Raw genomic sequence first — 72089 nt, 5'->3', positions numbered from 1 at the left:
TAAGATACAGCAGCACAAGGGCGGCACCATATAATGTTGCCATTCTTTCCTTCCTCTGTCCCTCTATTAACACAACGGCTCTTTTTAGAGCCACCTTTCATTTTAATTTTTTTAAATTTTTATAATCATTTTTTTTTTATTCACCCTTCATGGTCCTTCAAGGACCTCATTTCAAAAGGCCGGGGGTTAGGAACTCAGTACCCTGCCCCCTTTTCACGCTCTGCACCTTTTTTTTAAAAATTGAAACACACTTTTTTTTTCTTTTTTTGCATATTTTAACCCATTCTAAATGATTTCTACCCCCAACATGACTTCTGCCTGCTAGCATAGCATTAGATCATGTAACAGTTGTGTGTGTAGAGACGTCAGAACTTCAGCACATGATGCTTCTAATCCAAACAGCAACAGTACATTTCACAGATGAAGGGAACAGAGTCTTCCTCTTGATCTTTAGACACTGGATCAATACTTACTTATAGGTTTTTAAAAAAAAACAATTAACACAATATCTCTTATTAGAGCCAACCAACACCCAAACACTTAATCTTTTTTTTTAATTCTATTTTTTATACAATTATTTTGTTGCATCTCTATGCTTCCCCAGCCCAGGCCTACAAACTGCAGCCATGCGCCCGCGCAGGCTCCCTTGCACCATGGTACAAGGATGCCTGCATGGTGGGGAGATTGTTCTTGTGCAGGAAGGGACACCTTCCTGCACAAAAACAATCACAAAAGGCTTTTTCCTCTTTCAATGCGTGCTGTAGAATGGAGAACGCACTTAAATTGGAAAAAACGAGAAGAAATAAAAACATTTCTCCTCGTTGTGCCACCTCTAGAGTTGCTTAGCATTCACACACATCTCTACAGTTACGTTTTCTCATAAACCTGGAGATGTGTCTAGTTCTTTGTGTGTTGCGTGGGAACACCCAAAACAACACCCATGGAACGCCCCTTCAACGCACAGTGCTGTGTGTGAAGTGGCTTTATTTATGTGGAGAGGAAAAGTCACGAAGGGTGGCTTTTCCTCTCCTTGTAAATATGAAGGAGCTCCCTGCGCCACCAGTACATTATAAAAAGTGACGTAGTGGTGGCGCAGAGGCCTTGTTAATCTGCCCCAGAGATGTAATGGAAATTAAGGGTAAGACAGACAAAGGGAGAGAGACAGAATCAGACACAGAGAGGAAGGAACTGAGAAGGAGTAAGGCAGTTAGAATGACTGAGACACATGGAGACAGGGAGAGATACATATTTGAAAAAGTAGTGATGGAGGCAGTAAACCTAGGGGAGTAGTAGAGAAGGAGCGAGGGAGTGACGAAACAGCAGTAAATGAAGAAGACAGAGAGAAGGGGAATGAGAAAAGCAGAGTGAGGAGAAGTGAAAAAAAGGGAGCATGAAAGTGAAGGGGTGAGAAATACAGATATTTCAAACTTACCTGACCAATAAAATAACTTAATTATAAATAAATGGTTTTTATTAAACGCTAGAAAAAATGGATTAATTTTCCTAAATTTTCTTTCTCGATCTGAAAAAAACTGAAAAAAAAAGTTTTAATATTTAACAATACATTTTAGAATACAGTACACATATTTTTTGCTGTTTTCAGAATATATTGAATTTCACTGCAAATTGTGAAACCAATTGCATTCATCACTTAACAGCGGGCAAAAAAATTAACAATCTGTAAGATTGTTTAAAAAAAGCCCTGAATCTCTTCTCAGTAAAACATACCTTGATAGAAATGTAATATATATAATAAAAATATCATGTAACAACAATAACTATTTGCAATAAATATCGTCTGTAAATCTTGTTGCTTAAGCACATACACCCAAATAATATCTGTCAAAGAAGTTCACAAGAGAAATTTTTACCTTTCCATGAGGCCAAATGGTAATTTTTAAATTATTTTTTGGTGAAATATCCAATGGTAATCCAATAAAATCGAACGAATGGTTTGTTCAGATGCTGCAATTTGTATCTAAAATTTTGGTTTTAGAAAAATTAAGTAGGAATTTGGTAATTCTGCAGGCAAACGTTGCTTGAAAATCAATTGTGAATCATTACACAGTGTCCAGCCTTTTTCACATTTTAGATAAACTGTGTAATGACCAGAAGTTATAGAAGGTCCATCATGGAAAATTATTGCAACTGCAACAAAAGTTTTTCCACATATTGATAATTGATGTCCTGTAAACTTCTTTATTAAAGTGTCCAATTTTGTACCATCAGCTCTACAACGTTGCATCATTAAAATTACATACTGTCCATATTTATTTAAAAATAACGTTGATAACATGTCTGATTTACATTGAGAACATTCCATGTTGTGATTGGCATCTTTAACTAATTTACTAAAAGTCATTGATTTACTCTCTGGTAATGTTAAATATATGAACCTTTCAGAATCAACATTAGAGCTGCATGTGTTCAAACAGTTTTCACAACAATGTTCCCATTTATAAGAGAGACCAAACATATTTTCTATTTCTACCCCTTCATCTTCAGCATATACATCAAGAATTCCTTGCATCCTGCTGGACATTTTGAGTAAACTGTGTGCATCCTGAAAATACATCTAAAAGTTTTCTAACATCAGAAGCACTTTCTATTTTAGTTTTATCATTACTCAGCTTCTCAAAAAGAAAACTTAGCAGAGAACAGAATCTTTTTACATGATTAAGTATTATCTGCTCTTGCAAACTTTCAAGATAAAATACAACATTCAGCACTACATTAGCGTAGCAGTTGACACCAGAGCTATTTTCAAAATGACAACCAACAACCTCTTCAACACTGTCCTTTTTCTTTTTGCATGCAATCACATCACTCTCCTTTTGTTTTCTCTTCTGTACATCCTTATTACAGATATTCTCAATTCTCCTTTTCTGATAAACAACACGTTTTTCAAACACAGGATACTGACCTAAATGAGGAGCATAGCTTCTTCTTAATCTATTATATTCCTTTACACAGTTTGCATCAGCACTAACTTTTGAGCCATCAAAGTCTATCATGAATAAACCAGATAATTTTTTCATTCGTGACAAAGCAACATATGCCATACCTTCTTTAACCCCTTCAGTGCCCGCCCCTTTCCCCGCCCAGTGCCGGCCGTTGCATTAGCGGGCGGGGTCTATGACGAGCTGGACTCGTCATGGGCACAGCGCCACCGCGGCCCATGACGAGTCCAGCTCGTCATGGGCACTGAAGGGGTTAAACACAGTAGATCCAATGTTTACAAAAGCACTATCTACAGTTAATCCTTGAGATTTGTGAATAGTTACAGCATATGCTAGAGAAAATGAAAACTGCTTCCTACGTACATATAAGTCTTTCACAAGCAAGAAATGAACTGAACAACGACAAATGTCTTTAACCTCTTCAATCTGATCAAATTTTATTTTTAAAAATTCAATTCCAACTTATTTCTGGTAATTTACAAAACCCACAACTTTACCCATAGCTCCATTCACTAAACCTTTCTCTACATCCAAATTACGTCTTAAAATTACTCGACAGTTCATACATACATAAAGATTCTTTTCTAAACCGGCTGTTTGAGATGTTTTTCTCTAGAGAATCCAATTTAGTTGTCAATTTGCTTGTCAATATAATTGTTATTACTTCATGTTGTATTTTATCCACAGCTTCCAGTTTGACAATCTCTTCATTTTCCAATTTCAAAAGTTCTTGATTGAATATAGAGCACTCATGTAGTGTTGGCATTAAGCAGATTACAGTATTTTTTCCAGCAATTTTCTTGTATATTTTCTCTGGAACAATTTGTTCTGTTGGGAACAAATTACATAGCAATCGACTCTGTAAAGCTTTTCTGCCATGTTCTGTGAGTAGTCCAATTCTGATATCTATGAGAATACTTGCATAATCATCATCATTTGCCTGCCGCATATTGGTAATGAGTTCTTTATACTCAAAGTATGTCCAAATATTCACATTACCTATACTTCCTAACGACTTTTTCGTGTGTTCATGTGTAAGAGTTTGAAATACTGGTTGTCCTTTAACTGGAGTGAGCTGCAGAAGATCCCCAAAAACTATAACATGTTTTCCTCCAAATAGCACGTCATAGTTTGTCTTTAGAATTTGCTGCATTCTTAAATGCACAAAGGCAAGCATTAAGTTTGATACCATGCTTACCTCATCAATGATGAGAACTTTCATTTTTTTCAATACTCTTGCAACTTCAAAACATGCTTCTCCTGTTTCTTGTGGTATTGTATTTTGTTTTCGTGCTCTACTGGTAACATTAGCAAACGATGGAGGGTAATTCATTTTATGTTATATGCTGCTAACCCAGTTGGAGCAGTAACAACACAAGACAAAGTTGAATCTGTTTTTTGCTGTAGGTAGCTTCTAATTACTTTAATCAAGAAACTTTTTCCAGTTCCGGTTTGTCCACTCACATACATTCTGATTGGTTCAAACGATGTGCATGAGCACTCTTTATTTTCATGTAGTAAACCATGATCAATTTGTTTTGTGACTTCCTCATAAATTTGTTTTTGTTCATCATTCAGTTGCTGTTCCAAACTTGGTAAGTTTATTAAATCTTCCTGAGCTTGATTCATAGCTGTTTCCACTTCAGCCATGGCTATTGCAGCTTCATTTTCTACGATTGGTTGTCCTAGGGGATCTTGACTGAGCGTCCCATAACTTTGACTGTCTTGAGAACTGTCTCTAGCTACTTCAGCTGCAATTGTTGCTTCTTGTTCAATTTCTTCATTTAACATTTCTACATAAGTTGTGAAAGTACTGCATTCGATGGTATCTTTGCATGCATTAAAGGAATCTTCATAGCTTTGAAAATGTCCAAGTAATTCATCCTCTGAGTGCCATGGTTTAAACAACTGTAAAAGTGCTAAGTGGTAAAATTCCTTCTTGTCAGTAGTGTCGCAACTCAGCTTTCTGTGATTAATCAAAGTTCCTTTTGTTTGTTTTACCAAACATCCTTCCTCACCAATGACTTTATATTTTCCATTGTTGATGTCTTCTGTGGCATTCCGTTTATAAATGTAGTTCTGCAGCACTTCATAGAGACACATGTTCTCAAGATGATGACTTCTCTTTGGGTAATATGTGTCCAACATGTTTGTTCTTAAAATGTCTGTACTTTCAGGTTCGAACTCTGCTAAATATTCAATTTCTCAAATAGATTTTAGTACCTGATTTCTCATTCCTGCAAGGCCTAAACTTACCCAAATTATTCTTCTGGATTTGGAGTACAGACTTGCAGATGATAACCTATCTGAGCATTCGTAGGATCCAATTTATCGATGCGATAACATCTTTAAACTGAAACTGTATAGCTTTTTACTGACATTCTTCTCGTGAGAAATCTCTTCCCACATTTCTATCAATTCCGTTTTCTCAGATTTAGTGATGTAAGATGTGACATACCGAGCAACAGCAATAGAACTGTCAGCTACATAATGAATATCCATGTTAGCATTCCACATGGATAAAATGACTGGGTTGTAGTCATTTATATACTTTGACTCTTCTTTTCTTCTTAGGTTATAGGTATTCTTAGGCGATTTTCTTGTAATAGTATGTCGCACAGCTGACATAAAACTGTTTACTCTTCCTTTTGAAAGAACAGGTCATGGAAATCCAAATCGACATTTTGTGTAGAATTTATCTTTACTCTTGTACTTTCTTCGACAGTATTTTCCACACCGATGATTTTGGAAACGTAAAACTTGCTCTTTTAAAAAATGTTCTTCTGTGCTTTTAGGTATAGCACACGTTGCATATCCTTCAATGAAAGATAAAACTGCATCATCAGAATCTGTTCCAAATTTTGGGGCATCCTTGATCCACAACAGCATATGAATATGAGGAGCACCTCTTGCTTGGTACACGTTTCTCCAAAAGAAATCCACAACTTCTCCAAGAGGTGGATTTTCTTTATTGCAGATGAAGGACATCATAGCCTCAAATCTGTGATTGAAATATCTGCAAACATTAACTGGATCCAATGAGCACAATTCTCCTGCTGTCTTGTATTGGATGTTTTCAATATTTGAATTTGCCTCTCGAAGAAAATCCAGTAAATCATCCCAAGCGTACTCTGCACAGCTTAGGGTAAGGAACCATGTAGGAGTTCCTAAATTCCGTAACATACATTTCAATTCTCCATGGCGTCGGTACCAATATTCATTAGTCCCACGCTGACAAGCCATCAGATTTATTAATTGTGATTCCAAATGATCATCTTGCTGTTGCACTTTGTTCAGAAAATCCTTTGCAGACACATTATGTAGATGTACTCCAGTTTTCAAAATGTGATTTACTGCATAAGATAGTGCTGATAAGTCACTTTCAAATAAAAGATGGAACAAATAAGGAATACTTTGACGAAATCTTGGATCTTCTGCATATAACCTTGTAGTCCGATACTCAAAAGCAGGAATCTGTACTGGACGTTCATCGTATCGTCCACCTTTTCCTGTAGGAAACAGCTGGGGAAAACAGCGAGCTTCCAAGCTCTCCTCCCATACACTCACAGGAGTTCCTTTTGCTTTTTTCATCTGAAAGAGATCAATAGTGTTTCCCATAACTTCTTTAGAATGAAGAGGATGTATGCTGAAATGTTCATCAATTTCTTCTTCTTTTGACTTATCCACTTTTTCAATTTGCCCAGTTGGTATTCCTGAGTCTCCTAGTAAAACGTCTTCATCTTCTTCCATATAAATTGATTCATGCCATTTATTATTTCTTTTCAAATATAAATTTGCTCTTTGTACTTTTCGTACATCCACCAGCTCCTGCCAAATTTTCTTGTTCTTTGTAGGTACACCATTAACCAGAATAACTAATGGTTCAGTTTCCAAACTATCTGCATCAATTGTTTCAATATTTTTTTTCAAATCTAATGGCAAATAGACAACTCTTCCTTTTAAACCTCTTTGTAAATCTGTAGGAGGTAATTTGCCTGTTTTGGGCTCCATACGAACTATAGTCTGAAAAGGATGGACACATTGAATGAGTATAGACTCATACGTATTTAAATCACTAAGTTCTGCAGGAAGTTCAACCAATTCTAAATTATTATGTACAGCTCTTGCTGGCATTATATTTTCTTCTAACTTGTTATAACAGTATTTACAAATACGGTGATATTCACCCAAATCAAAACAATTTTCCAGAAATAAATATGTAGCAAAATCCATCCACTTAGTATTATTTTCTTTTTAACTTTTTTTATAGAGATCAACATACCTTGTTTGATTTTTATAATGGCTTCTCCGGCAACAAATACAAGTAATATTTGGTCTTTCATTAGAGATTATAGTAAATTTTGTCATTTGATCTTCAAATGTTTTACTAACAGTGAGTTCTACATTCTCTTCCACATTTTCTTCAATAACTGTGTCATTTCCTACACTTTCTTGCTCTGGACCAAAGTAACAAAACTCAATATCCTCACAAACCTTCTTCACATCTGTTACAGATCCACGGAACAGAGCATTATTCAACTCATTTAACTTTAAAGCTGGACTTTTAGCAAAATACAATCTTCTCACAAACTTTCTCATTTCAGTATGCTGAACAGCCAGCATCCTAAAATGGTGAAAAACACTTTGACAAACTTTCCTAGAAAGACAAACCAGAGAATGTCCTTGCAAACCAGTATTCTCTCTCACTCTGCATGGATCTAGTCTTTGAAGCACCTTAATCTTCTGTTTAACACTTTTTTTACTATATTCTCTTAGAAAATCACGAAATTTATCAATTGATTCCTGTCGTACAGTACAAATACTACTACAATTCCAAGTGTACACTGGGGCTTTAGAACGTCTCCCCATAACCTCATCAGCTAACACTTCTTCCTCATTTCTTGGAACCATTTTCTCCTTTTCCATTACACAACCATCCTTAACTTCATAAGCTCGACCACTGGTGTCAAATGCATGCAGCAAACTATTGCTTTGAAGATAACTCTCTTCATTAAAAAATGGTTCACTACTTGAACTATGCTTCCATTCTCCTAAGAACACTTTACAAAAGTTTTTTTTTTCACTTCTCTTTTTCTTTTTCTTTTTGACTTCATTACATTCACTAATTTATCTAATGTACGGATCCTGTTCAAAATTAAAATGAATAGTTTCCATTTTAATTCCAAAGCCTTGGCAACAATTGCTTCAATATGTTTCCTTTTCTTATAAAATTTGGCTTTCTTCCTATATTTTTTCACATTCTTCAACAAATTGAACATCACTCTTCTCTCAAACATTTTTCTACGAATGTTTTTAAAATCTATTTTTCTTTTTAAGTCATTCTTTCTTACTTCTGTTTGTACATTAGTATTTAGTATATTCTGTCGATTGTCTGGTTGTTTTGTACTTGAAACACTATTTCCAGTGGATATTTTTGTTACATTTTTTCTTTGCTTGAAGATATTTAAAAAAAAATCCTTAGTCTGCTTACCAGAAGGCTTTTTCTTCTTTCCAACATGAGGTTCTCCAACTAATTTTTGTTGTCCAGTTGTCTTCAAATATAGATGTTGTTGCTGTTTTTTTCTCTTTCTTGATTTTATAGGCATCTTTAATTTATTTCAGTCTTGTTCACAATACCTGAAAGAAACTAAAAAAAAATACCTTTATGAAATTTATATATATTACTATATTTTTTATGAGCTTTTCAAAACATATCATATGAGCTATCCCTTTCCTACGACTGCAAGTCTTACACAATAAAAGCTACACAAATTAAATCTCTGACAACAAATTCCTGTGTGCACACAGACTCATAGTGTGATTCTAGGCAGAAATCGATTTTTCATTGGCAATTTCAAAGCACATTTTCTGCTGTGGTTTTGCATGTGATAATTACTGTAAGAGTCTGACACATTTTCCTTATAGTTTAGAGAGGCAGAAAAGAGCACATGTCCTAACAGCTACTTGAGAGCATGAGCATGTGGAACCTGGGTGAGTGATTAGACTAGAGCAATGGAAATGAGCCTTGGTGACGTTGAATGTGTTAGCGTTAGACACTGCTATCTGAAATACCACACAGTGCTGAATACTTAGCATGGGACTGCAAGAGAAGCAACTGCCTGTGTTCTAAGAGCCTGCTTCTGGACACTGTGTATTATCAGGTGAAAGAGAGATCTGCATGGATGCTTGCAGAACTGTATGAAGACTGCACAGATGTATGTAAGAGTACATGTGGGGTAAGGGTTATTTGCAATTTGGAACATGTAGGATCTACCTCACCCATGGCAGGTGTGGAAGGAAAATCTACCCTCTTTTTTTCAAATGTGTTAGCATTTGCCTCTCATTTGTGAGATAGTGATTTCTGCTGAATGCAAACCATCACAGTTCAAGAAAACAAGCTGCCCCTTTCCTACGGATGCATGTCTTGCAGTACAAAAGCAACACAAATTAAATTTCTTTCAACAAATTCCTGTGTGCACACAGACTCATGGTGTGATTCTAGACAGAAAACGATTTTTCATTGGCAATTTCAAAGCACATTTTCAGCTGTGGTTTTGCATGTGATAATTACTGTAAGAGTCTGACACATTTTCCTTATAGTTTAGAGAGGCAGAAAAGAGCACATGTCCTAACAGCTACTTGAGAGCATGAGCATGTGGAACCTGGGTGAGTGATTAGACTAGAACAATGGAAATGAGCCTTGGTGACGTTGAATGTGTTAGCGTTAGACACTGCTATCTGAAATACCACACAGTGCTGAATACTTAGCATGGGACTGCAAGAGAAGCAACTGCCTGTGTTCTAAGAGCCTGCTTCTGGACACTGTGTATTATCAGGTGAAAGAGAGATCTGCATGGATGCTTGCAGAACTGTATGAAGACTGCACAGATGTATGTAAGAGTACATGTGGGGTAAGGGTTATTTGCAATTTGGAACATGTAGGATCTACCTCACCCATGGCAGGTGTGGAAGGAAAATCTACCCTCTTTTTTTCAAATGTGTTAGCATTTGCCTCTCATTTGTGAGATAGTGATTTCTGCTGAATGCAAACCATCACAGTTCAAGAAAACAAGCTGCCCCTTTCCTACGGATGCATGTCTTGCAGTACAAAAGCAACACAAATTAAATTTCTTTCAACAAATTCCTGTGTGCACACAGACTCATGGTGTGATTCTAGACAGAAAACGATTTTTCATTGGCAATTTCAAAGCACATTTTCAGCTGTGGTTTTGCATGTGATAATTACTGTAAGAGTCTGACACATTTTCCTTATAGTTTAGAGAGGCAGAAATGAGCACATGTCCTAACAGCTACTTGAGAGCATGAGCATGTGGAACCTGGGTGAGTGATTAGACTAGAGCAAAGGAAATGAGCCTTGGTGACGTTGAATGTGTTAGCGTTAGACACTGCTATCTGAAATACCACACAGTACTGAATACTTAGCATGGGAGTGCATGAGAAGCAACTGCCTGTTTACTAAGAGCGTGCTTCTGGAGACTGTGTATTTTCAGGTGCAAGAGAGATCTGCATTGACGCTTGCAGAACTGCATGAAGACTGCACAGATGTAAGTAACACTACGTGTGGGGTAAGGGTTAATTGCAGTTTGGAACATGTAGGATCTACCTCACCCATGGCAGGTGTGGAAGGAAAATCTACCCTGTTATTTTCAAATGTGTTGGCATTTGCCTCTCATTTGTGAGATAGTGATTTCTGCTGAATGCAAACCATCACAGTTCAAGAAAACAAGCTGCCCCTTTCCTACGAGTGCAAGTCTTACAGAACCAGAGCAACACGAATTAAATCTCTTTCAACAAATTCCTGTGTGCACACAGACTCATAGTGTGATTCTAGGCAGAATTCGATTTTTCATTGGCAATTTCAAAGCACATTTTCTGCTGTGGTTTTGCATGTGATAATTACTGTAAGAGTCTGACACATTTTCCTTATAGTTTAGAGAGGCAGAAAAGAGCACATGTCATGACAGCTACTTGAGAGCATGGGCATGTGGAACCTGGGTGAGTGATTAGACTAGAGCAAAGGAAATGAGCCTTGGTGACGTTGAATGTGGTAGCATTACACACTACTATCTGAAATACCACACAGTGCTGAATACTTAGCATGGGAGTGCAGGAGAAGCAACTGCCTGTGTACTAAGAGCGTGCTTTTGGAGACTGTATTTTCAGGTGCAAGAGAGATGTGCATGGACGCTTGCAGAACTGCATGAAGACTGCACAGATGTATGTAACAGTACATGTGGGGTAAGGGTTAATTGCAGTTTGGAACATGTAGGATCTACCTCACCCATGGCAGGTGTGGAAAAAAAAATCTACCCTGTTGTTTTCAAATGTGTTAGCATTTGCCTCTCATTTGTGAGATAGTGATTTCTGCTGAATGCAAACCATCACAGTTCAAGAAAACAAGCTGCCCCTTTCCTACGAGTGCAAGTCTTACAGAACCAGAGCAACACAAATTAAATCTCTTTCAACAAATTCCTGTGTACACACAGACTCATGGTGTGATTCTAGGCAGAAAGCGATTTTTCATTGGCAATTTCAAAGCACATTTTCAGCTGTGGTTTTGCATGTGATAATTACTGTAAGAGTCTGACTCATTTTCCTTATACTTTAGAGAGGTAGAAAAGAGCACATGTCCTAACAGCTACTTAAGAGCATGAGCATATGGAACCTGGGTGAGTGATTAGACTAGAGCAAAGGAAATGAGCCTTAGAGACATTAAATGTGTTAGCGTTACACACTGCTATCTGAAATACCACACAGTGCAAACCATCACAGTTCAAGAAAACAAGCTGCCCCTTTCCTACGAATGCAAGTCTTACAGAACCAGACCACCACAAATTAAATCTCTGACAAAAAATTCCTGTGTGCACACAGACTCATGGTGTGATTCTAGGCAGAAATCAGAATTCCTGGGTGATACCAGTACACCTTAACTTATGATGAAGACATACTCCAAAATATCTGACAAGTTCAAAGCAGTAAAAATTCTTCCAAAACATAATATGTAAAACACAACTTTAAAACAAGAATCACATTTACATTTTTTTTCATCAAAATGCACCACATACATCCCTTCTCAAATTCATAACTCACCTTCTAAATGTGTTAGCGTTACACACTGCTATCTAAAATACCACACAGTGCAAACCATCACAGTTCAAGAAAACAAGCTGCCTCTTTCCTACAAATGCAAGTCTCACAGAACCAAAATACGACATATTAAATCTCTGACAACAAATTCCTCTGTGCACACAGACTCATGGTGTGATTCTAGGCATAAAACAATATTCCTGGTTGATACCAGTACACCTTGACTTATTTTGAAGACATACTCCATATTATCTGACAAGTTCATGGCAGTTAAATTTCTTCCAAAACATAAAATGTAAAACACAACTTTAAAACAAGAATCACATTTTCATTTTTTTATATCAAAATGCACCACATACATCCCCTCTCAAATTCATAACTCACCCTTAAAAGTAGTTAGTTGAGAAAGAAATGTGGCACTCACACAGCAGATTATCACAGCAAGAATCTCTGTACTGTACACCTCTCTGCAGAACCAGTAAATGGCAATGTTTCCCTCTCTTTTTTCACACATATACATGTTAATTTCAAATCTCAGTGGGACGTGGTTTCATGCTTTCTTTTACTTGCATCATTCGGAAGAGCCGGCAGCACCGGCAGCATGGAGCTGACAGTGAAATAGAAGTTGGCATCCAGGTTACCAATACAACCTGTATTGACGAGAGATGGGACAGAGAGAGGCGCTGTTTTCTGAAAGTCGAGTGAACGGCAGCTGAGCTGAGTTGGGCTGCTCAGAGCGGAGCGGTGACCCAGGAGCCGAGAGCGAACCGGGAGCGAAGCCGGGACAAGGCAGGGAGGAGGGGAGAAGGAGGAAACACCTCACCCGTCCCTCTCCCGCAGCCAATTCTTGCCCTTGGTTATTGCATTCAGCAGGAGCAGGAGCCGTGGGCGCTCTACGTCACTGCATCACACCGCAGACAGGTGAGCCCGGGTGTGCCCGCCGAGATCCACGGCGTCTGCCTCACCTCACTGTGTTTTGCCTTACCTATAGCCGTGGCCTCGCTCCAGCCTCGCTTCACCTCTGTTCTCGCCCCTGCTCTTGCCTCACTCTTGCTCCTCTTGCTCCTCGTTACCCCCATTGTCACCCCCGTCAAGTTGTTGACGGGTCTGGCACTTGGAGCCTGTCTTGGGGGGGTCCTGGGTGTCTGGCTCCCACTGTGCCTCCCGTAGTGCCTACCGTAGTGCGTCGGGAGCGGAGTGCAGTGAGACGGCACACCAGAGACCAGAGAGTGAGGCGGCGGCCAAACACCCAACCAGCAAAAAGAGGAAAAAAGAGTCCCCACTGCATTCTTGCAATCAGCAACGGATAAAAAAGGGAACAAAAAGGGAACAAATCAACACAAAATAAAATCTAACAACTAATGCTAACAAGCCAACAACTAACGTCTAACGTCTAAGGCACAACCGGCCAAACAAGGAGGGAAATCGGAGGGAAATCGGAGTATAACTCAAGAAAACTACTTCCATTACTTTAATTTCTGCCCCAGTCTCAGTTTTCTCTCACAGTTTCGTTCAAAAAAAAAAAGAAAAACCTTCAACAACTCAAGTACTCACCGACCAAATTTAAAACCCTCCTGGTTAGTGAGTCATAGTGAGTCATAGAAAACAACAGCAATACAATACAACCAACAACTATAAAAAAAAAACAATAAAAGCTAGACAAAGCTAGACAAAGGAATCCTTGATAAGATAGAAGGTTCCTGCCAATCCATCAACAATCCTCTACGCCAAAGGAACACAAGAATCCTGACTTAGTTGGCGGCACATAGAAGCCCAAAATATAAAAAAAAATGACCTTCAGGAGCTTGTGCCAGACCAAGCACACAATGAGGTCAGGCAAAATTAGGAAAGCAACTGAAAATGACAACGTTCCTGCCAAACGACGCAGGGCCAACAAGCGGAAATGTAACACCAATACAGACACAGTCACCGCGTTGACAGCACAAGAAAATGCCGTGTTGTTAGATCTAACGCCAAAAATTACAGAAATCACAGAAATCAGAGAAATTACAGAAAGAACAGCCCTCAACAACAGCAAAACGGAGAGAAAGAGCGCTCAACCTAAAATTTACTCCTTTTTCTCATTTCTGAAAGAGCCCGGCTCTTATCTAAGCTCCACAAACAGCAACCTGAAGGGGCTGCCCTCGCCAATGGTACCACAAGGGGGCACGCAAACCAATCACCGTGAAGGCATCAAAGAGAAGCACGGCACAAAAATGTGGGTTTCTTACATACCAGAGGACAGGAGCACACAAATTGAAAACACAAATAACCACTACAACAGTGGGTACAATACCACAAACACAGATCCCACCACCAAAAGGGGTCTTCCCCTGGAGCCAAACATTGTAACCCAGGTGATAGCACAGCCCCAAGATCCAGCAACAGGGATATCGAACAGCTGTGACGAGCAAAACCCCGCAAGAAAAATAGATTCATTAGGACCCATCGAGCAGAAAACTCTAACTGAGCCATCCCCAGAGCTACCTCCAGAGCCCCTTAATAAGTCTGCGAAAAAAAACAAAGCAGAACCCACCACAGAGAGCATCAGCTGTACTATGAGGACTGTAAAGGTCCCACCTCGGGATCAGCACTACATTCTGGTGACTCAGCCAGATAGAGATAATTCCGACATGGGGCGGGACAGAGAGACAGAACTAAAGCTGAAAGGTGTAGAAACTGCAGCAAACGAGGACACGGTAAACATTTTAACCAATGGGGCGGGATGGGCAAGCAAACCAGAGAAAACACAGGCAAGGGAGCCATTAGAAGCAATCGATCTGTTGGAAAAAAACAGAAGCTCTGACACAAGCCAGGTCCCTACCCAATCTGCATCCTCTAACATGGAAGAGTATGCTCAGCTAACAACAGAAGAATGGGAGAGGCTGGTAGCATCATATTCACCCTCTGCCATACAGCTCGACGTCAGCAATCCAGAAAGAAAGCAAGACCCTGAGAAGATCCGACCAACTGATGACTCCGAGAGGACGCCGCCAACAGAAGACCTCCCAAAAAGCGCAGATGTACTATGGTCATCCTTGCTAAACACACTCCAATTATCCATAAAGGCAATGCAGTATCACTCGGAAAAAATGGACATCCAACTATCCCTCCTTAACTTTTTGGCTATTCACATAGCCAAAATTGATAACAAGCTGGCAGACATGAACTGCATGATAAAGAGGGTCCAAGCGGAAACAAAAATAGAGCAGCCGAGCTGCGCATGCTACACAATAGTAGACAAACTCACTACCCTCCCTCAACTCCTGGGAGACATCCTAGCAGACCTAAAACAAAAAACGAAAAATTCATCCTACAACAACCCAGGATCTGGGAAAGAAGGTCAAATACAACAATTAAAACTACTCAGCGAACACCCAGTTACTACAAAAACACAGAACTTATCTACTACACAAAACAGCCAAAAAGGACAAACTGAGCCAAATAGTCGAACCGGCCTAGAAGTTAACAAACCGACCAACGATACCTATGCGGAGACCCTAGGGAAAACCTTAAGGCAGCCACCTGCCATCCAAAGGAGCGAAGTCCTGCCACAAACAGATACACAACTCAAACACACACAAGGGCCTCATCCTGACACAGCGACAACTGCCCTTAATGACGCTATGGGAAAGGCAAGTAAGGAAGAACCCAAGGCAGTAAACAAAAGATTACGAAAACAAAAAAGGAAAGGAAGAAAGAAGATGTTTAACATACAAACTTTTTTCCACAGGGCAACCACCTTCCCGGAAGCTGCAGCAGCAGAAGCCCCAGAAGAAGAAGCAGTAGAAGACACAGTAAACTTGTCCACAATCACAACAATCCCACCGGCTAGGAAGGCGGAAGAGCCTCCACAAATTAAAAACCACACCCTCACAATCTTAAGGGAGGGATTAATGGCAGACAGAAGTAAAAGCCCGCCCCCAAAAGAAGACACCAGAGTCAAGGCCAACATGACAATCTGGGAAGGGCAGAGGGAGGACCTAAAACCTGTCATAATAAACGAAATCCCATATAGGGATAAGGGCCCAAAAGACGACAACCAACGGGAGTCCATCCAGGCGGAAACCGATAGTAGCACAATACTGTTCATTCCAGACTACAACTCAAGAGGGAGCGGGGACATCCTCAACCGAGGCAATATCTTACTCTTATTATCTACTATTAGCAACCTGACTGACATCAGCACAAAAGACCTAGCGGCAGTGGAATTTATCCATAATTACCACTTGTCAAATTTGGAGATTACAAAAACAACATGGCTAAGGAATGAAACAGTGAAGAGAATTATGGAATTTGAGTCAACCTTTCTAACTTGGGGGATTCGCTTAAAAATAATGGGAATAACAGGTTACCCCAAACCACTACGCCAGGTACATAAAGAGAGACAAATCCACGAGCCAACAAGCAAGCTACCACAAGGTAAAACTGAAAGCGTCCTAAAGGGGGCTAGAAGCCACTCACCGTCCAGGACAAACAGGCAAGAGCAACGCCCAATTGACCAAACTGACTGGAACTGGATAGCAAGGACAATAAACACAAGGTCCGGAAAGTCTTGACAAAACACTCAACAAAATCCAGTCATACAGCAACAACTAAGAATATGTTCTTGGAATATTAATGGCTTAGGAAATAAAAGAGACGACCTCCAGTTACTTTCCTATCTTCAAACATTTGATGTAATAGCCTTACAGGAGACCTGGCTAGAACAACCATTTCATATCCAAGGCTTTAACACATATCACCTCCCAGCGATTAGAATCACGAAATACGGCCATCCAAAGGGTGGTCTTACAATATACACCGCAATAAAGACCTTCAACGAATCAAAGTACACAAATGCGAAATAGACAGGCAACAACTGCATCCTCACAATAGAACTAGAAGTGAGGGGAAAAGGTTCAAAACAAAATCTAAGGTTGACGAATGTATATCTGCATCCCCGGGGAAAAAAAACAGGAATGTCCATCCTGGTAGAAGAGATCTCAAAAACATTGATAGAGACAGCGAACACAAGCCTCATAGTTACAGGGGACTTCAATATGTTTCTAGGAGGGCCTCAAACAAGGGACACATCGTTAGAAGAACTGTTCCTTGCATGGGAAATTCCACAACAAGCAACAAGCAAATGGGCTAACCAAAACCGGTTGTCAAGCTCAAGCACCAAGGACTTAGAACACCTTAATCTGGCAGCACTAAATGGCCGCTTTGCAAATGAGAACCCCCCGTCAGCTACCTTTCATAATTCAACAGTCAGCTCCTCTATAGACTTCACATTTGTATCCTTGCACCTCTTCGCAAAAATCACGGATTTCCGAATTGGCACAATGTCTGCTAGCGACCATCAGCCCCAAGAATTTGGTCTCAACTTCCTGGGTGTGGTGCAAGCCAGACCAGTGATAAACATGGATTGTTCACTGCAGTTGGTACAAAAAAGAATTAAATGCAACACGTCAAACCTGGCAGGCCTTACAACTGACGCAAAAAGCCGGTGGGAAAAGTGCATCACAAATAACACTGAGTACCTAAACGCTTGGGATCATTTCACGAGTAGCCTGGGACAGGCCCACACAAGGAAATCTAAGACACGGCATCAAAGCTATAAAAGTCAAGGAGAGAGAACTGACTTAACTGGCAACCGCAACAAGGCCTCAAACCAAAACATCAAGATAAAGCTCCTGAAAAGTAACATCAATAAATTGCTGCGTAAACTACATCGCGACGGACCGGACCCATTAATCCAATTGGAGATGCAAAACTTAAAACAGGAAAAAAAGAGAATTATTTGGCAGGGTAAAAGGGAAGAAGAGGAAGAAATGTGGGCAAGACTTCTCCACGATGCTAAAGGAACCAACACAAGCGGAAGATTCTGGAAAACAGTTAATTCACTCCAGAACCCCAGGACTCCGACCATTGACTCCTATGTATCCGAGGAAGCCTGGGCCAATCATCTCCAGGCACATTTCAACACAGCGTCACAGCCCCCAACCACCAGGCGAATGGATAAGATCAAAAATAGCCCAACATGGACGTTACAACTGGGTAGGAATGCATTTGACCCTACGGAAAAACAAATAATAAGCAGGATTGCGATGGGGAAAGCGGAGGGGGCGCCAGGCCCTAATGGGATTCCCCCAATATTGTACAAACAAAATCCGGACTATTGGGCAGCAGCCCTAGTGCCCCTCTTCAAGCAGATAACAGACACTGCAACTATCCCAGCGTCATGGAAAGGCTCGATAATAGCACCAATACATAAAAAGGGCAATGTAAAGGATCCAAAAAACTATAGATTAATAGCCCTAATTGACAACGAAGCCAAATATTACGCCGGTCTCCTATTAGAGGAGCTTCAGGACTGGACAGAAGAAAATGCAGTTATTCCTATAACCCAGACAGGATTCCGTAAACAAATGGGTACAACATCAAACATGTTAGCTCTCTCGCTCCTCATTGACGCTACAAAGGCAGCTAACCTCCCCTGTATGTATGCTTCATTGACTTCACCTCAGCATTTGACACAGTCAACAGAAACCTACTATGGGAAAAACTGAAAAAAAAGAACATCCCATCAGGCCTTCTTACACAGCTGATCCTACTTCACACGGACACATGGGTCCAAGTCAAGCTAGGGCCAGGAGATTTCCTTTCAAGAAAAATAACGACCACGAAAGGTTTAAAACAAGGCTGTGTCCTAGCTCCAACACTCTTCAACATTTTTATGTCCGACCTGGCACAACTGCTGGACGAAACTAACTCTCATGCCCCTAGCCTAGGAGGCCTCACTATCTCCAACTTAATGTATGCTGACGACATTGCCCTAATAAGCAGAACACCGATAGGGCTACAACATCTGATCAGCACCACGTTTAAGTACTCGATAGACAATAACCTCACCATCAATCTTTCAAAAACCAAAACAATGAGGATTAACGCAATAAGGTCATCAGCAGGATTTCACTGGCACATGGGAGGATCCACACTGGAGACTGTAGAGGAGTATAGGTACCTGGGGGTAATCTTTGATAGAAAGGGCTCATTCAACCAGCAAAAGGAAACAATAAAACGGAGGGGCACTAGCGTAGGGATTGCACTAAGGAACCTCAAAACAAAAGCAGTTGGCCGAAGCTTTACACCTCTGCTTCAAGTGCTACAGGCAAAACTAACATCAGCCCTGACCTACGGTAGCGAATGCCTCCGAGGAAGGGACGCCCAGCAATTGAATAGCACAATAGCGAAGGCAATGAGAATAATCTTCAGTCTGCCCAACTACACCTCCCAGGCACAAATTAGGCTGGAATTTGGCCTGAGAAACCAAACTCTAGAGCGAATGGGTGCCTATGCCAAAAGTTGGCACAAAATAAAGAGAGGGGAACCTACAACCCTAAATCACCACCTATGGAAAGAGATGGAAAGCAAGAGCAAGAGCGCGGCCGCGCTACATCTTAACCACTCCTTAAATTCTTTGTGTCTTCAAGAAGCCTGGATGAGCAGCGTATCTCATAACATCTTTAAACAATTGGTCAACAAATCAGTTAGATCCTTGTCGTTAATCGAGGACAAAGCAAGCCTAGCAACCCGGGCCCATGGCTGGACAGTCATTCAAAGCTACACAACCAGCCACTGCCAAAGCTACCTAGGAGTCGGGTTTACTAGGCGTACAAAGGAGAAGTTCCTACGTCTACGGCTGGGCCAACTGCCAGTGCAAAACCATCTTCCCCCATGGTTAAGACCTAAAGAAACTATCAACTGCCGAGTTTGTGGGAACTCAAAGGAAGACATCCTCCACCTACTATGCACTTGTAAAGGTCTGGACGCAGAGCGTAGATCCCTCCTAAAAAAGCATTTCAACAGGCTGGGCATAAGAACACGCCGGCAGGCAGTAAAGGCCTGCTTGGACGGAGCGAACATTCAATTAGCAAGCCACGTCGTCAAATTCTTGGACAAAGCAGTTAAGAAACAAGAATGACAGAGGGCGAAAACAGGCCGACGCATACTAACGAAGTGAAACCCAAAATTGATAAAGAAACATTTGCTTGATATGGGTAATGGCCGATATCCGAATGGTAAAAACAGGACACAATAACACTGCAGGGGAGCCCCATGATCCAACAGGCCCAGCAATAAATACCATAGCTTGGACAATACTCAGGCGCAAAACAAACTGACTTTCCTTTTCACAGAAATCATCATAATTACCCTTTTTGTTTTTATTTGAAGCTAATCTTGTAGTAAATATATATTTGTCATTTTCTCTTTTAATCCTCAATTGTATTTAACTCATGGTTTTTATATGTCAATAATTGCAATGGTTTTAATTAACTGAGCAATAAAGATTCTATTCTATCCAAATCTCAGTGCTTCCCACATTTTTTCAAATGGAAACACATATTTCTATTGGTTGCAAATTTCAACCCTTTCCAAATGATCCCTACCCCCAACATGACTTCTGCCTGCTACCATAGCAACAGGTCATGGAACACTGGTGGGAGCAGAGAGGTCAGAAGTTCAGCACACAATGTTTCTAATCCAAAGAGCAAGAGTGGTTGACTTTTCAAACCTAACAGCAAATCTAAAGTAATGTTCTGTGGGTACACATTTTTCTGAACCAATTCAAAACTTGCTTTTAAAAATTTAAACTTACAGCCTAGTTTTTTGTGTAGAATGATCTGAAACAGCCAATGAGCTCTTTTTATTAAAAAAAAGTATGTTAGCTTCCATTTTACAACTATCTTTCATTTCATATTGCCATTCTACTGAAAGACACCTTCTGAGTGCATCCAGATCTCCTTGAAAGATGTTCACAGTGTGGATTGTAGGTCATAGCTATGTCTTCTGGAGTGAAAAGTATGCAGAAAAAAGAGGTATTTTCAAAGACCTTGCTTTGCCAAATGTAGACATTAAATGTATTGGTCAGAGAGGGTTAAAGTGGCACCAATTAATGCCCTTGGTGAAATCCTTTCTACATCTCCCACAGCCTGACCTTTTAATTGTGCACTGTGGTGGAAATGACCTAGGCACTTTAACTGGGGTAAGTCTGGAAATGCTAGTTAAGGACACCTTTGTGCAATTGATGTCACTTTTTCCACAAACTACCTTTGTATATTATAATATATGCCAAAGGCAAAAGTGGAACTGGTCCAACCATTATTGTCCACAGATTGACAAAGCAAGAAAGCATAGCAATAAGTCTGTTTCTGCTTTCCTCAGAGACTATGGTATGGTATGGGTTCTATACACCACAACAACTTGCGTTACAACATGCAAGGCATTTATAGAGGAGAGGTGTTCATTTCACAGATGAAGGCAACAGAGTCTTCCTCTTGAACTTTAGACTCTGCATCGGTACTTACTTGTAGGTACAAAAAAACACTCAATTAACACAACGGCTCTTTTTAGAGCCAACCAACATCTAAACACTTATACTTGATTTTTTAATCTATTTTTTTTATGTTTTTTTTGCCACCGTGCACCCCGCGATATTTTTTTTAACATTTTTTTTTTTTGAGACCTAAAAGGTCTTTCATGGTCCCCCTGACAAGGCCTAGAGGGTCAGGGACTCTCTACCCTGCCCCCTTTTCACGTTCTCCACCTTTCTTTTTCCCTGTCACACACACAACACACAAAATGGCGGGCGACACTTCCTGATTTCGACCGATTCGAATGTTGACTGTCATGAATCCACCAATCAGAATTACGCTCGCACGCGTACGGTACGGGTACGGTACGTGCACGGTGTGCGGCTATAGATATGTATGTGCTTTTATCTGCAATTTTCTCAGGAACTACTGAACAGATTGACTCCATATATGCAAAAGGCACATGCCTGACCTGAGGACTACCTCTCTGCCAAATTTCAAGTAATTCTGTTCAGCCGTTCGGGCTGTACCTTCGACTAAAGGTCCTATGGGAAAATGCATGGAGAAAACGCGTTTTGGGACCCCCCTTTTTTCTCAGCCCCCGCTTGACGAATCCCCCCGAGACTTTCAGGCTAGGAGCTGAGCGGCGCGCCCCATTAGTTTTGAAAATTTCCCGAGGATTCATCAACCGGCGCGAAATTATTCAAAATAGAATTTTCAGATTTCCTATGGAAACACGGTCCTAACTATAACTATCTACTGGCGACCGCCAGTAGATAATATATATATATATATATATATATATATATATATATAAACATTCATACATACATACATACATATATTATCTAATGGCGGTCGCCAGAATTATCTACTGGCGGTCGCCAGTAGATAGTTATAGTTAGGACCCTGTTTCCATAGGAAATCCGCAACATTCTATTTGGAATAACTTTGGCGCCGGTCGACGAATCCTCGTCCAAAATAGGTGGGGCGCTACGCTCCGCTCCTACCCTGAAAGTCTCGGGGGGATTCGTCAAGCAGGGGCTGAGAAAAAAAAGGGGGTCCCAAAACGCGTTTTTCCCATGCATTTTTCCATAGGACCTTTAGACACAGCTACAGCCCGAACGGCTGAACAGAGTTACTTGAAATTTGGCAGAGAGGTAGTCCTCAGGTCAAGGAAGTGCCTTTTGTAGGTTTGGTGTAAATCTGTTCAGTAGACCCTGAGAAAATAGCATTTAAATCAATATATATATCTGTGGCAGCTTACGGTGCGCTTACCGAGCGCTTACGGTAAGCTTACCGTACGCGTACGGTGCCGTGCGCGAGCGCGATTCTGATTGGCTGTTAGATCTAAGTAAACATTTGAATCGGTCGAAACCAGGAAGCGGCGGCCGCCATTTTCACTCTCGCACTCTAAGTGAGGCAGCAAAAACAAAGGCTAAAAACATCTAAAGGGGCAATGTATTCAGTTCCTAACCACTTAGCATTGATGATGTAGTCCCCAAAGATCCCCCAAGACAAAAAATTAAATTTTATTTTTTTTCGAAAATTCGCCGATTACGCTTACCGTACGCGTACGGTAAAAATTAATTAAAAAAAAAAAAACTATCCAAACTCTCCCCACCCCGTGTGCAAATTGTGCCCGTTGGGCACCATTTGTGCATGGCATATCAGATACAAATGAAAATATAAAAGATTACATTTCACAACGAAGCGCATAATATGTCCTCCATGTGCGCACGGTGTGCGAAGCGCATCGTGCGTACATGGCCCATCCCGCGTAACGTGGGCACGCGGTGCGCGCAGCGCACCGCGTGACCACCGTGCGTGCACGGCACTAACTGCGTAAAGTGGGCGCGCGGTGCGCGAAGCGCACCGCGTGCTCACTGTGTGCGCACGGACCGCAATCCTCTGCTGATGCTAATACTGTATTTAGACACTTATTTGCCCATGTCTTCTTCCATTAAATTTTAGCTATACATATATTACAAATATTTTTTTTCATAAAGACACATATGTCATCAGCAGAGGATTGCGGTCGCGTGAGTTATAGTTGCCTGCACTAACTATAACGGGGGAATTTCATTGGTTTTTTATCAGTAAAATGTCCAGCTAACTATAACATGTGTGAAACCTATGGTTTTTTCAGTGAATATAGTCATAGTTAGGACCTTTTTTCCATAGGAAATCCGCAACATTCTATTCCCAACGAATCCTTGCGAAATTATTCCAAACTTTTGGCCAGCTCCGCTCCTACCCTGAAAGTTTCGTGGTGATTTGTCAAGCGGGGGCTGAGAAAAAGGGGGTCCCAAAACGCGTTTTCCCCATGCAATTTCCCATAGGATCTGTTGTCGCAGCTTCAGCCCGAACTGCTGAACGGAATTACACCAAATTTGCAAACAGGTAGTCCTCAGTTCAGACTCGTGCCTTTTGCATAAATGGTGTGAATCCGTTCAGTAGTTCCTGAGAAAATTAGAGTTAAAAGTACATAAATATCTATGGCCGCGGAGGATCCGCGCACCCTACCTGCACCGTAAGCGCACCTTCCCCGAACCGAGGGCGCACCCTACAGATCACGTGCTGAATGCTAATTGGCTGTCGAGTGTCTCTCTACATTTGAAACCAGGAACTGTTGGTGGCCATTTTCTGCCTCGGTAGAAGCGAGGCTGAAGAAGCAAGGGGAATAAGTGTGTAAAACATATAAAGGGGGCAGAGTGGAAATACTCTGACCCTCTAGAGGTGCTTAGGGGGTCCCAGAAGGACCCCCTGGGGCCCCTTTTTTTAAAAAAACGGTGAAATGCACGCACGGTGCGCGCATCCTATCGCGTTGGGTGCACGGATTCTCACACGTTGGGTGCGCGGATCCACGGCAATGTTTAAAAAAGACAAGAAATCATTGGTTGTATGACTACTTTCTACTCTGAAAGGTAGGGTGTATATTTCTGTTTTTTAAAGGTATGATTCTTATTGGTTAACAAAAACAGATTGTAAGGAACATTATATATGATAAGCTGATATGTTGAAAAGTCAAGCAAACTTCCTGTCTTGTTTAGTAATATTGTGTGCTGAACTTGTGACCTGTGAGCTCAGTGCAGTGTTCCATGAACTGTTTCTATGATAACAGGCAGAAGGCAGATTGGGGGAAGGGTTGAAATGTATTTCAGTTGGAAAGGGTTGAAATGTTTAACCAATAGAAATGTGTGTTTGCTTTTGAGTTTATGTGTGAAGGATTATGATTTGATGTTTACATGTATATGTATGGAAAATGAAAGGGAAACTTTTCCATTCTTTGTTTTTGCTGAGAGGTGCACAGTGAAGAGATTCTGTAAAAGAAATATGGTGAGTGACTGAAATACTTCTTAATCTACAAAACAACTTGAAAGATGAGTTATTTAATTGTGAGGGGATGTATGTAGACTATTTTGATTTTAATCAGACAAATGTATTTCTCCTGCTAAAGTGTAGGGAGTACTTTTTTTCTCTACAATCTTATTGACAGTGTGTGTGCATGTAGAAACCATTCTGTGATAAGCATTTGTGTTTTTCATGTGTTTGCAGACAGATAACTGTGCTGTTTTTATATTTTGGTAGAATTAGAAACCAGTCATTGTTTATGAATTTGCGAAATGAGTTATGTTATGTTTCTATACTAAAATGTAGTACTACTTCTAGATGAAGAAATGTGTTTTGGTATAGTGCAAGGGATAGTGTTGTTTGTCTAGAATCACACAGTGAGTCTGTGTGCATTTGGGAACCACTGTGAGAGAAGCATTTGGTAACATCGTGTATTTGCTGACAGATAACTGTTTTAACCTGTCCTGTTGTGAAGTTTTAGTAGCATTAGAAGCCAGTCTTTGCTTACGCATTGATCAAATGAGTCAGGCTTTGACACTAAAGTACAGTACTGAAATATGTAGATTGTGTGCAGTACCCTTACCTCTTCTAGACTAGTGAATGAGTTTTGGTAAACTCCTAGGGATAGTGTTGTTTGTCTAGAATCACACAGTGAGTCTGTGTGCATTTGGGAACCACTGTGAGAGAAGCATTTGGTAACATCGTGTATTTGCTGACAGATAACTGTTTTAAAACCTGTCATGTTGTCAAGTTTTAGTTGCATTAGTGTGGTAAATAAAATATTACGCTCTATGTATTTCAGAATATCAATAAGATCATGCATAAAGCAAGAGGCTGAGTCTGTGGTATCAGGTTCATAAAGGGATTTATTCCAATAACTCGAGTCAAAGGGAGAATATTTCCATCACCAAAATTGGATCTGGAAAGGGGCTCAAAAGTATTCTCAATATTCTCAAAACATTATTCACAGAGTACAGTATATATACATTTCTCAATTGTACGTAAGCAAAAGAGCAAGAGAGAATGAGATAAGAGCATGTGGGCGTGTAAGTAGGCGTGAAGGTGGGCGTCCATGTGGGCGTCCACTTGATGATAATGGGTAATTTGTCATGTGTGGGTGGATACCTGGAGGGGGTTGCGTGATCTGCTGGAATTGTACTGGAACTTTGCCTTACTTGTGCTCAACTCGAGCATGACGTGTAACTGACGTGGGGCTAGAGGGAGAAAGGGACTTGACATTTAGCTCTACATGTGGAGACAAAAGTCTGGGGTTATGTCAACCTAATCCCAAATCATATCTAACATCCTATGTTTAAAGAACTATGTTATCCAAAAAGAAAGGTCTCTCGGAGTAGAACCTTATTCTATACTGACTATATTGACTGTGAGTGCGTGTACAAGCGTCTAAGTGTCTACACAATATGCGGGGGCAGAAATCGTCCATAGTAACAGGGCTATGAATTACTTGCATAAAGACAGAGAAGCCGGGCCTTTGCTCGGTAGCTGGCAGGATGTTTACTTAAACTACTAGACAGGAATGCATTGGGCAGGGAGCGGAGCAGATTATTTCGAAGGTGAAATACAGTTTTTGGCAGGCAACAAGCTGATGTCAGGCACCGTTAGCTGCGCAGAGAATGAGGACAAAGTTCATGGATACAGATGCAGGCTCAGACTGGAGCTCTCAGAGGCAGAAGGCAGGAAAAGCTTGATGGCAGAATCAGGGCCTACTCGCCTGGACTGAAAAATAGCATAAGTGAACCATATAAAGCCGGTGGCCTTTCGTACTTAGGAATGGAATATCCGGCCCATTCATGGCGGATCTGAAAGAGGACATGTTAACGGTGGACGCACATGTATTTGCGTCTTCATAACTGGAACTGGAGGGAACATACATGTACTTGTGATTTATACATGAAACCGTTGGGGTCCAAGATAGGGGACATAACTGATCATAAAAATCCATATTTCCACATTCCCTCCTTGTCCCCTACTTGCCCGTCAAGAGATATCAATCTTCATCAATCCATTGATCTGTTCATATAGCATCATTTGTTCTTCTTTTTTCTTCTGGGACGAACGAAATCTTGGTGGTGGAATACACGATGTGGCACACAGCCCACAAATCGCTGGTCCACATTGTAGGCATAAGCAGCAACTGAATAGTATGAGAAAGCCAATACCTAGGAAGGATAGGACCCTCCATCCAAAGGTAGATAATACACTCCAAAACCAACCGGACCAAGTCCAGGTGCCTGGATTCTGGTGTATCTGGCTTACAATCTTATGAAGGCGAGTTATGGCTTTATATACAGATGGCGAATTTTCTGGTATGAAAAATGCAACAGCTTGATTTGATGACCCTACAAGCTCCGCCCCTATCGGCCAGGATAACGTCAAGGACAAGACTATTTTGAAGCACAACAATCCGCATAGCAGACTGCTCTTCTGTTAAATTGCCTAAGGCGGAAATAGTTTCGTTCACTACTGCTTCAAGGGTTCTGGTTAATCTACGTATCAGCTTACTATTGGTAACTGTACCTATATAGGGAAAGAAACCTTTATTGAAATCTGTGTATTTTTCCCATGCTGTTTCAGTGTAATCGACAATTGGGAGATCTCTCTGCTGTCTATTGTGTACTAAATGAGTATTTCTATGATAATCAGGAGGAGCTAGGAAAATAGGTGGTAGGAGGAATGCTATGTAACAGGTACCATCCCAATCTAGAGGTAGGTGTATATATGCGGTCTGGCCACATATAAAGTAGAAATGACGAGAAGCTCTAAATGTAGACTTGCCTTGATCACTGAATTTTATTACAGTGGTGCATTTACTATGGCCCATGTGTATGGAGCCATTCTTTCTTATACATAATTCCCCTTTTACTGGGAATACGGACATGGCGGGCAAGATTGGTGTAGCTTCAGATTCAACGTTCAGGATCATGAGGTTAAGTGTAAAATTACCTAATCCATATACTTCATTTCTTAGATCAGTTCCTGTTCTTTTGGGAAGTCCCTCCTTGTTAGGGTAGCAGACTTTAAGCAAAACTAAGTTCAGGTTTCCCCATACCCAGTTGTCTTGATAAACTGCGGAATTCGAATCTAGGGAATTAATCAAACTAAACCATGCTCCACAGGAGCCATTGTGTGTGAACGGATAGAGAAAGAGGGGCAAAACTCCCTTATAGTTCTGATAGGGGGGGAGTCGGCCACAGACCCAGCAGTCTGTAGCATTGCTAGTCTGATGTGAATGGTGCAGCATCTGAATAAAGGTATTGTTGCGTAAGGCAAGTCGATATGATAGCTCATAGGATGGCAGATCACTAAATGTGTGCTTTATGGTATCATTAGTGGAGGAGTATAAGAGTGAGGCAATAGGAGGAAAAATAGCATGTAGTATTAAGCTGATACATATTATCGTGATGCACAGAAGAGATTGAAAAATTACAGTCACTATACATCTATTTGCTTCTTATCTTGCTCTCTTATTTTTGCTTTATGTTATTGTCCAAGATCTTATGCGATCCAGAATACATGTTCAACCGCTTCACCACCTAGTGGACTTAATTGATCAAACGGGTTCTGACTTCTTAGATCAAAGTTTAGCTTTGTGGAAACTTCTGGGGAGTCTCCTCTAGAAAATGGTGTTCAAAATCCAAAATCCAAGTTCAAAGTCTTTTTCCTTTGTAAAAGAGTGGTGAAGGTGCACTTTGACTTTAACGGCCGTCCCCGTGGTCCAGAGCACTGACTTTGGCGCCTTTCATCCAGGAGCGATGGAGTATTCTTTGACCTGGGTGTTGTCAGGGAAGGCGGCAGCAACCTGCGAACAACAAGAGAGTAGTGCAGACATCAAGGAAGCCAGGTAATCTGTCAGCATGTTACTATTAACATCAGTAATCTTTTAGGCATTGGAGTGCCCCACATATTTGGTGGTCTACCAAAGACCACTTCATAGGGAGATAAGCCTGTTCTAGAATGAGCTACCATTCGCATGAAAAAGAGGGCAACCGGCAGGGCTACCATCCAATCTACACCTTTGTCTGCGCAAATTTTAATATCTGATTATGTCTTTCTACAAGGCCTGCTGCTTCAGGATGTCGCACACAATGGAATTTCCAGGTATACCCTAACAGAAGGGACACCTGCTTCATTAGTACCAGGACATATTTGTAACCTCTACATCTGTTCATTTGGATATAATCCATTTGGAGCACTTCAAAAGGGTGGTCAGGTGGATGGAATCCACCTTGTTCCATCGGAATGCCTTTACCTGGATTGAATTGGCAACAGATCATACATGTTCTGACCTTTTGTTTCGCTGCTGCACGCAGGTGCTTGTTGAACCATATATTCTGTAAGCTATCTATCATTGCTTTCTCTCCTAAGTGTGCAGGACTATGTGCGGTATTTATAATCACTTGTACCATCGAATCAGGAAGAAGCCATGTGGATTTGCCCTTATTCATCCAACCCTGATCAGTCAGTACCCCTCCTTGTTCCGACCATTTCTTTAATTCGTCCATAGTAGCATGTGTCTGTATGTCTTGTACATCCTTGGAAGGATCCCTAACTGTCATGGCTTTGGACACTTATTGAACCTGTAACTTTGTCATGTCTAGTGGGGTCTGAGCTGTCTGTTTAGCTGTTCGGTCTGCCAGATCATTGCCTTGGGAAATGGTATCTGTGGCTCTAGTATGTGCTTTACATTTTAGGATAGCTATGGCTGTTGGTAAATATATTGCTTCCAGTAGGGCTTGAATATGGGGGCCATGCTGTATCTTGGCCCCATGAGAGGTCAAGAAACCTCTTTCTCGCCAGAGAATCGGTGTAAATGTTTACTCTCAGGTGCTTAGCTCTTATGCACGCTTGTGTCAGGGCGATGAGCTCTGCTGCTTGTGCTGACAATATGTCTATTCTTTTAGTCTCTATTATTACAGTATCAGTAGTCACTGCATATGCTGCCACTAATTCTCCCGCCCCTGTCCTCATGCATGAGCCGTCAACTTATAGTGTTAGGTCGGGGTCTGGGAGTGCAACGTCTGTCAAGTCTTGTCTTGGTTTAGTCACGGTATGTATTACTTCAACACAGTCGTGTGGTGAAACGCTTTCTGTACTGGAGGGCAAAAGGGTAGCAGGATTCAGTATGTTGCATCGTCTGATCTCTATGTGTGGTTGAAATAACGTTGGCTCATAGCCTGTCAGTCTAGCTACAGTCAGGTGTTGTGTTTGTGTCCGGTTCAAGAGAACCTCTACTGCGTGTGGTACTTGTACTGTCAGAGGGTGGCCCAGCACTATCAAGTCACTTTGTCTTATGGCTAAGGCCGTTGCTGCAACTGATTTTAGGCACGCAGGCAAAGCCTGTGCTACTGGGTCTAATGTACTAGAAAAATAAGCACAGGGCTCGTGTTTTCCTGCATGATCTTGTGTTAGGACAGATAGTGCTGTTCCATCCCGCTCTGTCACAAAAAGCATAAACGATTTGTTGTAAACAGGGTTTGCTAAAACTGGTGCTTGACATAAAGCTCTCTTTAATTCTTCAAATGCCACAGTGTGTTCTTGAGGACTTTAGTCTTTTTGTGTCTTGGGCTGGGAAAAACCAGAAATCAATTGAATACGTTCCGGTGCCCACAACTAATTCCCCTGAAAGATCACAATAAAACATGAGAAAAAGGGGAAAGCACCATACCTATTTCCTCGACTTAATTTCTAAGGGGGCTAATTTCTAAGGGGCTTAATTTCTTAAGGGGCTAGCGGGAAGCGAACCTCCTCAGGGGCCAGCAGAAAGCCAATATTCTCCTCCTTCCCCCCCTTTTTGACAGGAGGAAATCTGAAACAGATTTCACTGCTGTCAAACACTATCAAACCCTGTGTCTTGTCAACACTATTAATCCCTGTGTGTAGCTACTGGGCGTAAGCAAAATTATAGGAGATACACAGCGTATTTGAAACGGCGAGAAATCCTTCAAATTAATGTACAAACCTCATTGTGTTAGCTCATAAGCTAGCCAAATGACATCTCATATGCAAATGTCCCTATTACATGAACCTACACCAACCTGAAGTCAATATTAATGCTAGTAGGCCCTAATAGGAATGCTAAATTACCTAAATATTCGGAAAACCAAGTTTAAGAACAGTTGTTAATGTTGATAATTAATAATTTATCTGCTAAAGAAATCAGTCATTTTGCAATAATTTCCACCTATACAATAAATAGCCTAATTTAAAAACAAGTCAACTTTTGGGGCCACCACTTACAAGAATGAGCTTACTAAAGCAAACTTTAAAAAGGAAATCCTGTCAGATATTTTCTCATTACCCTAAATACCGAGCCTTATTTGTCACTCTGTGGTGGCAGTCCTTATTTAAAACAGGCCTTCAAGAGTTAAGATGCGAGTGCACAGATCATAATTGTTCCTTAATGTCCAATCTGGAAACATATGACCGAGGCTGCCTGTCTATAAGAGAAAGGCAGTCATGTGAAAAATATTTTAGTCTTGCATAATTTTTCCTTTTATTTCATTCATCTCCAACACCAATTAGACATACACTGATAACGTGTTGTCTGCTATTTTGACAGCATGATAAAGGTAATATCACGTCTGTGAAATTTAGTAATTGTGAACAAGTTCCAGCCAAGCGCTGTGCAAAGATCGCCGTCGTCACGACTATCTCTGTACTTGCACAGGAGAACTTGGTATTAAATGCTAAACAGACTGGTCAATACAACAAAAAAAAAAAACCATATATAAAATACATATGCCAAGCCATCAGTATACCAAGCACAGAAAGCATAGACAATTGCACTAACATATATAAATGAGCAGCGATGCGCAATTACAGTACCTACAGCTCAGAGGCGAACATTCTGGCCTGCTTAATTTGTCAGGCTTATAATCAATAATTCATTTACCTGCCCTATATACCCCCATCTGAAATCACCGTGTCAAGTCTGACACACAGAATCAGCAATAATAATCAAAAACGAAGAACACACGAACCTGTTTGTTTTCTTTTATAAAAACAGAATCAGCAATAATAATCAAAAACGAAGAACACACGAACCTGTTTGTTTTCTTTTATAAAAATGAGCTATGCATCTTCGTCAACACAATGTACCCTAATGTCCCAGACGAAGACGCACCTCTCATCTCTCCTCACAGACTTTTAACCACTGGATCATTTATCCAATGCAACTGGTGGCAGCTTGTGGCCACAATTCAAAAATGTCTGAATTTGAAAATCGTTTTTATATAGGCACATAGCCCTTAAAATTCCAAGCAAGAGCAACATTTTCCTTTTGGCCAGAAGCAATATAGCATTTTCTAAAAAATAAAACAAATCTTCTCCATAGACATTTCCTCGGGGCACTCGTTTTGCACAGAATAGAACAAGGGAATCTTTCTCGACTTACATTTCTCAGCTGCCCTGTCTTATCAGAGAAGTTAAAAATAGCCCCTCAGCGCGGCCTGAGCCTGGGCTGCCAGCCAACTTTTTTTCGTTGTTCCGGCTGCAGGCATTACACAGATGCGATGTCAGAGAAGCTTTCTAAGCAGTGCCTCTGTTCTGCTCCTCTCACCGGCCCCCACCTACACTGGCTACAAGGTCAGAATCTGTCTCCGATTTCTGTATCACATACTGCTCTACACAGCCCCCACCTTCTCCTCACTCTGAAGCTGTCAAAGACAAAAAGACTACTCAATTCCATAAAAACTGCAATAATTCGCTCAATTGAAAAATTATTTTTACATACAATTTGCACTCAGGGGGTCATAATCTCACCGACTTGACCCAGCACATTGGCTCACTGGACCACCAAGAACACAAACCTGGATTCTGGAACAATTTTGTAAATTCGAAATACCCACAATTTTTCTCAAGCTAAACTTTTCACTAATTATTTTTCATTAACACTTTGTACATTAGGGGTGTCATCAAATCACAGGTGTTGCTCCTTCTCTAGCTACACCCCTCTCAATTTCCTATTGACAACGTAGTCAAATGTTGGACCATGTAAACATCAGCTATGCGCTGTTCATTTGGTGGGTGGCTCAAGAACCTTCGGGCTACTATATCATTATTATATGTATCGTGGTACTTGCGGTGGCACTCTAACTGGTCTTTCTACTGGGGCCACTCTTGCTAGGTCCTCTGAAAGGACGGGATAAATACCAGCAACGTCAGTATTTCTTTCTCTGTCAGCCTGCGCTCATTTTACCTACTCCAATTACTCCTGTAACATCTGTTCCTTGGCTTTTCCAGACTCCAGTCTACTTCTCTCTGCTTCGTGAAACACTTACTCTGACCTCCTATGTGACTCCTTGCGCCAAAACTCAATGGCATCCTTCCAAGCTGGTCTACATTTTCTCTTTCATAAGAGTGTTTCGTTGTCCATCTACTTGTTCTGCTTTTACTCGGATACCTTCCTCAACTAACACGTTTTCTCGGGCTTTGTCTGAATCCTCCCTACTTTTCTCTTCTTTTCTGAGCGCTTACTCTGTGCGTCTATGCTATTCTTTACGCCATAATTCAATGGCATCATTATGTTACTGTCTGGCTATCTTTTTCCATAATTCTTCTTCTACTTTCACAATGCAATCTGCATCCCAGGTCCCAGCTGCGGGCCACCTCTGACTTTCTGGAAATTCCTTGGTGTAGTCTACCCATAGATCAAGAAATAATATGGCGTCTAGGCCATGTTTATGATACATGAAGTACCCTGGAGTGTCCCTAGGAGGAATGGGAACAGCTTCTTCGAGTACCCCTTTTCTAGTTGTGATCTGTCTTAATTTCGAAAAGAGCGGCATATTGAGAACTGATCTGATCTGATACCTAATTTTGAACACGTTTAATACCATAAAACACAATAATGAACAGTCATTCACACCACAATATACAGAACGTATTTAAAACATTTAACATTTAACATTTAACGAACAACAATGATCATTAGGGAACTAATCACTTAGCATAATACTCGACACTAACTAGATTATTCTGAATTATATACTAGACATACTAGATATACTGCTAAACAGTACAGATACACTGCTGAAACAGTGCAGACCGGATTTGTGTACCCAAACCCGTCTTGACCGGCACAACCTATGTGCACGTCAGAACGCCTCCCCGATAATGGTACTCACCGGGTAGCTCGGAACGGAAGGCCTCGGAACTGAACTGAACTTGAACCGGACTGAACTCGACTCGGAACTTCGGAAACTTCGGAAACTGGTGGGCCTCTGTATACCTCGGACACAGCTCTCTCGCAGGTGGGCTCTGGGTAGGACAATCTGCGTTCCTCACCGCCTCGTATGGATGCCTGGTCGCAGTCTGTCCCCTTCGTTGGCCTGAGGGAGTTGGCGGGAAGACCCGCGACGTGCGCGCTTGAAGTCCGTCACGGCTATGGAAGGGGGCAAAACTGGACCTTCATCTCCGGCGTGTGGGGAAAGAGATTAAACTGTTCGGGCGCCATTATGTGGTAAATAAAATATTACGCTCTATGTATTTCAGAATATCAATAAGATCATGCATAAAGCAAGAGGCTGAGTCTGTGGTATCAGGTTCATAAAGGGATTTATTCCAATAACTCGAGTCAAAGGGAGAATATTTCCATCACCAAAATTGGATCTGGAAAGGGGCTCAAAAGTATTCTCAATATTCTCAAAACATTATTCACAGAGTACAGTATATATACATTTCTCAATTGTACGTAAGCAAAAGAGCAAGAGAGAATGAGATAAGAGCATGTGGGCGTGTAAGTAGGCGTGAAGGTGGGCGTCCATGTGGGCGTCCACTTGATGATAATGGGTAATTTGTCATGTGTGGGTGGATACCTGGAGGGGGTTGCGTGATCTGCTGGAATTGTACTGGAACTTTGCCTTACTTGTGCTCAACTCGAGCATGACGTGTAACTGACGTGGGGCTAGAGGGAGAAAGGGACTTGACATTTAGCTCTACATGTGGAGACAAAAGTCTGGGGTTATGTCAACCTAATCCCAAATCATATCTAACATCCTATGTTTAAAGAACTATGTTATCCAAAAAGAAAGGTCTCTCGGAGTAGAACCTTATTCTATACTGACTATATTGACTGTGAGTGCGTGTACAAGCGTCTAAGTGTCTACACAATATGCGGGGGCAGAAATCGTCCATAGTAACAGGGCTATGAATTACTTGCATAAAGACAGAGAAGCCGGGCCTTTGCTCGGTAGCTGGCAGGATGTTTACTTAAACTACTAGACAGGAATGCATTGGGCAGGGAGCGGAGCAGATACTTTCGAAGGTGAAATACAGTTTTTGGCAGGCAACAAGCTGATGTCAGGCACCGTTAGCTGCGCAGAGAATGAGGACAAAGTTCATGGATACAGATGCAGGCTCAGACTGGAGCTCTCAGAGGCAGAAGGCAGGAAAAGCTTGATGGCAGAATCAGGGCCTACTCGCCTGGACTGAAAAATAGCATAAGTGAACCATATAAAGCCGGTGGCCTTTCGTACTTAGGAATGGAATATCCGGCCCATTCATGGCGGATCTGAAAGAGGACATGTTAACGGTGGACGCACATGTATTTGCGTCTTCATAACTGGAACTGGAGGGAACATACATGTACTTGTGATTTATACATGAAACCGTTGGGGTCCAAGATAGGGGACATAACTGATCATAAAAATCCATATTTCCACATTAGAAGCCAGTCTTTGCTTATGTGTTGATTAAATGAGTCAGGCATTGACACTAAAGTGCAGTCGTGAAATATGTAGATTGTGTGCAGTTCCCTTACCACTTCCACTGCAGTGAATGAGTTTTGGTAAACTCCTAGGGATAGTGGTGCTTGTCTAGAATCACACTGTGAGTCTGTTTGCATTTGAGAACCACTGTGAGAGAAGAGTTTGGTAACATCGTGTATTTGCTGACAGATAACTTTTTTTAAACCTGTCATGTTGTGAAGTTTTAGTAGCATTAGAATCCAGTGTTTGCTTATGTGTTGATTAAATGAGTCATGCTTTGACACTGATGTGCTGTACTTAAATATGTAGATTGTGTTCAGTTCAATTAACTCTTCTAGACTAGTGAATGAGTTTTGGTAAACTCCTAGGATAGTGTTGATTGTCTAAAATCACACTGTGAGTCTGTGTGCATTTGGGTAAGGATTGTGAGAGAAGCATTTGGTAACATCTTGTATTTGCTGACAGATAACTGTTTTAAAACCGGTCATGTTGTCAAGTTTTAGTAGCATTAGAAGCCACTCTTTGCTTATGCATTGATACAATGAGTCAGGGTTTGACACTAAGGTGCAGTACCATGTACTATTCTGTTCACTGTGGCAGAACTGAAAATTTAAACGTTTTACCTAAGCACTGTCCTAGAAGTAGTCTGATTATTTAGTCAGTTTCTAAGTACCAAATAGATTGCTTCAAATGTCTATGCAGTATGCATGTAGTGTTCTAACATACTATACACTTGTCCTTTACACCTTCAATTCCCTAGTCAGTATCCATACACTTCCAGGAAACACCCTGTCACTCCCTTTGCAGTCCTCTAGTGACCCATTCAACACCATGTACTAATCCATTCACTGTGCCAAAGCCCAACACTTATAAATTCCCGAGACACTCTTTCCAGTACTCTAATGATTCAGTCACTGCCTAAGTATTTATGCAGGCCTTAGCACATGGACTTCTTCAAACCCCTATCCACTATGCATGCAGTCCTCTAACCACCTACACACTTGTGTTTCACACCTTCAATTCCCCAGTCAGTATCCATACACTTTCAGCAAACACCCTGTCACTCCCCTTGCACTCCTCTAGTGACCTTATGAAGCATCATGTACTAATCCATTCACTGTGCCAAATCCTAATAAATTCACCCAGGCACTCTCCTTGCAGTACTCTAATCATTCAGTCAGTACCTGTACTGCTCGATTTTCCCGGCCCTACGGGTGATTAGTGTGACTTCAGTCTCTTACCATCCAAGTCTAAGGGTTAGAGTAGTGAATGGAGCCTATTTACTAGGCACTTCGACATGATCCTGTGTTCTTCCCCATAGATCAGGGCTTGCGCACATATCCTAGGGGATAGATTCGTTAGTATTAGGGATAACCTGTCCTGTAGTGAGGGTATTTCATGGAGCCGTGCTGAATTCAGGCCTGGTAGGCCTCAAACGGGAGAGACTCCATCTTTCTTTCTGCTCCGGCAGCTTGAGATGCTTCTAGGTTAAGGGTGATGTTTTAGTTATGAGGTGTTATTCGCTTGGAGAGAACCGGTTCAGGCCAGCCCTTATCGAAGGATTGTATTTTTCTTCATGCCAAAGACACTACATCAGGCCGGCCGGCTGGGAACGTGTCCTTGGTACGGGGAGGTACAAGAATTTGGTGGGCGGCAGGTTACGGGCCGGAATTTTCCATGAGGAAATGCACCTCTATATTAGTGAAAGTCTGAGGCAGATACGGTGCACTTACTTCAGCCCGTAGGCGGCATCTAGCCGTTAGCAGTAAAGCTACTACTTATTCCAGGGAAGACAGATGACAAACTTGAAGGCGGAGAAAAACCGAGAGACAGATACTCTTCTAGCAGAATAGCCAGAGAGGAGAGAGTAGCCGATGAGGAAGAGGTCCCAGTGACTCGGAGAAGGGAGAAGGGAACAGATCCGTGACTACGGAGGTGTGACTTCCAGGTGAGCCGAGGCACAGACGAGAAGGGAACCTAGATGACCATTGAGTGCAGGCTACACACGACTAAGGTGATGTCGACCCCTTTCTTATTAGAGTGTACAACCTAATCTTTCACTTTTCTTTGCAGGTTATGTGTTACATAGTAATGTTATGTGATTGCGTATGTAATGAGTAATAAAATACCCAATTTGTAGTGAATCAACATGTGCTGCGTGTTCTTGTATAAGAGGGTAGCCTATTCTTCTAGTCAGCTGTGACTTGACATGAACAGATGTTAACCCTGATCAGGTAAGTGGTAACTGAATAAGGGAGAGAGAGGAGCCCCTCGAACCAGAGAACAGGTTGTGCTCAAACTGGCAGTTCTTGTGTGATCTGATAAATAGTAAAACTGATTCCCTTGTTGTATCTTATGGTAATCATAGGATGAACTTGTACTGAGGCTGCCGTCTGGGCAGGAAGTCCTGGGTCCGTCTGGGACCGCGAGGCTGAGGCTGCCGTCTGGGTAGGAAGTCCTGGGGCCGTCTGGGACCGCGAGGCTGAGGCTGCCCTCTGGGTAGGAAGTCCTGGGTCCGTCTGGGACCGCAAGGCTGAGGCTGCCGTCTGGGTAGGAAGTCCTGGGTCCGTCTGGGACCGCGAGGCTGAGGCTGCCGTCTGGGTAGGAAGTCCTGGGTCCGTCTGGGACCGCGAGGCTGAGGCTGCCGTCTGGGTAGGAAGTCCTGGGTCCGTCTGGGACCGTGAGGCTGAGGCTGCCGTCTGGGTAGGAAGTCCTGGGTCCGTCTGGGACCGCGAGGCTGAGGCTGCCGTTTGGGTAGGAAGTCCTGGGTCCGTCTGGGACCGCGAGGCTGAGGCTGCCGTCTGGGTAGGAAGTCCTGGGTCCGTCTGGGATCGCGAGGCCGCCACTTGTATTATAAGAGGTCTAGATATATATATATATATATATATATATATATATATAGTAGGAATTCCCTGTCCTTAGGTGGTATATATCTGTGGTTACTTGTTGTGAATAGGCCCTAGGGAGAGGGTAACGTTCTGGCTGGGTTAGAGAGGCTCTGATGAGCGGGTTCTATCTGATCCGAAAACCCAAGCAGAACAGTACCCAAATACTCATCCAGTGACCTAGGCCTTAGTATATGGACTGCTTCAAACCCCTATCCACTATGCATGCAGTCCTCTAACCACCTACACAATTGTCTTTCACACCTTCAATTCCCTAGTCAGTATCCATACACTTCCAGGAAACACCCTGTCACTCCCTTTGTAGTCTTCTAGTGACCCATTCAACACTATGTACTAATCCATTCACTGTGCCAAAACCCAAACACTTATAAATTCACCAAGATACTATCTTTGCAATACTCTAATCATTCAGTCAGTGGCTAAGTATTCATGCACTGAGCCAGTTCTTAGCACATGGACTGCTTCAAACTCCTATCCACTATGCATGCATGCAGTCTTCTAACCACCTAGACACTTGTCTTTCACACTTTCAATTTCCTAGTCAGTATCCATACAGTCCAGCAAACATCTTGTCACTGCCTTTGCACTCCTCTAGTGACTCATTCAGTACCAAGTACTAATCCATTCCCTGTGCGAAAAGCCTACCACTTATAAATTCACCTAGGCACTCTCCTTGTTGTACTCTAATCATTCAGTCAGTACCCAAGTAGTGATGCAGTGAGCCAGGCCTTAGCACACGGACTGCTTTAAATGCCTATGCAGTATGGATGCAGTCCTCTAATCACCTACACAGTTGTGTTTCACACCTTCAATTCCCTAGTTAGTATTCATACTCTTCTAGCAAACACCCTGTCACTCACCCAGTGTGTCTCCTTATAGTTCTGTAATCATTTAGTCAGTTAGCATGTAGAGTTTTAGTGAGGTAGGCTTTAGGGCATGAACTGCTTCAAAGAAGTATGCACTATGCATGTAGTGTTTTAACCATCGTCACACTTGTGGTTCAGGGACATAGTTTCTTAGTCAGTATTTATATAAAATGTGGTTGTACAGTAATGGAATAGTATAATTTTGAAAGTTATTAATATACATTTATTTTTTATTCTTTTTTACAGCTACAGAACAGGAGTGTTTCTCATCTGTTTGCACTCTTCTCGTGCAAGATTGTTTGGATGAAGGGTCCTTAGGTATTTCATCATACTTGCTGGGCAGCATGAGTATTTTTTGTTAGGATCCCCTTGTAACAGAACTCTTTTGAAAATCTTGTGCTTGAGAAAGGTGGTATTGGTCTTTGCTTGCCCCTCGAGAAAAGTAGAAAATTTCCACATCACTGAAGGAAAACGTTGTGGGCGTGGTGCATCCTCCAAAAATTCAACTTTAGATTTGGTGAATATTTTATAGCGACATCATTTACAGTTTTTGTAAGTTAAAGTTAAAAAAAAATGTTAGCTGTGTGCATTTTATATTTCTGTGATTTGTATTTTGAGAATGGCATGTTGGTTTTTTTTTAACAATCTTTGAGATTGTGTTTTTTTTGCCCGCTGTTAAGTGATGAGTACAATTGAAATCACTATTTTTTGTGAAATTTTATATATTCTGAGAACAGCAAAAAAGGCAAAAAAATTACTTTGTGGAAATTATGCTGTGTTGTATAAAATGTATTATTACATGTTATAATTTTTATTTCCTTTACTTTCACAGATCCAAATTTTAAAATTAGCAATTTATATTAATTTATATTTGAATAAAAAACAGAAAAAAATGTATACCATTTCTTTATTCCTATTACTGTGAAGGTAAGTTTAACTAAGTCTCAATCTGCAGAATGAAGAGGCCTGCAAGAAGCTACAAAGTTGAAACACGTTTCTAAAAATACTCTGTTTATGTAGTTTTGAAATCTGACCATAATCAGATATCATGTGACCTGCAAAAAAAGCGATTTGAGGGGTTCATAATATTTCACCTTTTTAGCTGTTGAAGGACCGCAATCATTTCAATCATTCTTCTTTGAACATCTTTGCAGACAAAACTCTGGGCCCGATTCACAGAACTAACTTAAGACAAAATCCTAAACTTACTACCATTTTGGTATTCACAGAAGGCACTTACTCATTTTGGTATTCACAGAAGGCACTTACTCATTTCGGTATTCACAGAAGTTAGGAGTCCTAACTTTAGGACTCCTAAATGCCTTCTGTGAATACCGAAAGTCTTAAAATTAGGATTTTTCTCAGTTTAGTAGTAGTATAGTTAGGACTCTTAACTTTAGTACTCCTAAATGTCTTCTGTGAATACCGAAAGTCTGAAAATTAGGATTTTTCTCAATTTAGTAGTAGTAAAGTTAGGACTCCTAACTTTAGGACTCCTAAATGCCTTCTGTGAATACCGAAAGCCTTAAAGTTAGGATTTTTCTCAGTTTAGTAGTAGCATAGTTAGGACTCATAACTTTAGGACTCCTAAATGCTTTCTGCGAATAACGAAAGTCTTAAAATTAGGATTTTTCTCAATTTAGTAGTAGTAAAGTTAAGACTCCTAACTTTAGGACTCCTAAATGCCTTCTATGAATACCGAAAGCCTTAAAATTAGGATTTTTCTCAGTTTAGTAGTAGTAAAGTTAGGAGTCCTAACTTTAGGACTCCTAAACTGAGAAAATTCTGATTTTAAGGCTTTCGGTATTCACAGAAGGCATTTAGGAGTCCTAAAGTTAGGACTCCTAACTTCTGTGAATACCGAAGTGAGTAAGTGTCTTTTGTGAATACCAAAATGAGTAAGTGCCTTCTGTGAATACGAAAATGGTAGTAAGTTTAGGATTTTGTCTTAAGTTAGTTCTGTGAATCGGGCCCTCTGTGCTTACCTTCTGTCATTCGCAAGGAAATTTAAAAACGGAAATATGTCACATTTTGTAACATAGTTATTGTGCAAGATACTCTTTTATATTTACAAAGAGAGGAAAAGGCACCCTGTGCACTTTTTATACTCCATGTAAATACACCCTCATCATGCAGACCACTTTGCGTTGATAGGGTGTTCTATAAGTGTTGTTGTGCATGATTGCACTGAATACTCATAGAACAAGACACATGTCTAGATTTATCATAAATCATAAGTCTCTATATGTGTGTGAATGCTGTACCATTCTAAAATTGGTGTAGGAAAGCACGACAAGGAGAATTGTTTACATTTCTCCACATTTTTATATCTTCAATGCATGCTGAAATGTTCAGCATACATTGAAGGAGCAAAATGCATTTTCTCATTGTTTTTGTGCAGGAAGGTGTGTCTTCCTGCAGAAAAACAAACAGCACATGACACAGATATCCTTGCACTATGGTGCAAGGGTGTCTGTGTCACCACATGGCTGCAGTTTAAGCAGCCGTGCAGAGAGAAGCATAGATTTGCAACATATTTATGCACATATGTTGCATCCCTGTGCTTCAGAAGTACTACAGCACACTGCAGTTAAAGAGGTTACTGTGTGATGATGTAGCACTTCCTCATAGTTCTGCACTTATACATTCACCATACGCTACTAATGCATTCATTCAGTCAATTACATACTACACATACATTCATCTAAACTTTCACACACTAACAAAGAAATTTAGCTCTTTTTTTAAACCAGGAAATTTAGTTCTTACAAGAACTTTTTTTTTTCTTCTTTCTTCTTTTATAATTGTTTTTGGGTTTTCTGAACAATTTTTATTTTTTTTTGGTTTCTCTGCAAAAAAAAAAAAAATCAAAACAGGAGAAAGCAAACAATGAACTTCAGGGAACAATAAAAAAAACAAAAAAAACTAGCAAATGTGACTTTCTTGACGGCGGCAGATCAGATCGATCGACTGCTCACCATAGCACAAAGTCGCATTGCACTTAGCGCAGAGCACTTTTAAAAACTGAAATTGAGGACGGATGTCCAAGGTTTGGGCTGATGGATGCACTCTTGATGTGCTCGGCTGCGATGAGGTGGATGGCGCAGGAGCAGGAGTGTTTCTCATCCGTCGGCACTCTTCTCGTGCAAGATTGTTTGGATGAAGGGTCCTCATGTGCTTCATCATACTTGCCGTGCCGCAAGAGTATTTCTTGTTAGGATCCCCTCTCGATAGTACTCTTTTGCAAATCTTGCACGTGACCATGGTGGCATTGGTCTTATTCTGCCCCTCGGGAAATTTCCACACCACTGAAGAAAAACGATTTTTGGGCGGTGCCTCCGGCAAAAATTCATACTCAGAAGTATGAGGTGATGCAGGTGATGCCTGCTGCCCTGAAGCCATTTTTGGTTGAAAAAAGTTAGAGCTGTAAACTTAGTCTAAAAAATCTTCTTCTCTCCAAAGAGATGGTGCTCTAAAGAAGATCAAAGAAGAATGATTGAAATGGGTGGGGTCTTTCAATAGTTAGAAGAGGAAGTGTAATGAACCAATCAAATCTCTTTTTTTGCAGGTCACAGAGGATCCGCGCACCCTGCGCTTACGCAGCACGCACCCAGCGCGCATCCGCGAAATTGAATTAAAAAAAATTATAGGATTAGATGTAAAAATATATTAGTTTTAAGACTAGTTTGGAGTTTGTCTTCAATTAATATTCACATGAAATACATATATATATGTTTTTTTAAATGTTAAATATTTCGCGGGATCCGCGCACCTACCGCGTCATAGACGCAGATGACGCGTCGCGGAAGCGCGTAAACGTCGCGTTACGTACATCGAACGTGTCGCGTATAGGCTGGGAGTCGCGTACCGGTCGCATTGTGATCACGCACTAAACACGTACCCAACTCGTACCATGCGCGGATGCTATCACGTAGGGATCGAGAACGGTGCGCATAGGGTGCGGGGATACAAAAACATTGAAAAAATATATATAGAAAATAAAGTTTTGCACACATAGTAAAAAAATATTTTGAAAAAAATATGTTTGAAAAACGCATTAAGTTCAAATTATATTTTTTAATTTTTAAAAGAATTAATTGAAAAAATAAGTTTAAAAAATGGTGATAAAAAGTATTTGTAAAAAAATGTAACAAATGAAATTAACACACTGAATTTGAAAAATATAGAAATCCAATCAAAATCATTAAACATGATATCTTCAGAGATAAGTTATAGATAGGAATTAGCATTTAAAAAACCATCAGTGATGTCATTTGAGATGTCATCAGTGATGTCATCAGTGATGTCACTGACCATGTCATGAGTGATTTAATATGTGACGTCATCAGCAGTGCATTGCGGGGGCGCGAGTTATAGTTAGCTGAACTAACTATAACAGGGGAATTTCTAGGGTTTTGTACGAGGGAAATGTCCAGCTAACTATAACCCCCCTGAAACCTATGGTTTTTCCAGTGAATTTCTAAGGTTTTTTAAATGCCAATTCCTAACTATAACGCCCCTGAAACCTTTGGTTTTTTCAGTGAATATATATATAGTTGTATCTGCGATCGGTTCGCAACTCCAAGCAAAATTTAAAAAAAAGGATGTATGTTTTTTAAAAATTGACTGTTGGGTTATAGGGTGGCTCTAAAAAGAGCCCTTTTTCATTATGAGTTTGTTGTAGCTACATGTAAGTGTGGATGAACAGCTTTAGGTTGTTGAGGAAGACTCTGTGAAGTGCCCGCCATCACTTCTGTAGATGCCGTCTATATCAAAACGAGGATTGTTGGCATAGATGGACCCCATGCTATGATCTCTGAGGTATGCAGAAACAGCTTTATTGACATTCCTCCTAGCTTTCGCAAACGGTGGACAGAATTGATTTGACCACTTCCATTTCTGTCCTTGACATATATTAGAGAATACAAAGATAGTTTGAGGCAAAAGCAATATCAACTGTGCAAAGGTATCCTTCACTAGCATTTCCAGCCCTACCCCAGTCAATGTGCCAAGGTCATTGCCACCACAGTGCACAATCATGAGGTCAGGTGGTTGGAAATGCAAAAAGATTTTAACCAACGGCAATAATTGGTGCCACTTTAATCCTCTCTGTGCAATCCATTTAATGTCCACATTTTGCAAACCTAGGTTTTTGTCAATACCTCTCTGTTCAGCATACCTTTTGCACCAGAAAACATAGCTGTGCTCTACAATCCACACTGTGAGCATCTTTAAGGGATGTCTGGAAGGAATGAAAACATGTCTGTAGCTCAGGTAGTCAGTTGATAGAATGAGAGGTATCTAAAATGGTGGAGAACATGTTGTTTTTTAAAAAGCTGATGAGTGATTGGCTGTTCATCAAGATTGTGCACTCAAAAATAGGATGCATGTTAGTTTGCTGAGATATCATGTTTGTGATTCGTTATTAGAAAATGTTTTGAAGGTACAATAGATACCATAAGGTAATATTTAGCAAAAGTCAATCACACCTGCTGTTTGTGTTAGTAAGCTTGTGTGCTGAACTTGAAACTACGGTAAACTTGTGACCTGCCAGTACAGTTGAATGTTCCATAAACTGGAAATTGGCATTGAGTAGAATGGGGGAAGGGTTGAAACTTAACTGTGGACCTAAAATGTGAAATGGATACTTAACTATAAGTGAAACGTTAGTAAATTAAGGTTTTCTAAGACAGTAGTATGTGTAGAAGTAGTGGAGTTGCTACGTCAGAAAATTACAGAAGCAGTTTGGGCACCATTTGAAGACAGTTAGAAAGGGTTAATATGTCTAACCAATAGAAATGTGTGTTACAATTTGAAATAATGATGGAAGCAATGCAATTTGATACTTGCATTTATTTGAGTGCAAAAAGAGATGAAAAGTTGGCCATTTCTGGTTTCACCTTTCTGAGAGAGGCGCATTACATTTCTTGTGTGGAAAAGAAAATCTTTTAAGAGTTTGTGATATTTGGTATTCTACAATACTACTTCAAACGTGAGTAACCAATTTGTGAGGTGTATTATATATTATTCAGCACTGCTTTATTGTTTCAAGTGATATTTTTACTTTAAAAATAAACAAAGTGTGGAAATTGTAAGACAAATGTGATGTATGAAATATGTTATGAAATGTACAGCTCTCTATTGTACTTTGTATTATTGTAATGAAAAGAGTTTTGAAATACTTTGTATATAGTAACATGGTAGACGGATTAGTGTTGGCTTTCTGAAATTATCCAGGCAGTATTCTTGGACTGAACTTTTCACTGAGGCACTACTCATCTAGTCATGCATTCTCTCAGGCACTACCCATCTATTTGTATGCTTCTTTGATATATGATGCCACTTTTAAAAGGTACAGATCATGCATGCGTGATTTCTGGACTATTGTGAGACTTTTAACAAATAGACTGAAAAGGTTACTGCTTTGTATTTGCTTAGGCCCAAAATGCTGAATAGTTGCTGAATAGTGAAGCTGCAGTCCAAAAGTGAGTTTTAAGACATGTTGGCAGAGGGATTAGTGATTAGCTTAGCTCGTATTGGTCTGTGGAGATTTTAGGTGTCTTTTTAAAATGGGAAGTGCACTCTTTCAAGTTTAAGGGACTTTTTAGTCTTTTGACTGGAATATTTGTCTGTGTGCACATGTAGTCTCTCACGTGTTATGACTAAATAGATGATAGAGGTATAAAACTCTGGTGCACATGTATGTGTATGTTTCTTTTACATGTAATGCCACTAGGAAAAGGCACAGACACATGCATGTTATGCAATCCTTCTGATATTAACCATAGATTTTGGCAATGATCCAGGCACTACTATCCCACTGAAAGATTCAGTCAGGCACTACCCATGCTCTCATCTAGTCACTCAGGTACTACTGATGCACTCATAGAATGTCCCAAGCATTACCCTTACATTCATATTTTCCCTCATGTACTTCTCATACAGTCATACAATCATCCAGTTACTACTACTGCAGTCATAACATCACTCAGGCAGTACCCATGCACATTTGTATTCTTTCAAGCACTACTCATATACTCTTTTCTGAATAGCTGCAGCTCAAAAATTAGTTTTAAGACATGTTGGCAGAGGGATTAGTGATTAGGTTAGCTCGTATTGGTCTATGAAGATGTACACTTCAAGTATACCGCATCATTTTAGGTGTCTCTTTAAAATGGGAAGTGTAGTCTGTCAAATTTAAGAGACTTTTTATTCTTATGAGTGAGGTATGTGTCTGTGTGCATATGTATTCTCTCACGTGTTATGTCTAAGCAGATGGTGGAGGTATAAAACTTTGGCATATATCTATCTGTATGTTTCTTTTATATATGATGCCACTAGGAAAAGGCACAGACACATGCATGCCATGTAATCTCTCAGACATTAACCATAGATTTGTGCAATCAGCCAAGCACTACTGTCTCACTCAAAGATTCAGTGAGGCACTACCCATGCTCTTAACTACTCACTACTGATGCACTCATAGAATGGCACAAGCATTACCCTTACACTCTTATTTTCTCTCGGGTGCTTTCCATACAGTCATACAATCATCTAGTTACTATTACTGCAGTCATAGAATCACTCAGGCAGTACCCATGCACTTTATTTTACTTTCAAGCACTACTCATGCGCTCGTCTTTAACCATGCTTTAGACTTGCACTCATGGTTTGTCTAAGGTATTTCCCCTGCACTGATGTAATCACCCATTTACTACTGTTCCTCCCATGGAATTACGCATCCAGTACTCTTGCAGTGAAGTATTCACTCAGGTGCTATCTATCCAGTCATCCATTCTCTCAGGCACTACCCACTAACCATCTGTTTGTATGTTTCTTTGATATATGATGCCACTTTTAAAAGGTACAGACATATGCATGCATGCATGCTCTCTGGAATATTGTGAGTCTTCTAACAGAGACATTAAAAAAGTTGCTGCTTTGTATTTTCTTAGGCCCAACAGTCTGAGTAGTTGCTGAATAATGAAACTGCAACCCAAAAGTGAGGTTTAAGATATGTTGGCAGAGGGATTAGTGATTAGGTTAGCTTGTATTGGTCTATGAAGATGTACACTTCAAGTATACCGCATAATTGTAGGTGTCTCTTTAAAATGGAGAGTGTAGTCTGTCAAGTTTAATAGGCTGTTTAGTCTTATGAGTGAGGCATGTGTCTGGGTGCACAAATATTCTCTCACATGTTATGTCTAAACAGAAGGTAGAGGTATAAAACTTTGGTATACATGTAATCCCTCAGACATTTACCATAGATTTGTGCAATCACCCAGGCACTACTATCAAAGATTCAGTCAGGTACTACCCATGCTCTTAACTACTCACTCTGATACTACTGACGCACTCATAGAATGGCCCATGCATTACCCTTACACTCTTATTTACTCTCAGGGGCTTCCCATACAGTCATACAATCCTCGAGTACTAGCACTGCAGTCATAGATTCACTCAGGCAGTACTCATGCACTTTATTTGTTCTTTCAAGCACTACTCATACACTCTTGTCTTCAACCATGCATTAGCCTTGCAGTCATGGTTTGTCTAAGGTATTTCCCCCATACTGATCTAATCAATCAGTCAGTACTGCTGCGCTCAAGCATTCACCCAGGCAGTACCCAGACACATTGAAAAACTTGCTGCTTTGTATTTGGCTAGGCCCAACACTCTGGGTAGTTGCTGAATAGTGAAGCTGCAGCCCATAAGTGAGGTTTAAGACTTGTTGATAGAAGGATTAGTGATTAGGTTATTTCGTACTGGTCTATGGAAATGCATACTTCAAATATGCTGCATAATTGTAGGTGTCTCTTTAAAATGGAAAGTGGAGTCTGTCAAGGTTCAGGAACTTTGTGGTCTTATGACTCAAGAATATATCAGCTTGCACATATTTTCTCACGTGTTAGTTCTAGAGAGATGGTAGAGCTACAAAACACTGGTATATATGTAAATGTTTGTTTCTTTTACATATGATGCCACTAGGAAAAGGTACATACATATGAATGCTAGTTTTTAGGAATATAGTGAGAATTACATCCATGTACTCAAGCACTAGGTGTGCACTGATGAAAAGAGGGTCATATCTCTCTTAGACTCACGAATACACTTAGGCATTCTTATTCAGTTATACAATCAAGGAGGCACTGCTAATACACAGTTTTAATCACTTAGACATTTACCATTTTTTCATAAATCACCCAGACGCTTCTATTCCATTCAACCATTTACTCAGCCAATACTTATGCACTCATGTATTCAGTGAGACACTACTGATACACTTATGTAGTGGTCCAAGCATTACCTTGATGCTATCACCAAGGTATTTCCCATACATTCATAAATGTATCCAGGTAGTACCTCTGCAGTGAAAAAAATCACACAGACAGTATGCCTGCACTCATGCATTATCTCAAGCTGTACCCATACACTCATGCAATAAACCATGCTTTAGGCTTCTACTCATAGTTTTTCTCTGGTATTTTTCATGCACTGATGCAAGCACCCAGGCAGTATCATTGCACCCATTCAATTATCCAGGCATTATTCTAGCACTAAACTATTGACTTCGACAGTAGCCATTTAGGGGCATATGCATCAACATTGGCATTTGCGATTCCTTATTAGCGAAAAATAAGGATTCGCTAATAAGGAATAGCAAAAGGCTATGCATGTAGGAATCGCTATTCAAATAGCGATTCCTTAACTTTCCTTAATTGCTACTAGCAAATTGCGAGTAGCAATTAAGGAATGCCATCCCAATTCATTCCTATGGGCCTCCAGGCCCATAGGAATGAATTGGAGATTGCATGAGCAAATAGCGAGTACCAGTAGGTTCTCGCAAATTGCTCATGCAATTTCAAGGGTGCAAGGGTGTCAAAATGACGCCCTATTGCACCCCTGAAATTGATATGTGCACATATGTTGCACACACACATGCTCTAAGGGCATGTGTGTGCGCAACATGAAACTTTGAAAAATGCACAAAAGTGCATTTTTCAAACTTTTAGCAAATTACCATGCAGTTCATCTTCATGGTAATTTGCTCCCCCTATTAGCAAATTCGCTAATTTTTGAACTTTCATGCATTGCATTTAAGGAATCCCAAATTGAGATTCCTTAACTTAAGGAATCTCAATTTGGGATTCCTTAAATGCAATCGCAATTTAAGGAATCGCTATTTAAGGATTCCTTAAATAGCGATTTTAGTATTCGGGTTGATGCATTGGGATTGGGTATTTTTGACTCAATACCGGGAGCTATTAGCTAATCGGTATTTTACCGACTGGATTTTGGCTTGATGCATGAGGCTGTAAGTGATCCATTTTGTTAGGCACTACATATGCACTCATCAAACGATCCTACCATTACTTTTACATTTATCCTTTAACTCCGGCACTACCATGCAGACATACAGTTAAGGAGAAACTACCTATACACAAACTACCCCTCTTCTCTCTTTCAGCATCTCTCTTGCCTCTTTCTTTACTTCTCTTGCTTGTTTCTGCACCTCTCTTGCTCTTTCTGCACCTCAGTTGCCTCTGCACCTCACTTGTTTCTTTCTACACCCCTCTTCCCTCTTTCTGTACTTCTCTTGCCTCTTTCTACCCCTCTGTTGCTTTCTTCTATACTTCTCTTGCCTCTTTCTGCACCTCTGTTGCTTCTTTCTGCACTTCTCTTGCCTTGCTTCTTTCTGCACCCCTCTTATCTTATTGTACATGTTTGTTGCTTCTTTCTGCACTTCACTTGCTTCTTTCTGCACCTCACCTGCTTCTTTCTGCACCCCTCTTCTCTCTTTTGCACCCATCTTGCCTGTTTCTGTACCCTTCTTCCCTATACCCCTGTTACCTCTTTCTGCACCTCTCTTTCCTCTGTCTGCACCTGTCTTGCCTTTTTCTGTGCATCTCTTGCCTCTTTCTGCACTTCTCTTGTTTCTTTGTGCCGTTCTCTTGCCTTTTTCTGCACTTCTCTTGCCTGTTTCTTAATTCCTCTTGCTTCTTTCTGGACTTCTCTTGCCTCTTTCTGCAAGCATGTTGCCTCTTTCTGCATCTCTGTTGCTTCTTTCTGCACTTCTCTTGCTTCTTTCTGTACGCCGTTGCCTCTTTGTGCACCTATGTTGTCTTTTTCAGTATCTCTTAGCTTCTTTCTGCACTTCTCTTGCCTTTTTCTGCACCTCTGTTGCTTTTTTCTGCACTTTTCTACCTTCTTTATGAACGTCTCTTACTTCTTTTTCAACTCTTTTTGCCTCTTTCTGCACCCCTTTTATTTGTTTCTGTACCTTACTTGCGTTTTTCTATAACTTTTCCCTCTTTCTGCACTTCTTTTGCTTCTTTATGCATTTTCCAAAAGCTGTGTTGTTTGAGTTTTTGATTCTAATCTGTTTGTAAACCTTCTGGTTTTTTTCCTTTCCCCTTTTGGCTGTGTGACCACCTTTTCCTGTATTTTTGCAGATGTTTTGCTCGTTTTTATCCTTTTCTCTTTTTATGTAGTATAAATGCAATAGGAATTTAATTGTAATTTTGCACGTAATGTTATTAATTTTGAAATTTTAATTGATGTACCAAAATAATTACACTATTATTTGTTTTTTAGGAAGATATTTTGATTGGATTACAAATAAAAGATAGCAAGAAAGCATGAAAAGAGAACAAAGGAAACCGAAGTACTTAATGAAAACTAAAATGAGTGGAGTAGAAAAACACCAAAAGGATGCTGAGGATAAAGTGGTTTATGGTAAGAGAACTAAGCAATTTGTTTTAAAAAAAGTTGTGAAGAGATTGAACAATCAAAATCACTAATCAAAGGAGGTAAGACATTTTTAGAACAAAGGAGAAGCAAATAAAGAAACACAATGGAAAAGAAACATGTGACAAAAAGATAGAAACAATTTAAGGACATACGTGTATGTATGTTTCGTAATAGAGTAATTCAAAATGTATTAAAAGACTGTAAAAAGTATAAAAAAAGATCTGCAGCACGAAAGAAGAAGCAACAGATTGAACGTGTAGTAGATACTGCTTTTGAATTGACGGAAATTATTTATATTGGTATTAAAGAGAATGAAAACATTGAATAAAATAATGCACTTTATGAAGCAGAAAAGCAAAAGAAAAGGACTGGTTGATAAAAGTAACTTTTGCAAAACTTTTACTGGTGAATAAAAGCACACTTCTAGTACTGAGCCTTTCTTTAACGAAAAAAGTTATTTTCAACAAAATTCATTAGTTCGTGCAGTTGATACCAGTGGTCGTTGTATGAGATAAAAGATGGTTGTCCAATTGAAAAAGAAAAGATGGTTTCTAGAAATGTAGAAGAAGTAATAGCTGAAGAAGTTCAAGGGAGATGTACACAAGCTCCAGTGTAAAAGTGAGATTGTAGTAGTATTTGAAGTATTCAACAGCAATGTATCGATATATTATGAATTTTCTTACGAGAATATGCCAAAAAAGTGTTAAACAGAAGATTTATATGTTGCAAGGACTAGATCCTTGTAAAGTGAGAAAATATACTAAGTTGCAGGGTCATTCTCTGGCATGTCTTTCTAGAAAAGTGTGTTGAAGTACTTTTCACAATTTAAGAATGTTAGCAGTACATCAGTCAGAAATGCGGAAGTTAGTAAGGATATTGTACTATGTAAAAAGTCCTGCATTATCTTTAAGTGAAATGAACACAGCTCTTTTGCATGGTTAAGTATTCGATGTAAAAAAAGTTGGTGATGATATAACATTTTGCTTCTTTGGTTCACAAGAGAGGAGAGAAAGTGAGAGCTTCTTAAGAGTAGGTGTTAAAGAACAGGTTAAAGATATTGGTACTTAGAAGTTTGCAGAAGATATTACAGCGTTTAAGATACTTTCATGTGAAAAGCCAAACTATGTATTTGTTGTCAACATACTCACTATAGAAGTCAAACTGGGAAAGTTGATGTGTATTTAAAAAGTGAAAAGGAAAATAATAAGTGGGAGCAATTTGGTGCTTATTTGTTGGTGGAAGGTCGTTTTGAGTTGGGTACTGATCAACGTATTTGTAAATATTGTTACAACAAATAAAAAGAGAACAAAATGCCAGGTAGAGCAGTTCATAACAACTTAGAGTTGGTAGCTATTCCTCCGGAACTGGCAGATTTAAATACTTATGAGTACATTCTCATTCAATCTGTGCACCTGTTTCAGGCTATAGTTCGTATGGAGCCTAAAACAGGTAAGCTGCCTCCAACAGATTTACAAAGAGCTCTGAAAGGAAGAGTTGTGTTCTTACCTTTAGATTTTAAGAAAAATATTGAAACTGTTGGTATAGAGAGAGAGGAAAGTGAGCCTGTTAATGGTGTACCCACAAAGAGTCGAAAAATATGGCAAGAGTTAGTAGATGACACCAAACTTCAAAAGGCTACATTATATCTTATACAGAACAAAATTTATTATAAAACTGTAAACGTGGAAGAACAGGAAATATGTTTAGAAGATGATACAGAAATTTCAACTGGCCAAATAGAATAAGTAGACAAGTCCAGGAGCGAAGAGATTTACGAACATTACAGTATATATCCTCTACTTCAAAAGAAGTGATTGGAAACACTAGTGAATTATTTCAAATGAAGAAAGAAAAGGGAACTCCCATGAGTGTATGGGAAAAAGTTTAGAAGCTCGCGGGTTTCCACAGCTGTTCCCCAATGGAGAAGGTGGACGATATGATGAACGAACAGTACAGCTTCCAGCTTCAGAATACCGCTCGACAAGATTGTACTCAGAAGATTCAAGATTTCGACAATACATTCCATATATATTTCATCTTCTATTTGAAAGTGACTTGTCTGGACTTTGAAATGCTGTGAACCACATATTAAAAACAGGAGTTCGTCATACACATGTTTCTGCAAAGGAATTTGTAGACAAAGTTCAACAAAGAGACAATCATTTAGAATCTCAGTTAATTAATTTGATGGCATGTCAACGTGGTACTAATGAGTATTGGTATTGTCGTCATGGCGAACTTAAATGTATGTTAAGAAACTTAGTTACCCCTACGTGGTTTCTCACAGGTTTCAAGATAAGATATATTTTATATGCAATAAAAACAATCTGCCTCTTGGAGAAGTTACTGATTTCTTTTGAAGAAAAGAGTACCAGCCAGAGATGCTCCTCATATACACATGCTATTATGGACCAAGAATGCACCAAAATTTGGAACAGATACTGATGAAAGTGTTTTGTCTTTCATCGAAGAGTATGTTACCTGTGCTATTCCAAAAAACGGAGAACAGAGCGTGAGAGAACAAGTTTTACGTTTTCAAAGTCACCGATGTGGAAAATATTGTCGACGAAAATACAAGTCAAAGGGAACATTTTATACAAAATGTTGTTTCGGATTCCCATGTCCAATAATTTCAAAAGGAACAGTCAATAGTTTTATGTCAGCAGTAGGACATACTATAACTTGAACATCTCCGAAGAATACATACAACCTAAAAAGAGATGAAGATTCAAAGTATATTAATGACAACAATCCAGTGATTTTGACAATGTGGAATGCAAACATGGATATCCAGTATGTTGCAGATAATTCAATTGCTGTTGCTCGCTACGTTACGTCATATAAAACCAAATCTGAAAAGATAATGTTGAAAGAAATGTGGGAAGAAATTTCACAAGAGAAAAGTCTTAGTAACAAATTGTACAGCTTTAGTTTGAAAATGCTTTCCCATCAAGAGATTGGATCATATGAATGTTCGGATCAGTTGAGCTCTGCCAGTTTATATTCAAAGTCAAGAGGAATCATATGGGTAAGTCGAGGTCTTGCCGCCACACGAAATAAAGTATTGAAATCGCTACAAGAAATTGAATACTTAGCATTGAAAGAACCAGAAAGTACAGATATTTGTAACTAATATGTTGGATACGTACTATCCCAAAAGGAGTCCACATCTGGAAAACCTATGTCTCTATAAAGTACTGCAACATTACAGCTTTAAGGGAAATGTTACAGAAACTATAAATGAAGAAAAATATGCAGTAAGTGGATATGATGGATGTTTGGTAAAACATGCCAAAGGAAATCTTATGATCCGCAGAAAACTGTGTTGTGAAACTACAAATAAAAGGGAATTTTTCTGTTTAGCACTTCTGCAACTCTTCAAGCCTTGGCATAGTGAAATGAAATTACTTAGAGATTTTGACTGCTATGAAGATTCTTTTAATGCATTTAAAGATAACATCCAATGAACAAATTTCTCTACTTATCTACAAATGTTAAATGAAGAGATTGAACAAGAAACTACTATTGCAGTTGAAATGGCTAGAGACAGTTCTCAAGATAGTCAAAGTTCTGCTCCATTAAGTCAAGATCCACTAGGACAACCAGTTTTTGAAAATGAAGCAGCAATAGCCATGAATGATGTAGAAAAGGCAATGCAACAAGCACAACAGGATATTATTGAGTTGGGAAACTTGGAAGTAGAATAAAACAAAAAGAAATATATCAGCAAATGACATAACAGATACAGCATGTTATGCTGCATGAAAAAAAAGAATGCCAATGTACATCATTTAAATCTCTTCGAATGTACATCAGTAGTCAAGCTGGAACAGGAAAACATTTCTTAATTAAAGTTTTCACCAGTTATTTACACAAACCTACTGAATCACATTTATCTTGTGTTGAAACATCTCCAACTGGATTAGCAGCACACAACATTAAAGGGATTACTTTACATCGATTACTCATGTTACCAGTTGAACATGAAAATAAATTGGAATATCACAAGCTATCTGGAGAAGCCTGTCATGAAGTTTCAAAAGTACTGAAGAAAATGAAACTTTTAATCATTGATGAGGTGAGCATGGTCTCAAACTTAATGCTTGCCTTTGTACATTTAAGAATGCAATAGATTTTAAAAACTGATTATGATGTTCTGTTTGGAGGTAAACATGTAATTGTATTCGGCGATCTACTACAACTTACTCCTGTGAAAGGGCAACCAGTTTTTAAAACACTTGTCCATGAAGACACTAGGAAATGTTTGGGAAGTATTGGAAATGTGAACATTTGGTCTCATTTTGAATATAAAAAACTTATTAAGAATATGCGACAAGCGGGGGGCGGAGATTGCCTGATCTTAAGATGTTACAACAAACAAATGATGGACGGAATGCTGACAATGCAGACATTCTCCCCCAGTCAAGAGATCTGGGTTAAATCCATCGTTCTTTTGCCCACTACGCCACCCCAGTTTAGACATGGCCATATGCAAATCAGTCTTGACCCTGTGCCTCATGGGAACAGTCCAGCCCGAACTGCCAAGCCATGTCTTCCCTGGACCGGAATCAAGCATCCTAGGACCGGTTTCTGGCAATCAGCTGTCATCAGATCAGCCAGGATAGCTTGACTCCAGTGATGTAGTGAGCACGGGTCCCACGTCTGGGAATAGCCATCCCACTTAGGGCGAAAAGCGTTACAACAAATGATGGACGGAATGCTGACAATGCAGACATTCTCCCCCAGTCAAGAGATCTGGGTTAAATCCATCGTTCTTTTGCCCACTACGCCACCCCAGTTTAGACATGGCCATATGATCCTAAGATGGCCGCAACCCAGGAAAGCTCTCCCTAACGCCACCAACCATCCGTCATTATCCTCCTAATTAGCTGAAAGGACACGATCCTCCGAGGGCTGACAGAATAGCGGAAGAGAAGTGCTTTAAAAAGAGCTGTTTGCGGCCAAGATTGGTGCGGGCGAACGGTCCGATAAGTGAGTGATGCACCTCGGAAGCATGGCGTGCGGCGGCTCTGACCTACGCAAGCCCGCGACAGGCCTCAACACGGATCAAGAGAGAGGAGTGGTGAGCCTAGTGAAGCGATGCCAGCGAGGGGCGATCAGGAGAGTGACGGTCCCTAGAAACTGGCTACGGGACGTTTGCAATGTACATGGTAGCCGCAGAGTTGAAAGCGGTGTGATTCAACAGACCCGGGAGACCCAGAGCTATCGTAGGCTCAGAGTGCCTGCGGGGCCAAGAACCGTGAAGCTCCCCTGTGAACTCAGGTACATCTGGTCGCACACGCTGTAGTGAAGCGCCCCCCCCCTCTGCGTAGCGGCTCCTGCTGACGGTGAGCGCAAGCGGGGACACGAGTGGGGGAGACCAGCTGCAAAGCCACACAGATAATACCCTGCACCGGTGAGCCATAAGGAAGGGCACGCACACCTCGCCTCACTTCAGGGAGACACCCAACAGCAGCAAACTTGCAAAAGAGGCGCGCAGCGGGCATACACTGGGCGTCTCATAAAAATCCCAAACAAATCATGCTACGAGCACCTTGAGGACACTTATATCCCTATGCCATCCGCTAGGAAGAGCTGGTGAGAGGGATCTCCCTGAGGACTCATGGTCAGTTCCAGACCACACAGCCAGGCCAAATCAAAATCTGCTTGGACGCCTTCTCTCGGCAGAGCCACATTGTAAAAGATAAAGCACACTGTGGATTTCTCAGGTGTCACATGATTTGGTGAAATTTGCCATAAATGCCTTTTGGTCCCTGATTATTTTATGCCAGCAGCTGGGAAGAGTCACCAGTAGAGACCTCCTCGAAACATTGCAGTCTGTGAGTGTACGGCATCGAGGACAGGGAACAGCAGAGCTTGTTGGGATACTTAACAGGAATCATTCTTGTACACTATCGCAGCGCTCATAGGGTACACAGAGTGGCACCATGGGCAAAACGGACAAACTGCAACTCAAGCTGCAGTTTGACCCCTGAAAAACACCCAGATCCAAGAAAACTTCGAATCCGGAACAAGACTCCACTCCTGATGACCCTGACAGGATCTGAAGTAGACATGAAACAAGCTTTCCGTGCCATACAACAAAGCTTATCCAAAATAGACAGCAAAATCGACGCACTGTCATTCCGCATGGACAGGATGTCTGAAAGACTAGATAAGCAAGGCGGCAGACTTGAGGTGGCGGAAAAGCAAATTTCGGACATGGAGTGCATCACCTTAGCGGAAGCAGGAACTGATACGGAGAGAGACAAGATTCTGCGTGCCCTGCAAATGAAGGCCAAAGATCTCGAAGCGAGATCAAGACGCAATAACATTCACATTTTAGGTGTACCAGAATCCACCAATGTTGGCAATATGGAGCAATATGTAGGAAAACTGCTGGTACATCTCATGGGACGAGACACCTTCTCTGAGATACTGGTGGTGGAGCGTGTGCACCGATCACTAGCGCCCAAACCAATACCAGGCACTGCTCCCCTTCCAATCATAGCCAAGCTATTCGATTATAGGGATCAGGATGCAGCGTTGCGTAAAGCCAGAGAACTGGGAAAACTTTGACATGAGGGAATGGAAATAACATTGTTCCCTGACTTCACCATGCACGTGCAGGAGGCGCGACGACTCTTTAACCGGGCAAAAAAGAAACTCCATGATCTCAATCTGGAGTAAAGCATGCTATATCCAGCCAACTTAGGGTAAAAGCTGACGGTAAGATACACCTATTTACTGATCCCAAGGCAGCCCTACGGTTCATCACCGAGAAGGAACAATGTTGCAGACATCAGGGATAGCCGAACCACTCACCTGAGCACTTGGACAACTCCTCACAGGCCTGGGAAGATGAGGGCATGGAGGAGTGATCATCAGAACAACTACAGGCTAAGGCAAAGAAGGGTAACGTAGTGAATTCATCGACTATGCACTGTGTTCTTTATGACACCCCGCTAGAGATCACCATCTGTTCCTGTCGAGGGGCCAGAGCACAAACTGCATTTGAACAAAAACTCTTGTTACCGCATAGGGGTATCTTGACTGGAATACCGGAGGGTGCACTAGACACTGGAGATACAATAAATTTAGAGACTCATGTCACAATGGGATCTATTAGAGTGGCATTGGGAGCATGACAAGATGGCCACATCGGTCCCTGAGTGTATCACTGCTCTCATCTTAATTGTTCCTGAGTTGGGAGGGATTTTCCTAGATAAGGGGGGAAGGAGGGAACTCGGATAGCCACGACAGTTGGGTGTTTTCGGGGCGTGGGAGGGAAGGCTTGTTTTAACAAGCATGATGAGAGTATTGTACGAAGATTGCAACTGAAATGCTAGATATCATAGGCAAAGGAAGCAGCACATGGCAGAAAAGGTCCGAGCACAATTACTGTAATGGGTGAGCATACACAAGTCCTTCAGCTCCTTACCTGGAATGTTCGGGGTTTAAATGATAATAGAAAGGTCAGAAGGGTGGATGCCTACCTAAAACGACATTCCATGGCAATTGCTGTACTACAAGAGACACATCTCGCCCCCGATCGTAGTGAGGCAGTATGTCGCAAATTTCATGGGGTATGCTACTCTGCAGATTTCACATCACATGTGAGAGGTGTGTTGATCTGGGTGGACAAGAAAGCTGGGGTGGAAATGACGGGCGTACTTAAAGATCCACAAGGTAGATATGTTGTAGCTTTGTGTAAACAAGGGGACATGCAATTCCTATTAGTAGGTATACACGGCCCCAATTACGACAACCCACAATTTTACTCTTCCCTCGACAATAGGTCAGTACAATGGAAGAGGACATAGCCCAATTTCGTACATACTATAAGAAGCTATACACTTCTCAAAACACTTCCAATATCGAAGCAACAGAAGAATAATTTTCGTATATTAAGCTGCCATGGCTGGTGGTGGAACACAGGGAACATTTGATGGGCCCTTTAACATCTGATGAAATACGGGAGGCATTAAGTGGGATGGCATCCGGGAAAGCTCCAGGATCAGACTGGCTTACCGTCGCAATTTATAAAGAATTTTAAGATCTATTGATTTCCCATCTAAAGATGCTTTATGAGGACATGGCAGAGGCAGGTATTATGCCACCCTCCCTCCACGAGAAGCAGTAATTGTCGTGCTTTTGAAACCCAGCAAATCACCTACCATTTGTTCATCATATAGACCCCATCCCGACTAAATGTAGATGCTAAACTGTACGCTAAAATCTTAGCTCATAGATTGGGCTTATTACTCCCGGGAATTATCCGCCCAGAACAGGAAGGGTTTGTACCCAGTTGTAATCTCTCTCACAACCTGCGGACCCTGTTTGGCGCAGTGCAGAGACTGAACCCAGAAATTAAAGCGGCAGCAGTCTTCTTGGACGCTGAAAAAGCGTTTGACTCGGTTGAGTGGAACTTTATGTTTGCGGTCTTGCGTAAGATAGGAGTTGGAGATATATATCTTCGTCTGGTATCCGTATTGTATACTTCACCCACAGCCAGAGTAAGGGTAAAACATTAGGTATCTAGCCCATATGACGTGACCCGGGGGACAAGACAGGGTTGCTCCCTATCCCCACTATTGTATGCCATTGTGGCTGAACCCCTTGCTTGTGCAATTCGCAAGTATCACACACACATAGGTCTGAGTTTCCCCGAATACAAGCTGAACATTTCAGCAGACACCAATGACAAATTATTATACATAGGTGAACCGGAGGTACATTTGCCACCTATCTTGCAAGAAGTTGTGCAATTTGGGGGTCACTCGGGGTTACGTTTAAATGGGGACAAGTATATTATATTTCACCTGACTCCCTACACAGCGGAACCGCCCATGGTGTTCCCTCTGCGCTGGACCACAGAAGCAGTACGTTAACTGGGTATCCAATTCCACACGAACCCCGCGATAGTACTACAAGAAAACTATGGCATGGCGACACAGAGGCTCATAGAAAATGTAGATAAGTGGATAATGCTAACACTCTCGCTGATGGGGAGAATCTCCATTATGAAGATGGTCATATTACCCAGATTTCTGTTTCTATTTGAGAACATCCTCATACCGCTAGCAAAACACATGTTCCAATGTTGGCACACACAATTAATACGGCTAGCGTGGGCCGGTAAGCAACTCCGAATAAGATGGAATTCACTTACCCTACCATATGAAGTGGGTGGATTAGGGGCCCCCGACCTGGAGCAATACTATAGGGCAGCGAACAGTGTGTTTGCGCACTATTGGATACATGGGCCACAGGATTTGCCCTTCTTGTATATGGAAAGAAACGCAGCGGACCCGCTCATGCTTTTGCAGACTCTCGCTCAACCGGCATCCAAGAAATTAAGAGTTTTTGACTCCATAGTTGTCGCTGTGCAAGCATGGCAAACTTTACTACACATGGAGGCTGGAGCGTTTTCATAGAAATGCACCAGAAATGCCATTGCATTGGTGCATGTAGTTTCCACTGGGCCAAGAAAGGAGAGCAAGGACGGCATTGCAGTCTATAGGTCTAAGGGATATTTTTTTAAAGATGGAGTTCTAGCGACATGGGAATTATTACAACCACCTGACAAACAGGTGGGGGGCACAGTTTTATTTCATTACTATAGGGCGTGCCCTTATAGGGGATGACCTAACTGAGCCACAAAATATGGGGGCACTTTCCACATTTATTAAAACTGAAGAACCTGCAAAGTTAATCACAACATTTTATAACAGTCTACAGGACACGCATAAATCTGAAGCATTAAGGGTGAGGTTGGAGTGGCAACGTGACTTGGGCACTCCCCTAAGTGACAAAGAATGGTCTTACTGCTGCATGCGCACCAGATCAGTCGCTCTTAATGGTAGACACAGACTCATTCATTTTACATTTTTACATAGAGCTTATTGTACCCCTGAATGTCAGTTCCGTTATGGGCTTGCAGAGACTTCCAATTGCCATAGATGTCGGTTGGAAGGAGCAGGATTCTGGTATCTAGCCTGGCAATGCCCAGGGGTTTACGCATTTTGGGAAAAGTGTTCAAGGAGCTGGGAATTATTATAAGCGCAGACATAGAACCTGATCCTAAAATGGCACTCTTTGGGTGGGATCTCCCAGTGAATAAGACCCTACGCCAGTTAGTGGCCATTGGCCTCCTCATGGCTAAACAAAGGGTAGCAATTACTGTGGATGAGTGGCTCAGTTCCCCAAATAGCAGATTGGCACACAGATATGTTGTTTTGTAACACTCAAGCCGATACATATAGCCAACTACTACCCCCCCCCCCCAGAAACCACCCAAGGAATTACTGGGGTCCTTACCAGACTTTCCTGTTAAATAACACTAGTGAGATGCCATCTGAGCCACAGAATGCCAACGAGGGGATATTGTCTCTAGAGGCTGAAATATAAGAGAAGATGCCCAGCAAGGATGGGGGTACTCTTGCATCACTCGAGATCCAAGGCACTATCCAACCTCCCCTATATTGCATAGGTTAGTAGAGCTATGATTAGTAATCACTGGAGACACTGCATGTATTAACCGCTTGCGTGCTCATGACGGAACCATGCCGTCATGAGCCACGGCCGGCGTGTGCTCATGACGGTGTGGTTCCGTCATGCTGCGGCCGTTGGCGGCCGCTCCTCCCATGCGGCACTAATTCCCTGCCTGTGCGGGCGAAATAGAGAGTGGGCGGAGTCGTGACGGAACCACGCCGTCATGAGAACAGCTCGCCCGTGACACATGACGGCGTGGTTCCGTCATGAGCATGGCGGCGCCGCGCTCACCCCTCACCCCCCCAGCGCTGCGGTGGAACTCGCGCCGCAGCAAAGGGGTTAATGATAGGACCCTATGTGAGATGCGTCTTGTATGTAAGAGTTCTGCTATTAAGTGTGAATGTATCAAAATGCAAATGTAATTTTATATGTTGAAATGCCTATCCAAGCTAATCTTGTGCTTTTCTCTTGAGTTGTATGTTTTTTGCTTTGCACTGAAAACAATAACAATTCCTAAAAAAACAAAAAGGATAATGCGACAAGCAAGTGATGAACATTATGGAAACATTCTTCAAGATATAAGAATTGGTGTTTTGACAAAAAATGGTAAAGAAACTTTACAAAGTCGGCTACAAAGGAGTTACTTTTCTTCTCTCAGAGAAATTACAGTCAAAATTGGATTCTTTGGAAAAGTCAGTGTCGAAGACTGCAGGTTTAGAAAAGACTTTATATGTATGTGTAAACTGGCGGTTAATTTTACTGTGTAATTTGAAAGTAGAAGAAGGTTTAGTAAATGGAGCAATGGGAAAAGTTGATTTTGTAAATTTTCAGAACAGAGATGGAATTTGATCATATTGAAGAGGTAAAACAGATTGGACGTTGTGCTGTTTGTTTTTTGCTTGTAAAAGACTTGTATGTTCATGGAAAACAGTTTCCTCTTTCTTTATCATATGCAGTAACCATTCATAAATCTCAAGGTTTAAGTGTAGACAGTGCTTTGGTAAATATTGGAAGTACAGTGTTTAAAGAGAACATGGCATACGTTGCATTGTCTCGAGTAAGAACATCATCTGGTTTGTATTCGATTGATTTTGATGAGAAAAAGATTAGTGCTGATTCAAATTGCGTAAAGAGAGTACAATTGGTTAAGAAGACTTCATGCTCCTAACTTAGGTGAATTTCCTGTATATGAGAAACGCATAGTGTCCAAAACGGAAATATGACAAACATTCTACTGAGATTCAAAAGAAGAAAGACAATTGAAGAGAATCATGACGGTGCAAAGAGAATGAAAATGGACGCTGTTGATGATATTGTAGGATAAATAATTCAGGTATCAACTGCTATACTCATGTAATTTTGAATTTTGTGTTTTATCTAGAAGATCTTCATCATGAAATTATGGAAAATCAAGAAAAAAGATTCTGTTCTCTACTACATTATATATTTTTTAAGTTGGTAACTGATATAAGTAAACTCCATACTGCTTCTGGCATTTGGCATCTTTTGGATATATGGAATGGTTCATTGAAATTTACACTGAATATACAACAAGGTGGGTGAGTGCTTGCAATGTTCAACACCCCGTCCATCATCCCCTTTGGTTTTGCTTTATACAACAAGTTGCACAAGAATTTCTTATGTTTATGCTTGGAGTACTGGAAGATGAAGGAATAGAAATTGTAAATTTATTTGGACTAAGTTACAGATGGGATCATACATGTGAAGAATGTTCATTTTCTTCTACCACTGAAATGGTCACTGAACGATCCATATACTTGACAACACCAGATTGCAAATCAGTGTCTTTTTAACAAATTAGTAAAAAACAGCTAATCAAGATATGTTCTCATTGTAATAAGAAATGTTGTCAACATTATATATAGAAAGATTTGGAAAATATGTCACTTTAATGCAACAACATAGAGCAAATGGAAGAAAATTGGAAACCAAAATTTAAATTTGGGGCTAAGCAAGTATCAATTTCAGGAAGAACGTTTAAATCAGTGGTTATTATTTTCCATGATGGACCTACTACAACATCTGGACACTATAATGTGTATTTAAAGTGCAATAAAGGAGGGACACATTGCAATGATGCCCATTTGGAATTCAAATGTAGGTTGCCTTACGAATTACCAAATTCATACCTGATATTTTTTAAGCCAAAATTTTTAAAACATCATTCTGACTTTTGGGAAGATGTGAACATGAATTAACGAGTTTATTGTGGATATTTTCAATGCAAAAGTTTTGGAAACATTATTCGGCCTATTGGGAAGATGCAAGCAATTAGTGTTTGGATTATTGGTTGTGCTAATTCATATTGCATTTGGAAAATTGTGTTTAGAAACAAATTGTTTATATATTTGCTCTTTATATTATACAAGATGTAATTAAGAGTGTACATTTTACAAAATGTAGTTGAGAGAAATTAAAGACATAATGTAGTTGAAGAATGTAATTTAGAAACTGTGGATAGGTGAACACATATTTACACATGTTATAAATAATGATCTAAATGATTGTTTTTTACAATCTCGTTGATTGTTTTTTTCCCCGCTTTTGTATGATGATACTAGATTGAAATCACTGAGTATGGTGAAATTCAGTTGAATCTGAGACCAGCCAAAAAGGGAAACTGGAAATGTTATGTAATTCTAAAATGAAGTTGTGTTCTAAAAAGTATAATATTATATTCAATAACAGTTTTTCTTCTTTTTTACAGAAGGTAATGGAGAAGTTTGCAAATATTTCAAATTCAGTTTACAACAAAACTACTGTAAAATAGTTCCACTGAGTTTTTTATCTACATTAGTAGAAAAGATACGAAGAAATAATGTAATAAGCAGTATAGTGTGAAATAATGTTTAGAGCCACTTTTACTGCACTCATACATTCCTTCAAACACTACCCATGCACTCATCTATGCAGTCAGGCACTATTCCCACACTCATTCAATTTACACAGGCACTCCCCATATACTGGTACAATCACCAAGGCACTACCCATGCACTTATGCAATCACTCACTCACTATCCATATACATATCCATGCACTCAGGCACAACCTCTGCACTCAAGCAATCATGCAGGCACTACCCATATACTTATCCATGCACTCAGGCACTACCCTTGCCTTCTTGCATTCACTCAGGCATTACACATGCACTCCTCCAATCATCTAGGCAGTAGCTATGCACTCATGCAATCACCCAGGCACTACCCATGCACTCATCCCTTCTGTCAAATACTACCCATGCACTCATGCATGCCCTCAGGCACTACTCCTGTACTCATGCAATGACACAAGCACTACCCATGCACTAATGCAATCACCCAGGCACTACCCATGCACTCATACATGCACTCAGGCACTTCTGCTGCACTCATGCAATCATGCAAGCACTACCCATGCGGTCTTCCAACCATCCAGGCACCCCCCGTGCACTCATGCAATCACCCAGGTACTACTCATGCACTCCTCCAATGACCCGGGCACTACCCATGCACTTCTCTATGCACTCAGGCACTACCCATGCACTCCTCCATGCACCCAGCCATTACCCATGCACTCTTCCAATCACCCAGACATTACCCCTGCACTCATGCAATCACCCAGGCTTTACCCATGCACTCCTTCAATCACTCATGCACTACCCCTGCAGTCATACAAGCACCCATGCACTACCTATGCACTCATGGAATAACTCAGGCACTGCCCTTGTACTCCTCCAATCCAACAGGCACTATTCGTGCACTCCTCCAACCACCCAGCCACTGCCCATGCACTATAAAATCACCCAGGCACTACCTATGCACTCCTCCAATCCCCCAGGCACTACCCATGCACACCTCCATGCACCCAGGCATTACCTATGCACTCTTCCAATCACCCAGACATTACCTCTGCACCCATTCAATCACCCAGGCATTACCCATGGACTCCTTCAATCACTCAGGCAGTACCCATGCACTCCTACAATCACCCATACATTACCCCTGCACTCATGCAATCAACCAGGCATTACCCTTGCACTCCTTCAATCACCCAGCCACTACCCATGCACTTATAAAATCACCAGGCACTATCTATGCATTCTTCCAGTCACGCAGGCACTACGCCTGTATTCACGCAATCACCAAGGATCTGCCCATGCACTTATGCAATCACTGACTCACTATCCATATATTTATCCATGCACTCAGGCACTACCTCTGCACTCAAGCAATCATGCAGGCACTATCCATATACTTATCTATGCACTCAGGCACTACCCTTGCCTTTTTGCATTTATTCAGGAATTGCACATGCACTCCTCCAATCATCTAGGCAGTAGCTATGCACTCATGCAATCACCCAGGCACTACCCATGCACTCATCCCTTCTGTCAAATACTACCCATGCACTCATGCATGTCCTCAGACACTACTCCTGTACTCATGCAATGACACAAGCACTACCCATGCAATAATGCAATCACCCAGGCACTACCCATGCACTCATACATGCACTCAGGCACTTCTGCTGCACTCATGCAATCATGCAAGCACTACCCATGCGGTCTTCCAACCATCCAGGCACTACCCGTGCACTCATGCAATCACACAGGTACTACTCATGCACTCCTCCAATGACCCAGGCACTACCCATGCACTCCTCCATGCACCCAGCCATTACCCATGCACTCTTCCAATCACCCAGACATTACCCCTGAACTCATGCAATCACCCAGGCTTTACACATGCACTCCTTCAATCACTCATGCACTACCCCTGCAGTCATACAATCACCCATGCACTACCTATGCACTCATGGAATAACTCAGGCACTGCCCTTGCACTCCTCCAATCAAACAGGCACTATTTGTGCACTCCTCCAATCACCCAGCCACTGCCCATGCACTTATAAAATCACCCAGGCACTACCCATGCACTCCTCCAATCCCCCAAGCACTACCCATGCACACCTCCATGCACCCAGGCATTACCTATGCACTCTTCCAATCACCTAGACATTACTTCTGCACCCATGCAATCACCCAGGCATTACCCATGCACTCCTTCAATCACTCAGGCAGTACCCATGCACTCCTACAATCCCCCATACATTACCCCTGCACTCATGCAATTAACCAGGCATTACCCTTGCACTCCTTCAATCACCCAGCCACTACCCATGCACTTATAAAATCACCCAGGCACTACCTATGCATTCTTCCAGTCACCCAGGCACTACGCCTGTACTCACGCAATCACCCAGGATCTACCTATGCACTCATGCAATAACCCAGGCACAACCTCTGCACTACTCCAATCACCCAGGCACCACTCATGCAATAACTCAGGCACTACCTATGCACTCATGCAATAACTCAGGCACTACCCATGCACTCATGCAATCACTCAGGCACTACCCATGCACTCATACATGTACTCAGGCACTTCTGCTGCACTTATGCAATCATACAAGCACTACCCATGCAGTCTTCCAAACACCCAGGCACTACCCATGCACTCATGCAATCACCCAGGTACTACTCATGCACTCCTCCAATCACCCAGGCACTACATATGCACTCCTCCATGCACCCAGGCATTACCCATGCACTCTTCCAATGACACAGACATTACCCCTGCACTCATGCAATGACCCAGGCACTACCTATGCATTCATGCAATGACCCAGGCACTACCCTTGTCCTCCTCCAATCACTCAAGCACTACCCAGGCACTCCTCCAATCACCCAGCCAGCACCCATGCATTTACAAAAACCCCCAGGCACTACCTATGCACTCCTCCATTTACCAAGGCACTGCCCCTGCACTCATGCAATCACACAGACATTACCCCTGCACTCATGCAATCACCCAGGCAGTACGCATGCACCCCTTCAATCACTCAGGCAGTACCCATCCAATCCTCCAATCACCCAGACATTACCCCTGCACTCATGCAATCACCCAGGCATTACCCATGCACTACTTCAGTCTCCCAGCCACTACCCATGCAGATATAAAATCACCCTGGCACTGCCTTTGCACCCCTTCAATCACCCAGGCAATACCCCTGCACTCATGCAATCACCAAGGCACTACCTATGCACTCAAGCAATAACCCAGGCACTACCCTTGCACTCCTCCAACCACCCAGGCACTATGCATACACTCCTCCAATCTCCCAGGCACTACACATGCTCTCCTCCATGCACCCAGGCATTACCCATGCACTCTTCCAATTAACCAGATATTAACTATGCACTCCTTCAATCACTCAGTCAGTACCCATGCACTCCTCCAATCACCCAGACATTACCCCTGTACTCATGCAATCACCCAGCCCAGTACCCATGCACCATAAAATCACCCAGGCACTACCTATGCGCTCCTAAAATCACCCAGGCACTACCCCTGCACTCAAGCAATCACCCAGGCACTACCCATGCACTCCTCCAATCACCCAGGCACTACCCATGCACTCATGCAATCACTCAGGCATTAGCCATACACTCATCCATGCACTCAGGCACTTCTGCTGCACCCATGCAATCATCACCCATGCAGTCTTCCAATCATCCAGACACTGCCAGTGCACTCATGCAATCACCCAGATACAACTCATGCACTCCTTCAATCACCCAGCCACTACCCACGTACTTATAAAATCACCCAGGTACTACCCATGCAGTCCTCCATGCAGTCAAGCACTACCCATGCATTCATCCATGCACTCTGGCACTACCCATGCATTCTTGCAATAAGTCAGACAATACACATGCACTCCTCCAATCACCCAGACAGTAACCATGTACTCATGCATTCATCCAGGCACTACCCATGCACTCATGCAATCACGCAGGCACTGTTAGAAGGGCGCTCTCCGGGGAGTCAGATGGTGTCGGACTGACCACCCCGAGAGCCACCGTTCCGTAGGAAAGTAGCCGAGCGCCACTGAGAAGCCTCCTGGGCGAGGTCCTTCTCCTATGATCGTACCAGCCAAGCAACCCCACCACCACAAAGGGACACAACAAGGGTATCAATTCTCACAAGTCTTTATCGGTATTAAAGGCAGGTTTCTGTGGCAATATTTACAGGTGGGTCGAGGGATCCAAAAGAGTCTCAGGGTCTTTTTAGGGACGGGGTAGCGGGACAGTCTTAGTACCAGCCCGGTACGGGGACGCCCTGCGCCCAGCTCTCAATCCTCGAGCTGGGGGGGTTCCGGGAACCGGGACGTCATCCGCAGGGCTCGAGGGTTTGCTTCGGGGAGGTCGAGTGCGACGAGGTCAGCAGGGCTCCGGTGGTTACTTCCGTGAGGTCGAGCCGCGACGAGGTCAGCAGGGCTCCGGTGGTTACTTCAGTGAGGTCGAGCCGCGACGAGGTCAGCAGGGCTCCGATGGTTACTCCAGTGAGGTCGAGCCGCGACGAGGTCAACAGGGCTCTGATGTTCCGTGAGGTCTCTCCCCATAGGGTCAGCCGCGATCCGATCAGCAGGGCTCTTGACTCCAGGATACAACTGCCGTCCTGGTGTTGGGCTGCCCCAGATATAGGTCTGGAGCCCTTTGATGTCCGGACCCTCGTGCCTGGGGGGCCGGAGGGGCCGGGAGGAGAGCGTCCAGACACCCAGCGGGGGGTGGGGCCAGCGCCCAGGGAGGCCGGAGGGTGATCGAAACCAGGCGTCGGGGTACGGCTGGAGGCCCCATCGAAACTCTCCTCCTCCGGGATCTGTGGAGTGGCCACTCGACCCCCTCCGGTCAGGTCTTGGCGCCTTGAGGTCAGGGCTTCGCTGGGACCGAGGCCGGGGGCGGGTCGCGTCGCGAAGGCCGGAGGGTAGCGGGGTACAATCCAGGGGGACCCCGAAGGGTTGGGGTAGCCCCCGTTTAGTCTGGTAGGAGGGTTCGGGACCACGCCACGAGGCCGGGTCCAACAGGCACTATACAAGTAGTCCTGCAATCACTCAGGCAGTATCCTTGCACTCATGCAATCACTCAGGCACTTTTTCTATTGTTAACCAGTATATGTGGTTCCGTAAGAACTGTTTGTTGGGGGGGGGTTTTAAGAATTTTAAATTTTTGTTTGTATTTTCTAACTATTTTTTCATTTTTTGGGTGTTGTTTTTTTTTTTTCACAAAACAGAATTGAAGAGTCCAATACAAGTGTTTGGGAAAAAAAAGAAAAAGAAGATTTGGGAGCAGATTAAAAAAAATTAACACTTGTGTGTTTTAATTGCATTGATTACCACATCAGTGCATTGCTCCCCGATGCAGAGTTTTGCATCGCACTTTTTACAATTAACTGTGGCATCCAGAAGCTCAGGGAAAATGTGTTGCCTCGGTGTAGGTGGAACTCCTGCTGACAAAGTTGATGGAGCATTTAAGACAACTTGTGCAGCTTCTTCATTTCTCTCCCTCTGTGATATGTCTTTGGCCAAATACACGGGGTGAATGGTCTCCAAGTGTTTTTTCATGGAGGACATTCCACACGAGTACTTTTTTTCAGAACCTCTGGATAGTACTGTTTTGCATATCTTGCAAGTCACCTTCGTCACATTCCACCTTCTTCTCACCCTCGGCACTGTAAAGAAGGCCCAAACCACACTCTCCTTTCTCTTCTGACAGATTCCACCATATCACCTTTCTCTTCCAGTAGATCTTGATCTGGATGACTGATGCCATTTTTTGGAGAAGAAAAAGTCAAGAAAACAGTGAAAAAAGAAATTGTAAGAAGATACAACAAACAGGCTTTGCCAGGAAGACAGACAAAGAATAAGAGTAATAGAAAGCGATCCTCCCTCTAGCAGAATGAAAAGGTTTTAAACCAATCAGAAGCTTTCTTTTCAGGTCACATGGAGTCGTGCACAAGTCGTGCACCCGTAAAATTTCGTATACATAATTATAAAGTATAACTAGGTGTTTTTAAAATATTTTAAAAAGTATATTAGTGAAAGTGTTTAACCAACACTGATAGTTAAACTTTGTATAGTTACATTCCACACTTTGAAAATCACACCAGAGTCGCGACCCCGGAAATAAGTGCCGGCAAGGGTCGCGCACCTTACGTGCATATGTTGCACACTCGTGAACTTTCGTACTGTTAATAGTAAAGTAAATAATACTGTTTATAAATGGATTCTAAATTATATTAGTGAAAGTCTTTAGCCAAAACTGATATTTATAATTTCTACAATGATATTTTATACTTTTGAAATTACGCCAGAGTCACGACCCCAGCGTGACTCCAGAAATGCGCAACAGCAGGGTTTGCACACCCTGAATCCGCACACCCATCATCATGTAGGGTCGCGTAGAGTGTGAGACACATTTGTGAAAAAAAAAAAATTAAATGAAAGCATAACAATACAATATAACAACTTTCACAGTATTAAAATCATTATTTCAAGTAAGTATATTTATAAAAAGAAAAGTTCAAAAATATACTTACAATGATTTTTAAATAAGAGTAATTCTATAAAACACTTACAAATATCGTCGCGCAAGTTATAGTTACCTGATCTAACTATAACGTGGAATTTCATTGTTTTTTTACGAGTGAAATGTACAGCTAACTATAACATGTGTGAAACCTATGGTTTTTTAAGTGAATTTGCAAGGTTTTGTAAATGATAATTCCTAACTATAACGTGTGTGAAACCTATGGTTTTTCAGTGAATTTGTACGGTTTTTTAAATGCTAAGTTATGTATTTATTTTTTAATTTTTTTTCTGGTTTTTCACTGTGCGCACACCCTGCACGCAGGGTGCGCTTCGCGCACCGTGCGCGCACTGTGGGCGCACAGTGCACTTCGCGCACCGAGCGCCCACGTTGCGCAGTCCATGCCGTGCGCGCCTCGCCTTTTTTTACACAGTAACATTTGTTTTTTTCTCCCTTGTGGGTCCTTTAATTTATTTAATAAATGTGATTGTTACTTCTTTATTTTTTTTAATTTTTTTTTTTCCCGTGCGCGTACGGTAAGCTTACCGTACGCGCACGGCGCGATTTTTTTTAAAAATTATTAAATGTATTTTTCGTACTTTTGGGTCCTTCTTGGACCCCCTGACAAACACTAGGGGGTCTGCAACTCTCTTCGTTGCCCCCTTTTCACGTTCCCCACCTTTGTTTCTCAGTGCAAGAGACAGAAAATGGCAGCCGACACTTCCTGATTTTGACCGATTCGAATGTTTACAGTCATGTAACCACCAATCAGAATTGAGCTCGCGCACGGCACCGTATGCGTACGGTAAGCTTACGGTAAGCGCACGGAGCGCGCTTACAGATATATATATTGATTTAAATGCTATTTTCTCAGGACCTACTGAACAGATTTACACCAGACCTACAAAAGGCACATCCATGACCTGAGGACTACCTCTCTGCCAAATTTCAAGTAATTCTGTTCAGCCATTCGGGCTGTAGCTCGGACTAAAGGTCTTATGGGAAAATGCATGGGGAAAACGCGTTTTGGGACCCCCCTTTTTTCTCAGCCCCCGCTTGACGAATCCCCCCGAGACTTTCAGGGTAGGAGCGGAGCGTAGTGCCCCATTAGTTTTGAAAATTTCACGAGGATTCGTC

This window comes from Triturus cristatus, chromosome 4_1, assembly GCF_964204655.1.
Source record: "Triturus cristatus chromosome 4_1, aTriCri1.1, whole genome shotgun sequence".
Classification (NCBI taxonomy): Eukaryota; Metazoa; Chordata; class Amphibia; order Caudata; family Salamandridae; genus Triturus; species Triturus cristatus.
This window is presented reverse-complemented; position numbering follows the sequence as displayed.